This window comes from Phodopus roborovskii, unplaced genomic scaffold, assembly GCF_943737965.1.
Source record: "Phodopus roborovskii unplaced genomic scaffold, PHOROB, whole genome shotgun sequence".
Taxonomy (NCBI): domain Eukaryota; kingdom Metazoa; phylum Chordata; class Mammalia; order Rodentia; family Cricetidae; genus Phodopus; species Phodopus roborovskii.
Window position 1 is genome coordinate 3,122,246 of NW_026126566.1, and position 72,089 is coordinate 3,194,334.

The 72,089-nt window shown below is 45.1% G+C and overlaps 1 protein-coding gene and 1 non-coding gene across 2 annotated transcripts; one reads left to right on the forward strand and one right to left on the reverse strand.

Moving 5' to 3' along the window:
* Positions 1 to 8,764: 8,764 nt before the first annotated feature.
* On the reverse strand, positions 8,765 to 49,854 carry Gypc (glycophorin C (Gerbich blood group)). The gene is made up of 3 exons (XM_051202356.1): positions 49,539 to 49,854; positions 11,858 to 11,908; positions 8,765 to 10,630 (listed from the first exon to the last, which is right to left on the reverse strand). Exons 1-3 carry the CDS (start codon positions 49,576 to 49,578, stop codon positions 10,434 to 10,436), a joined length of 288 nt encoding a protein of 95 aa, XP_051058313.1. The 5' UTR covers positions 49,579 to 49,854; the 3' UTR covers positions 8,765 to 10,433.
* On the forward strand, positions 27,269 to 27,378 carry LOC127235206 (U6 spliceosomal RNA). The gene has a single exon (XR_007835693.1). It is a non-coding gene; the product is annotated as a U6 spliceosomal RNA (small nuclear RNA).
* Positions 49,855 to 72,089: the final 22,235 nt, after the last annotated feature.

A 72,089-nucleotide genomic window follows, 5' to 3' on the forward strand; every position in this document is an offset into this window, starting at 1 on the left:
TGAATCCCCAATGCAGAAATATCATGAAACTTCACCCCCAATAAGGCAGAGTCCTCACGGAGAGGTTAGTCCCTTCTAAATGCCCAGAGAAAGGTCATTGTCCCTCCCTCCCTTACTCTGCAAACGCAGTAGAACTGATGCTATGAAAGATTTGTTAATAAATTTGCTTAGGAAATACTGAGTTACACAGAATAGAATTTAGCTAAAGAAGTGCTGCCTCCAATACCATGGTGAGATAAGTAGTGTCCTAACCAGGCTTTTTAGAAGCCAGAAGAAAGAACTGTATACCATAGTCGAAGTGTAGAGAAGCTGAGAAAGTTTACGCTAATGTTTGTTCACCAATTGACCTCAATTAGGCCATTCCTACAGCAGAAGGAGACAGCTCTGACTCTTACCACCTGCCGCTGGCAGGCAGCTCAAGAGAACCATCAGCCATGGTTAAGTCTTAAGTCCTGCTCTACTGTTAACACCCTGTGCCCTTATCAGGAAAAGATTCATTCTGCTGGGTGGGAAAGATGGCACTGAGTGGCAATATTCAAAAAGAGCAACACTGGTGTGCTTAAGAAACAACTCTGACAATACGTTTTCTGTGTCCATCGTACACCTTGGCCAGACTTACAGTCTCCCATCTCTGTTTAAATTGTTCAGAGTGTAACCTGAGGCTGAGGAGATTTAAGGATGATATGGATGCCATTTTGGAAGCAGAGACCAGGTCCTTAGCAGACACCAAACCTGGCATTGTATGGATTGACCTTGGAGTCCCCAGCTACCAGAACTGTGATACATTTTTGTTCCTGTTTAGTTAATTTTGTTATAGCAGCAGACACAAAATTAGGACTGTGGGTGACAAGTCCTGTCCTGTGACAGGTGACTCTCAAGGTAAACCTCCTAGCTATTGATCTGCTGCCTTCTGGCTTCCTTCACTGTGGCAGAGAAGTCACCCTTTAGCTCCTGTGTCTTTCCTTCCCCTGCTTTCCCGTGGTTCCTTCAGGGCTCATGGAGGTGTGAATTGTGCACATTTTTCAGTTCTCAGGAGGCTTTCTTAGTCAGCTTCTCCCTTTCAAGGAGAGTACTCCAGCTTCCCATTTCTATGCCAGTGAGCTGGTGCCTCTTGGCCTCTCAGTTCTTTTCTGAATCCTCAGAAATGCCCACCTGGTATTTATAGCCATGCATTTAGAACAAAGAGGATATAATGGAAAGAGAATTTACTATAGGTGGATTTTCTTGGGTTCCAGCAGTCACTCCCAAATAATTACACAGAAACTTACATTAATAATAAATACTTGGTAGATGGCTCAGGCTTATTACTAACTAGCTCTTACAGCTTAAACTAACTCATAATTCTTATCTAAGTTCTACCACATGGCTCATGGCTTGTTACCTCATTTTGAACATATCTTGCTTCCTCTGGTCTGGGTCATAACTCCCCTGACTCCACTGAGCATAAGTTACATAGTGTACATAAGGAGTATTTCACAGCTATTAACTTGTGTTCTCTTGGCTGGAGTCATTATTTCTGAAAGTACATAAAATAATATAAAATAAATCACAGGAGTTTGCCTATGCAACATGGTCATTGGGCCTACCTTTGCTTTGTAACCTACACAAGAGAAGGGATTCTAGCCCGTTGGCTGTAGGTATGTGTGCGTTGTGGGTGCTAATGGACTGTAGGTAAGTGGTAAGGAGTGCCTGGGGTAAGCAAGGGGGAGACACACTTCTGTTCACATCCCTTCAGAGAAAAAGTGTTTCTCTGACTTAGATTTTTATTCTTTAATTTTTAAAATTAACTATCCTCAGCTTTTTGGTATTGCCACATGAAGTTGAAGATTGTTTTTTCAATTTCTGTGAAGAATAGATTTGGGATTTTTATGTGGATTGTGTTGAATCTATGGATTGTGCCCCTGGATTTAGTCTATTTTAGGAAAGCTTCCTCATGCTTCTGAGTGTTTTTAAATTTCTATTGTATTTAACACATAGAAATGTGACATAGATATATGTACTCATACATGTATTTGTATTTTCTCTCACTAATGCAGCTGCCCACTTTTCCTGTTAGAATAATTTTCAGGTGGCAAGTGATTAATGCTGGTTAGGATAAATAAGTTAGCGTCCTTCCTTCTATCTCTCTAGTGGGTAGCTGCCGGTAGCTGGTGTGTGTGTGTGTGTGTGTGTGTGTTAGTGCACTTAATGGTGTGTGTGTTAGTGCACTTAATGTGAGCATGCAAGATTGTATTGCTGCATGTCTGTACATATATGTGGGTAAATCAGAAGTCAGCGTTAGGTGTCATTCCTTGGCTACTGTATATGCTATGTTTTTGTTCCTTTTTCTGAAACAAGGTCAAACTGTAGTTTTGAGTGGCCTGGAACTTGATAGGTAGACTGGGCTAGTCTTGAACTTACAGACATCTGCCTGCCTCAGCCTCCCCCAGTGCTAGAATCAAAGATGTGTGCCACTATACCCAGCCCTACCTTGTTTATTCAGCTAGTGTGTCTCACTGGCCTGGAGCTCTGCAGATAATGCTAGGCTGGCTGTTCAGAAAGCTCCAGGTAGTCCCCTTTTGCTGCACCCCTAATGCTAGGACTACAGGCATGCACAACCATTTACAGAGTGATTTTTGTTTGTTTTTAACATGGGTTATAGTATTGAACTCAGCTACTTATGCTAGTGTAGCAAGTGCTTTACAGACTGAGCTATCTCCCTGGTCTTCCAACATAGAAGGCAGAGACAATGCTTCCTCAAGAATAAAAGGCAGTTATGCTTGTGGTACAATATACAGGAGTCTACTTTTCATAGTATCATGTTTCTCTTCTGGAGTTCAACCTACTGCGTGGGAAAGCATCGTCTTGAAACATTTACACCAGCAGCATGGGATATCTGAGCTCAGCCTACCAATGTTCTGTTGTTCTGTTGGTAGTCAACTCTTACCTTTGTCCAGAATCTCCTGACATCAACCAATATCCATATAGCTGGTTTGGGATATCTATAAAAATTGACCAGAAAACAGGTCAAACTCCAGACTCTTCACAACTATTGACACACGTCTTTGTGCAAAGAAACATATGGCTGGGGAGATATCTCTGTCTATAAAAATACCTTCTGTGCAAACATGAGGACCTGACTTTGATCCCCATCACCCATATAACAAGCTTGGTGACACACATGTTTTTAATTTCAGTGCTGGTGAGGTAGAGACAGTGGATCCTTAGGGTTGTAGTCAGGTAGTCTATCCTAACTGGTGAGCCTCAAGCCAAAGACAAACCAAACTCTGTCTCAACAAAACAAGGTGCATAGCCCATGAGGAATGACATCTGAGTTTGTCCTCTGACTCCACACATACCTGCACACGTGGGCATGTACCTTCCCACACATATGTACTTCATCCTCACTCTCGGAATGAAATATTCAAGGCCCCTGAAGTTCCAACATTTTGGTTTGTTCATGAGATCCTGGCGTGTGGAGGAGTCCACTAATTCCCTGTAAGTTGTAAAGAGTCAGAGCTTGAGGTCAGATTTCTGTCTGAGTCTAGCCTATTTCAGAACAATTCTCCCTCTGTAACAATACATCGACATGGTAAGTTGCAAACTTGCAAATGTCTGCAGTTCTATTCCTGGCACTGGGCCAGCTAAAATCCTGTTGGCCCTAAGGTATTCCAATGCTCTGATGAGAAAATGTTCAGGAAAGGAATGGAAAACAATCGAGCAGCTTAAATACGATAAACGTGTCAGGAGTTCTTTCCAAGGAGATAAAGTTCTCCTCTGGGAGTTACACAGTGCTTGGCTCTGAGCCCTGACCCAGCTGAAATCCACACCTCCCTTGACTGGATGGACGAATACTGTGGAATCTAGTCCGAGCAATGGGATCATGGGAGTGTGAGCCTTGTTCAGCCCTCCGCCCCCCCCCCCGTGTGTGTGTGTGTGTGTGTGTGTGTGTGTGAAGGTGCAAGGACAAGGCATGTGTGTGGGGTCAGAGGTGAACCTGAAGGGTCTTATTTCTCAGGTGTTTTGTTTTAATTGCCTATGTAAGTCTCCCCAGCATAGGTGAGAAGGAGAAAGAGCTGAGAATGACTGCTCTTGGGAGAGCTGACTGGTTCAGTCCCGTGTGGGCTCTGCTCGCTTCCCCACCTCTGCAATATCCCCTAAGCCTGTGGGCTGTTAGGAAAAACTGGCTGGGTTCAGCCTTCATGCAGTTTCAGTTACTGTTTGCTTTTAGCGTCAACCCCACTCCTTGTGTGTGGGATTCACACACTCCAAAGCTGGGTCTTTCCAGGGTCCATAAGGCCGCAGCTGTGGTTTTGCAATAATGTTTCCCCTCTCAGGCCCTCCTCTTCATAACTTATCTCACCTATCAGGTCTGTCTTTAGCCTTAATTCTTCTCTGTCTTTAAAAACCCCTCAACGTCTCTCCATAGCAGTGGGTTGATGAAATAGACCCATTTCTTCTCTGCCCTGGAATCTCACCTCCTACATACGAATTTAGGCGTGAGAAAGGATGAGATGAAGAGAGAAATAAGATACTGCACCTTGTGTTTTTTTCCATTTGGTCTCTTATTAGCTTACCACACCGGCTAGCCTAGGGATCTGTCTGCCTCCACCTCCCCACCCTTAGAAATACAAGTGTGCTCACTCTGATCTCTGGCTTTGTTTTTAACGTATTTTTGTTTATTCTTTGAGAACTGCATACATGTACAAAATGCGTTTTGATTTCATCCAACTTAATGCTCTCTTTTTTAAACATAAGCTCTAAGTTCAATAAGAGCAGATGTGTGTGAGCCAGCTCACTGGAAGACAGGCAACTTACCTGGGGCCTCATCCTTAGGAAAACCTTACCCCATCCCAGGCTTCAGCTGGGGACAGCTCCTCAGCTAGGGCAGGGCCTCAGCAGTGTCTCCCCAGCCCTCACTGCAAAGCTGCCAGCTTGTTTTATTCAGACAGCCAGAGTCCCTGGATGTTCAGAAGATGCCGTTTTTGCCACTCTTCTCCCTGAACACTGCTTTTACAGTCTTTCAGCCCATCTTTCTATGATGTTCCTTGAGGAGATGGGGGGGGGGTATGGTGTAGACTGTTCATCTCAGGGCTGCAAAATGAAACTTCATCCAGTCTTCTCTGTGGGTTCTGGAGGTCAAACTTGAGTCCTTATGCTTGCAAGGCAAGTAGTTCACTGATGGGCTGTTTCCCCACAGCCTGCCCTCTGTAGATTTCCACGGTCCACTCTGAGTTCTGTGTGATTTGGCCACTGCTTTTACCTTATGATAGCTGTCAACCAACCCATTATTTCAGTGGCTCCCGAGCCACATGTAACAAACTCCAACTTTCTTAGCTTGGGGCCTTGGCTCCTCTATGGTCCAGACTTTCTGGGGCTCTTGCTAAGTTTGCCTTACTATTAAACTCTCTCTCTCTCTCCTCTCTCTCTTTCACTTTTCAAATTTATCTGCCATCTCTTTGCTTTCAGTATAGTATCTGTGATACTTGAAGGCTATGAACATTTTCATATATATGTTTATATATCTTCTCTACTAAGCTTCAAACTCTTGAAGGCAAAAAATGGTATTTCCAGATATTTAATCCCCTCAATTGTACAAGTACCTAGTAAATGTGTGGCTATCTCTGTACGCACACACACACACACACACACACACACACACACACACACACACCCCTGACGTTTCTTACTAAATACAGATGATTTCTGACCCTAGCTCAGTAGTTTTCTGCTTTATGGAAGGGTGAAAGTGTACATATACAATCCTGCTTTTCTTCTTCTTCTCTTGAAATTTTTAAAATTTAAATTGGAAACAAAGTTGTTTTACACGTCAATCCCAGTTCCCTCATCCTCCCGCTCTTCCCTGTCCCCCTTCACCCCCAGCCCATCCCCTTTATGCTCCCCAGGCAGGGTGAGGCCTTCCATGGGGAGTCTTCAAAGTCTGTCATATTATTTGGAGCAGGGCCCAGGCCCTCCCCCGTGTGTCTAGACTAAGAGAGTATCCCTCTATGTGGAATGGGGGCCCAAAGTCCATTCCTATGCTTATCCTGCTTTCTTCTTTTCTTAGCTTTCACTACAACAGTCAAGAAATTAATTACTCGTGATAGTTAACACTTTATTATATGAAGGCACTGGGTTTGATGATTTTGCCCAGCTCCACTGGCAAGAGATGGAAGTGTTCTGAGCACTTGTAAGATGCAGTAGGGTCAGCTGAGTTTGAGACCAGGTGTATAAAGTATAAGTGTTTGTGAGTGCATGTGGGCTGTTGTCACAAAGGAGTGGAGAGAAAACCTTCAGGTCCCATGGAAAGGAAGTGAGACCAGCCGCCCTTCAGTATGAGCTTTATTAGGAGAGAGGGCTCTTTGTAACCAAGGGGCCTTGAGGTTGGAGAAGGAGGCAGCTTAAAGTAAAGAAAGGTAAGAAAGATACCTGTAGTGTAAAATGTAATGGGGACCAGTAGAAGAGGGTGGCGGGGAGGGAGGAGGTGGGGGTAAAAGAGGGGGGAGGGAGGAGAGGGAGCTACCTCAGAGAAACCCTCTTCAGAACTAAGGGCATACACTACGTTTTAAAGGCTTTAGGAAATAGTGGGGGGTTTTATACCATGGGAGTCTATGTGACTCCTGGCACACATGGGGCAGGTGGGACCACATGGTGGGACCACAGATGTATACTGAAGCCACTAAAGGCAGGAGCTTCAAGGCTACCACACAACTTCTCAACTCTCTGTTCCAGAGAGAGTGGTGATGGTAAATCATTTAGAGACGGTGATACAATGTGTGTTCACATACGTGTGTGCATGCATGCGTGCGTTCTCTGTGTGTGTATGTGTACATGTGTGAAGACCAAGGGACAATGTTGGGTGTTGTTCATTGGTTACTGCCCAAGTTGCTGTCTGAGACACAGTCTCTTAAAGGCCTGGGCTCCATCCAAGTCATCGAGGTTGGTGGCGAGCAAGCTCACCTCTGTGCCTCACACATCACTGGGATTATAAATAAAAGATACCAGGTGTCGCTTCTTAAGATGTGGGGGTTGAACTCAAGTCTTCATGCCTGCAGGATAAACACTTTACCAACTGAGATATCTCTTTATACCCTAAAATGCATTTTGACTTAATGAAATCTTCGATTGATCGTGGGTTTACAGGGCCAGCTCATAGTCACAGGGTGAGGAGCATTGCAGGATGATAGTTTTACCAGAAAGCAGCGCGAGCTATTTCGAAGGTTTGGCATGGCTGCTTTGTCGTGTTGTCATCCAGTGGTCTGTTCTCCTTCGAATGCGGAAGTAGGGTGGGCTGTCCTCAAGTCCTGAGCTATGGATAGGGAGTTACTGACCCAATAGATATTGCTGCCTTCTTAATCACACTCTCAGGGACAGGCCAGCTGCCTCCACATGGTGGTCTCCCTCACAAAAGGTCTCTCACGCTAGGTCAGCCCTTACTAGCTTGTGAAAACTTCAGTGAGTGCAACTGTGCATACATTCCCAGCACATTCCCTGAAGAAATGATGCAACTGTGCATACATTCCCTGAAGAAATGATGCAACTGTGCATACATTCCCTGAAGAAATGATGCAGCTGTGCATACATTCCCAGCACATTCCCTGAAGAAATGATGCAGCTGTGCATACATTCCCAGCATGTTCCCTGAAGGAATGATGCATCACTTCCATGCAGTGCTGAGGAAGAGATAAAAAAGCTTCTCCTTGGTTTATGGAGGTATAAGGTGTGTGTGTGTGTGTGTGTGTGTGTGTGTGTGTGTGTGTGTGTGTGGTTGTGTGTATTCACATGTGGTCATGCATGTGTGTCTGCATTACTTCATTCATTTTACCCATTGGTACAGACATCTGACTTCTGTAGTCACCAGAGATAGCATCTTTATTGGTGGCATCTGATTGAGCCTCTTTCAATGAGCCAGTCCCACAGCTTGAGTCATCACTGCTGCTGTTGGAACTGATCCAGGCTGGGCTGGGTGTTGGGCTGTTTTGGTAGGTTTTCTAGGCACTGGGCAGTTAATGAGGTAGAGGAGGAGAGGTCAGATGTGTATAAGCATGGGAGCTGCTTCTTAGTGTTCATAGGCAATATAGCAACCTTTGAGCCTATTAGGGGAAGAAAGGACAGATAGCCAGATAGGAATGTCTTGGACGCCTTTTGGAGACCCAGGGGCTCTAGGACCATCCTATGTGAGGAGGGGTGTGTCTATGGTGGTGTGGGTTCCTCTTCTGTGCCTGCTGAACAGCCACTTGTGCTCACATTCATAAAGACAAAGCCCCAAGCTGTGCACATTGAAAAACTGGAGTGACATCACCACATGGAAGGGAATTAGAAGTCTCTAGTGTTTCCTAGACATGTTCTCAGGAACCCACATAATAGGAGAGAACAGACTCCCTCAAGTTTTCCTCTAGTTGATACGTGTGCAACAGCCCTATCCACACACACAATAAACAAATATTATGAAAACCCACAAATACTCTATGAAGACATGGCAGGTCTCTGGCCAAGCCAGGAGTCACAGTCTATCTGGCTTTGGAGAAATTTACAGACACCTCGCCCGATTCAACTCTGCTCTATTATGGTATTTTCTGGGCCCATCTATACCAGACTCTACCTTTTGTTAGTTTTCTTCCACAGTTATTTTCTTAGGCTGCCATTGTGTGGAACAATCTCAGATGTGGGAAGATAACAGTAGCTGCCCCCATCCATAGGAGCTTTCTGAAGTTGTAATTATTCACGACCAACTGTCATCTGAGAACATTAAATAAAAAAATTCCAGAAATAAATGATTCATGGTTTCAAAAATCTTTTATTACAGCTTATGGTTAAAATTATGCCATTTTACTGTGAGTTACTGCAGTTAATTTCTTACTGTGCCTTATTTGTAAAGTAGATCTTAACATAAATGTGTGCAGAAAAGTCAAATACAAGGGGTTTAATACTGCCTTTGCTTTCAAGCATCCTCTAGGGGTCTCTAGATTAAGGGGTGACAACTGTAGCCAACTTTTAATTTCATAGATGAGAACATAGACACCCACCAACCTGTGGTCATCTGCACTTGGCCAGTCTCTTGTTATAATTAAATCCCTGCTTCTCTTCCCCACAGCATTCCCAGGGCTCCCAGCTCCTCTGACTGGTGGTTATACTTGACCCGACTGAGCTTGCATCCTCATTAGCTTCCAAGGGAACATCACGTGGGGCTTTTTTTTCTTTGATGGAGTCTAGGTGGAGACAGCTCAGCCGAGGGGGCTCCTGAGAAGATCTGGGTACAGCAGGGGCAGTCTCTAAACTCAGCCATGCTGGTCTCAGAGCAACTGCAGGGCCACTGGCAATCTTGCCTGGAAGGGTCGGCTAATTAGTTCGCTTTCTCCCTGTTATTCATTTCAAATTGGTGGTGTATCAGGATGTTTTGAGGTGGTGCAATGATAAATTCTCATTATCCAACACAGGCAAGCCATGAAGGCAGTGTGTTAGTGACACTAGAATACAGTGGTAACTGATGTCTGATACTTCTGTTCCTTCCCACAATGCTGGGAGTTAGGAACCAGGGTCACACAAGTTAGCATCATTTCCGCTTGAAAAATGTAAAAAAAAAAAAAAAATGCCAACGTTAAAGCCAGAGAAGTCAACTGCATGGCTTAAGGTCCTAAGAGCAGTACAGAGGAGCTAGGACCCAAACCCAGGGCTGATGGAGTTCTGCTGAGCACAACTCTTTTTCTAATACTATTTATCAAGAAAGCAGTGCGTCAGCCAGTGGCCCAATTTCTGGGCTTCATCTTTCTATTTGTTTTATGTAGCTGGACCAGTGAGGGGAAAGGTCATTCTTCCTCCTGTCTTCTTGCCAGAACTGACATATTCTTGCCCCATTCACACAGACACAATGTTATACATGAGAAAAGCCAGCAATGGGAGGCACTCACTGTTTCTTAGACACGTAGTAGAGTAGCTCCATTTGATAAAGAATGCTCAGTTACATTGCAAATTTATTTGTTACCATTTTGAACTGGGTTGATGGGAGATGAAGACGCCTTTTAGCTCTGGCACCTGCTGTTCTCCCCAAATGTCAAGGAATGACACCTGATGCCAGTATCCCCAGTCAGCTTATAGATGCCACACTTCTATACATCCCCATGTCCAGGCCCAACCAACCCATGCACAATGAAGAGAACTTTCATCCCAATGAGATGAGCCCTGCATCGTACAGGGGGACCTGTGTATCCAGATGTTCTCTACCCCTTGTAGAGCCAATGCCAGCCTCTGGGTGGCCATTGAGTCCCTGGGAGAGGTGCTCTACACCTTGATTCCTCCCATCTGGATCAGGGTCCTGGCAGGCACCCAGTGTTCTGCAGTAAGGGTCTTGGGGTGCCCTTGAGGGCTTCCTGGTACTGATAATGGTAGCACATAGCGGGTGTGCTTTCTCTCCTGCAGCCAGAAAGAGCTTGCAGGGAGGTGAAGTCTGCTTCCCCTCAGATGAAGTATTCCTTCTTGCTGTTGTCCCCAGCATCCTGGAGGGCAGGGTCACTTTGCAGGGCTGCATCGGCACTCTCAGCAAACTCTGTGCCTTTGGCCTCGTTAGTGTGGTAGGTTCCCTTGTGCCTGTACAGGTACCGAAGCATGAGGAAGAGGAGGCAGACCAGGACCAAGGCCACTGCAGTGATCACAGCTGCAAGAGGGAGATAGGATGCAACTCAGTCAAGTCAGGCTGGGCCATTGTTGCAGTATGACTTTTTCCTCTGGGCATGCCATCATGCTATCTTGGAGTAGAGTATACCTTGGCAAGGCCAGGTAGCCACAGCCAATCAATGAAATAATACAGTGGTATCTGGGTCTATAGAACTACTGGCCATAGGAGAAGAGAAGATCACAAGAGGATCACCTGGGGGGATCTCTATTTGCTATCTTATGTCAATGCATGGCCAAGCATGTATGTGCTTAAAATCAGATGCATCATAGGAAAGGACATGCATAGTATACAAAGGCTCACATAACGAGAGTCCATCAAGCAACACAAAAATTCACCCAAATACTGCCCAAATGTGAGCTGAACAAGGATGACTCCAATGAACTTGTCAAACTGGACTGAAAAAAAAAAATCCCTGTGAGGTCTCAACCCTACACCCTACACAAAGAACTATAGGCAAGTGGGGAAAGCTGGGAGTGGGAGAGGTGGTCCTCCCCAAGGAAAAGTACACCAACTGGTTGACTAGTGCCAAATAGTCAGCCCTGGATACATACACACAAGTAGCACTATATGAACTAAAACTAAATTTTTAATATATATGTATATATTAAAAATTAGTATAAAGGCCATAAATTTAAAGGAGAGTGGGAAAGAGTATATAGGAGGGTTTGGAGGGAAGAAAGGGAAGAGTGAAATGTTGTAATTAAACTATAATCTCAAAAGAAATTTACACAGCATCCTGAGCATCCAAATTTCCTTTCCCCTGTTTCCATAAAAGGGAAGGTGCAGGAGAAGTCTCAGTTGAAGAAATGCCTTAAGCAGACTGGCCTCTGGACATGTCCATGGGGGCATTTTTTTTTATTACTGCTACCACTGAAGGTGGTTCCATCCCATGGTAGGTGGGCCTGGGCTCTATAAGAAACACAATTGAGCAAGCCAGAGGAAGCATGCGGGTCAGCAGCTTTCATCCATGGTTCCTGCCTCTGCCCTGCTTGAGTTCCTGCCCTGGCTTCCCTCAATGAAGGACTGTGACATGGAAGTATAAGCTAAAAAAACCCTTTCCTCCCAGGATTTCTTTTGGTGGAGGCATTTATCACAGCAGCAAGAAGCAAACTAGAATAGGGAAAAAGCATCAGCCATGGCCTCTCCTTATTCCACCCAGATACCGAAGCCTGTTCTGGTCAAGGCCTTTCTTGGCATGTAGCTCACCTACAATGATGGCAATCTCCATCATGCCGTAGGACATCCCTGGGTCAGGCTCTGCAGACAAAAGTGAAAAAAATATGGTGAGAAAGGAAGACTCCTCACAATCAGAAGCACCTTGGCCAGTATGCACACCCGATCATTTGTCAGCAGCTTGGTGACTGTCTGCATAGAGGAGAGCACAGTGCATATGGACCACTGCTGGAAGGCACAGACCCAACTCTGCCTGGCTACTGAACCAGGCTGAGAACACCCCGTGAATCCTGGGGCACTCCAGAACCATGTCAGCTCCCCATTAAATTCCAGCAGAGATACCTATGCCTACATGTAGGTGTTGGTTGACTTTTCCACCATGGGTATACCATGTTCACCATCTTGGAATGGAGGCTACCTTGGCCAGGTATCCATGGCAACTCGATGAACAGAAAGATACATTTGTTTATGATAATGGCAATGGAGCTTTTGACATCCCCTGATAGAAGGAGGGAGCAGGTCTTGGGACTCTCAGATGAGATTGCAGCCATTATGCATTTTTGTCTTCTCCCAGCTACAAATAATCTTTGGAGATACTAGAGCATACAGGACACAGAAGGTTAACAAAAGTGGACTTCATGACACAGCTTCAATGAGTTCCCCATCCATGATATAGATGTGGGACTTTGTGGTGATGCTACTGGTGTGTGTGTGTGTGTGTGTGAGAGAGAGAGAGAGAGAGAGTGTGTGTGTGAGTGAGTGTGTGTATAAGTGTGTGTGAGTGTGTGTGAGTGTGTGTGTGTGTGTGTGGAGTGTGTGTGTGTCTCAGTGTGAGTGTGTGTGTTTGTTGTTTGTATGGGTATGTGCATGTTTGTAGGTGGGTGCCTGTGTACTTGTGTGTGTGTGGAGGCCAGAGTTCTTTTTTGGTAACTCTGAACCTTATTGTTTAAGATAGTATCCAATACAGAACCTAGAGCTCATTGATCCTGCTAGGACAGTTGATCACTTAGTTGCATGGCTCCTCTTCATTCTGCCCCTCTACTGTTAGAGATGCATCCTACTATATCCGTCCATTTTACATGGATTCTGTGGATGCAAATTCAAGTCTTCATGATTGCACAGTAGGCACTTGGACAGGTGAGCTATCTCCCCGGGCTCTGATGGGTCTGTTTTTGGGTTATCTATACTCCTGTAGGTAAATGTTCACTCATGCCCTGGATAAGAAAACCCCTAAAACTTACTAGTTGGCCAGGTTGGACTTTGATAGAATCATTACCTTGCTCTGCCATTGGAGCCATATTTGGGGCAAATAGACAATGTTCATATCTTTCCCAGGAAAAGTTAGTGCAATGTCACTGCATTGGATCACAGAGGTCCACATTGGTTAGATAGTCAGTAGGCTATCTGTGGTAGGAGGAAGATCTGCCCCATTGTGTTTAACACAGGCCACTTGATAGTTGGCTCACACCACATCTGGCTTTGTTATTACCTTGCTTCTACTATCTCAATGGTCTTCCTGAGAGATGCTGGTCAGCACCAGCCATTTCATAGTTTGAACACTCATGCTCAGCTGTGGGATGTGCCTGTGGTCACACAGTTCATTCAGTGGCAGTCTGGGACTTCACTCAATTGGGGTATACTTTTAGCCTCTCCCTGAGTAGTCTCCCCAAACCCAAGTCTTTGTATTGACTTTCCAGTGGGGAGGGCCACCCTGTGGAGATATCCAAGTTACGGAAGTTGCTGCTTATGCTTTTCTGCACTAAAGGGAACCTCCTTTAGTGGTACTTCTAGCTACTAAGCATGAAATCTCCTCTCGTTGGGGACAAGCGGAGTAGAGGATTTATTAGACTATGGAGATAGCAGTACTAAATAGGAAATCTCACGACAAATTGAAGTAGAGAAGGCCACACTAGGCTCAGGCAATATCTGCAACTGTAGTGTAATGAGATCTTTCTTCCCAGGGTAGTTACCATGTACATGCCTCTATCTGATTAAACACTGGCGGCTTGAGTCTGGAGAGGCAGTGGGTAGGACAGAGCCAGAATAGTAGCCTGGGGTCAGCACTGAACTCCATGGTAGGAGGATTAAACCATGTATTACAGATATCAAGTTAGCAAATGGACAGGGTACACACCTAGGGGTAGGGTGGGGGCTACTGGAACCAGTATCTGGGCTCTGAGTTTAGTCCAAGATGTTCCACAGCCCACAAGCAGGAAGAAACAAGTTCTACTGGATGCTGGACACTGACCCAATATTGACAATGGAAGCCTGAGACTGAATATGGAGCATAGAGTAGGTTCTGAACATTCATCCCACACATGAATGAATCCATGTACATGAATGGATGGCATTAGTAGCTGGATTTTGGGCCATTTTCAATCACCTGTACCTCATAGATCAGTAAGAAAAAAAACAGCATTTGCTTAAGAGCACACATAGCTATGAAGTTCAAAGACCCAGGGCCTCTTTCATGCCAGGCAAGTATTCTAACACTGAGAGATGTCTCCAGACTCACTCACTCTTCTTTTAAGAGAGGATTATGAGGTCAAGAATGGTGGCACACACCTTTGATCTCAGCACTCCAGAAGCAGGAGCAGGGGAACGCTGTGAGTTTCAGCTTCCAATTCCAAAGGGCCTGGGCAGGTTCACTTCCCAGGCTCTGCTACCCTTATCTTCTAGGCTCAGACTATATCCACCCCACAGATTCTTTCCTCGGTGGTCATCCTACATATGGCATCTTCAAAGATGCTGGGACCTCTACTGCAACTTGGCTACACCTTCACCAATAGCTTCTCCCAGACTTTCTCAGGGTCTCTGACCTTATCACATGGTGCCAAGATTCATATTCTCTCTATGATCTCTGCAGTCCTGGGGCTTTTACTGCAATGGAGGCTGCACATTTACCAATTGTCTCCCCTAGCTTCTCACAGTGCCAAACCCCAGATGCTGTCCATGAGTAAAACTGGCACTTCCCTAGAAGACACTTACTCAGTACCAAGTTAGGCTGCCAGCATGAGATGCAGCCTTGGTCCTTGCTGGACCACAGCTTCTGTGTGCAGAACCTGAGGAAATCCTTCTAGAAGATTTCACCACAGGGATGCTGGTTTCATTTAATTACCACTCATTTCTCAGCCCTAAAGGACCAGCATCAATTCTCCCAGCAAAGCAAAGGTTTCACATTAATGGTTTTTGTCTCTTGTAAAACACAGCTAATTCTTCATCCCAAGCTGACCAGAGCATCAGATTTCTAATAGCACACGAATGGCCCTGATACAGTCTTTCCTTCCCTCGGAAACTTTACAAGTCAGGTCTCCATCATCTACTGTTCTCAGTATTGTCTTCTAAGTTCCCACAGAAGAGCCCATTGGGCTCTCAGCACCCAATAGATTTTCTGATCTAAAATTCAAATGCCTCCACAATCCTCCCCTAAACATATGGTCAGGTCTGTCACAGCAATATTCCCTGAACCTGGTACTAATTTCTGTCTCAGGGTTTCTATTGCTTTGGACAGCCTGAGACTGGATACTGTCCACTTGGTAAATACTGAATAAATATCCAACTAAGATGTGAATGAATGCATGCACGTATGAGCAAATGGATTTAGCAGTGGGAGTTCTGTGTAACATATAAAGAATATATATTTAGCTCACAGTTCTGGAGGCTGGAAAGTTCAAAAGCATGGTGCTAACATCTGCTGAGGGGCTTATGGCATCCTTAAATAGCAGCGGGTATTCTGACATTGTTATCCTCTACACAGTACAGTCACCTTCTTCACTATGGAAGCTGTGACTATTTGCAAGACACCCTCAAGATTGGGCTTATTGACATTTTCTCAGAGAGATAGGCAGTGGGGAGGGTAGTTAGAGTCTTGCCTGGATTTCAGGTAGTTCCTCCTCTGCACCCCTATGATTGATGTGTTGTGGCGAGAGCCTGGGACTCTACAAAGCCAGATTTCCAAGACAGGTGTCTCTGTTATGGGAAGACATAGTCCTGTTACTGGAAGACACAGAACATCTCTGAGGAGATAGACTTGGGCTCCAAAGGTCACATCAGGATGGGCATCCTTCCTTGTGTACATGCACATAAGCATGCATGAGCGTGCGCGCACATACACGAACACACACAATAAACCACAAAATAAATAAGACAATGAAAAAAAAGAAATTCAGGGCATGTCTTTGGGATATGAGAAAAGAGATGGGCCTCTGCTGGAATCCAGCAGAAGCTTTTCAAAACAGAATAAGAATTATAGCATAGTTGCTGACTTCTTACAGCCTTTCTCTTTCCCAGCTATAAACCTGCAGTTCTTTAGAAATCTCACTAGGAAAGGGAATGTATCAAACTACTTGTGAAATCCTGGAATCCTTGGTTTTTACCTTGGCAGTTTACACTTCCATCCAAGACATCTCTAGAACCAGCTCACTTACCTCTCTTAGCAAAAGACCAAGACGGAAAACAAGTTTCTTAGCAATCTCTAGAGATATAACTTGAGGTCCAGTAAAAGAGTGTGTATGGTATGATAGCTAATCTTGGTTCATGACTGCATCCAAAATAAACAAACTCAAGCAGCTGGATACATCTGTGAGGGATTTTCTTAATCAGACCAGGCAGGAAGACCCACCCTAAATCTTGTCTGCACTTTGCAGTGTCAGCCAGGATAAAGGAAGAATGAAACTGTACCATTTAACCACTTGCCATCACTCTTATTGGCAAGTCTATGTATTCTGTTGCTGCAGTATCCTTCATCAATATTAGAACCCACTTCTTTGGGATTCCAATGTAGACTAGAGACCAGCAGCTCTACAGGAATGTCCCAGGATTCCAGTGCCAGATTGGAACTGTGGGGATGTTCAGTCCTGAGTGACTACAGGATTCTCAGCCTCTCCAGTATGAGACTGTAATTATTGGGACTACCTGGACACAGCCTATGAGCCAATTGAAAAAGAAAATCCCTTTAAATATACACATTTCTTCTATCAGTTCAGTTCCTTTAGAACCCTGACTAATACAAATAGATAATGCTACAACAATCACTTGTTACTCACCTTGAAGAGCTCTGAGAGACTTGGGAATCATCTTACTTTCTGTGCATCTTTGAGAAGCACCACACTCAGTCTCTCAGCCTATATTAAAATATCTTTAGTAAAATATCCTCTTCATTATCACAGCTACTCCTGAAATTCTTTTCAGTGACAACACCGTGAATCCTGGTTTGGCTTTCATCAGTGACCAGAAAGATGTAGGGAATCTCTTAGGCTGGGGGGGGGTGGCGGTGTGGGACAATGTCAGTGCTTCCTCACTGTCTCACTATGAGAATTCACTGGATTACAAATAGTAAAAGAAGAGATTACTGCTTTCATTACCTGTGGAGCATGATATGTAAGCCCCGTGGAAGGAGGGAAATAATACTCTTGGATCTTGGTGTCCTACTCCAGTGCCCCCATCTTACCTTTCCTAAGGTACGGCCACACCCTAGGGCAGTATAAAACTGTTTCTGTCAGTGTTCTTTCCTCTCAGAGACCCCTCTCCTTCTCTGCAAAGCCGAGGTAGGGAATCCAGAACAGGTAGTGATGCAGCCAAGATAGGTACTTCTCACCCTCAGGCTCAAGTGTGCATGCACAAGAATCCCCCAGGGGTCCTGGAGGACCACAGATCACTGCTGCCTCCACCCTGAGACTCTAGGTAGCCAGTGATGGGGGGCAGAGAACTCGCAGTTCCTTATGTGAGTGGGGGGGTATAGTGGGACGACAGCAGAGGACAACCTAAGTTGTCATTTTCCAGGATCCAGCCACCTTGGTTTTTGAAACAGGGCCTCCAAGTTGACTTGGAACTAGCTGATTGGGCTCGGGTAGCTGGCCAGTGAGCCCTGGGGAATCTCTAGTCATTTTGTCTCTGCTTCTCTAGTACTAGGATTACATCCACGTGGCACCACACATGGCTGTTTTAAAACATTGATTCTGGGGAATCAAACTCAGGACCTCATTTCTCAAGGCAAGTACTTTGCCAATTGTGCATCTGCACACCTGATCTGAGAACTCAGTTCTCTTATAGTCTCAGGTGCAGCTGATACTGCTGGTGTTGGAGCCTCAATCTAAGGACCACTGAACTCATGACAGTGCAGCTATGGACTACAGGGCACAGTTCAAGTGCTAAGCATTACACCGCACCCTGGAAGAGTGTGATATTAGGCTGTGGTAAATATACCCAAAGGGCCCTATACTCTCTTATCAAACAAATATGAAATCACATCACACCTCTCTCTGCCAGAAGCCACGTGACTTCTTCAGGGGACAAGGCCTGAGAATAGCATGAACAAGTTCTCCTCTTGGCAAGGCCTGGGAGAATTTAACCCACTGTTGACAAGGCCAATGGATAGTCTGCTGAATAATTCTGAGTGTGACCCCAGAAGCCTATGTGCTATTTGCTCTCCTTGCTTTCCTTACACAAACTAGTTTTACTTTCTTAGAGCCATACCTGAAGTGGCTATTGCATTAGGAAAACTTTCCCCCCATGACTCTCTTCTGGGTGAGCCAGAGAGAATGTTGTTAAAAATATACAGTGGATCTGATTCAGTTTCTAAAGCCTTTGATGTTTCTGGTGTGACCATGAATCCAGGCTTCTCAAGAACAGGGTGCTGCTTTTCCAATGCACCTTGTGACTGGCCTGAAAGAGTCACAGGAGTTCATGACAATATTGCAAATTTGCACAATTGTCCAGGAGAGAATGATTCTAAACACGAGTGTACAAGAGTAATGCAAATGGGTAGATGCTATCAAGAGTTCATGATAAGTCTAAGAAAAGGGGATGAAGCAGAATCATAGAAACCCACAATGCCCTCATTTCTAAAGCTGTGCCAATGCTGTAGTAGCCAATGCTGTAGGAAGCTGATTGGAAGGGGACAGGAGAACAAGAGATAAACAGTCCCAACTACTAAGAGTAAGCTTTTAATTTATGTAGTTTACAGGATGATAGGGAAAAAACAGAGTAGTACAGAATGAAGAATAAATTGATTCAGCCTTGGCTGATAAATTGATGTGAAAGTTCAGATTTGACTAGAGAGAAACATTAACCATTAGAGGCAAAATTCTCTTTCACTTTGCGTGAGGCTGTAACCTCAGATGCTGCCAAGTGGGCATACTGTTCTATGTGTAGATGTACCTAGTTGGAAAACTTCCTTTGTTGCTTGCAAACTGCTTATGCTCTTAACTATTGCTGGAGTGTCTTTCCTGCCAGATCCCACCTTAAAGCCTTAAATAAACACACAAAGTGTTTAGGAATGTTTTGTCTACAATTTCTTCTCAGACATAACATTAGAGCCATGAATCAAGAAGGTAATGGTTAACAATGGGAAAATTGGGGGACTGAAGGAGAATAAGGTAAGGGAACAAACTGGCAATTATTGTAATTGTTATTGGAAACTTAAGGAAGCACATATGATTGTAAACCTTTCATGCAAACTATTGAAATGGTATAAATTAAATAGGCTCAGGCTGTCTGGGGTCACTTGTTCGAAGCGAGTGGTAAGAGTTTTCTTCCTTTGGCCCACTTCACACAGGTCATCTGATCTGTTAGGAGCGAGGCTCCCCGCATCTCTCCATCATGACTCTTGACTTTGTTTTTCTTTTCAGGACAGTTGAGGACCGAGAACCTGTCACCTGCCTGCTCCTCTGCCTGTCCCCATAACTCCTGCTGAGGGCAGGGAGAGAGGACTCTTGTGCCTGGCTCTGGTAAATGTGTGTACCCTTCTGATAGATGGCTTATGAGATCGCAGTGTTTTCAGTCTTATTCTCTGGAGGCTAAACAAGTCCTTAGCTAAACACACACGTTGAGGGACTACAGTGAGACAGTAAGGAAACCACCACTGATGTTACTTTAAGGACAGCAGGGCCGTGATGACAAGGTGGATCAATGCTTCTCTAAAGGAAGGGCTCTTCACTTCCAGGATGACAAAGGGGACAGATCTCTCCAGATGTCATGAGGAGGCAGGAAGGAATTATTCATCCCCTTCGGCATCAGTCTCACAGCTCTGAGCTTCTAAGAGATGGAGTAGCTCAGGAAGACCTAGACACATGTGTTACAGCCCCTCCCAGGCTTAAGAAGAGAGAAGATTCTCAGGATGCCATAAGATGCTCTTAGAGACTCTGCCTGCCCAGCCCACACCCGTGCAGCGTCAGCACGTTCACCATACCTGAGGCAGACTGGTGAGCGAATGGCAGCTCAGCTTTGCCACTCAGGCCTGGAACGTCCCCAGGGAGTGGTGTGGTGGCGTTCTCACATTAGAGACGGTTGCTCAACCACGGAGGATTATTGTTAGTACGTGTTAAGGATCAAGTACAGTGCCTGTCGTAGGTCAGGCCATTTGGATATTAGGTATTGTCATTGCCAATTGTATTGTCGTAACTCGGGTTAAGATGATATGCTAGCTTGAATGAGAATGGCCCCCATTCTCATGGGGGCTTATATGTTTGAATGCTTAGTCTCCAGGGAGTGGAGCTGTTTGGGAAGGGTTGGGAGGTATGGCCTTGTTGGAGTGGGTGTGACCTTGTTGGAGGTATGTCACTGGGGGTAGACTTGAGGTTTCAAAACCCTGCACCAGGCTCAGTCAGTCAGTCAGTCAGTCAGTCAGTCAGTCAGTCAGTCAGTCAGTCAGTCAGTCAGTCTGTCTGCCTGCCTGCCTGCCTGCCTGCAGGCCCCCTCTTACTTGCGGCCTGTGGTGCAGGATGTAAAGCTCTCAGCTATCGATCGATTCAGTGCCTGCTCGCCTCCCACCATGATGGTCACAGTCTACCCCTCTAAAACTGTAAACAAGCCCTCAGTCAAATGCCTTATTTTGTAAGAGTTGCCTTGTCATGGTGTTTCTTCAAAGCAATAGGACAATAATTAAACCAGATGAGATTATAAAAAAAAAAAAAAAGGCAAAATCAGTGTTTTTATACAGCATATGGCAAATCTGTCACCCAAATGATGAAACAAACTATTCCAGTTATTGAGTCTAGAGAAATTATCCAGAGTGGTTGTGAGCCACCAACAGGGGTGTTGAGGACCAAACTCAGGTCCTGTGCAAGAGCAATACGTGTTTTTAAATGCTGAACTATCTCTCCACATCACTATGTGCTACTTACTTTTAAGGTAAAAAATGTGGGATAGAGTTTCAGAACTGGCTATGATATGACAGGCCCTTGATAGTCACTGCCCAGAATATGCCAGCCTACCCTACCTCCCTCTGTGCCCACACTGCACCTCATCCAGTGCTTGCAGACCACCAACAACTACAGCTGGACAGCAGGCCCTAGGCCATCATCCCTGAATGGCCCTCTGGGCTCACACACCTTTGGTAAGGAGCTGCTGAGAACAGACATCCTCACTTCCCAGGGGTAAACAGTGACGGAATGCTGGCATGTGAGTACCCAGTGCCCCTCTCATCCTTTCCCTGGCTTCAGGTGCAGACTGACCGTCATGAATCATGGCTGGCATCCAAACACACATGGATGGAGCCATCTGTGGGGGACAAAAGGTCAGCCATGGCCTTTCAAGGACACACAACCTGCAGTTTTTCCCTTTGGTCTCCTGCCCTCTTCATCTCCCTTTATCTCCACCCCTGAGGCCAACTTCAAACTCTTCATTTTTATCTGCTTCTCTTTCTTCCTCTTCCAGGGTGCAATAGCTTGTCAATGACTTTGTCTCACACTTTGGTCGCCCCCCCCCCCCCCCGGTGCATTTAGAGGTTTCATCACTCCCATTTTATTTGCAGAGACAGAGTGTCTTGTAGAACCCAGAGCTTCTTCTATCTCGCCAAGTAGCCCCAGGAATTCCCTATCTCTGCATCCCGGGTGCTGGCTTTACAGGTGGCTGTCACATCTACTCAGCTTTGACATGCATTCAGGGGATCCAAATTCCCAGCAAGCACTTTATCAATTGTCTCATTAGTCCCTGGCCTCCAAACTTTTAAATACATGGTAGCATTTGGGCTCTAGGAAAACGAGTTTCTGGAAATGCTTCCAGGATGAGAGTCTGTGATGATATCCTCTGGACCCTAAACTGCATGGGGTAGAAGTGAGAAAACAGAAAGTCTGGCAGTGTCGTGGGGCCAGGTTGGCCGGGTCACTACTCTGGAGGTGCCTATGGGCCTGAGAAGCTATTGGAGTGGAGAGATGTTAAGTGGAGGAGTAAAAGCTAGAACTAGCTGAGGTTGGCAGAGAGCAGGGTGAGAGAATGCAGACTCACTGGGCGGAGTCCTCACTGGTAATGTCATCCAGCTCACGAGCCAACGCTGTGTGGCTGAAAACAAATGGAAGCTATGGTCATAATGAAGGAATATGTGTGCTTACAGGAGTCACATGTGAGAGAAAAGCACATGGTGGCTTTCGGAGTCACCCCGTGCTTCAAGAGGTCAGGAAAGCATTATACTTTAAAGAGACCAGGAAGAGCAAGAAGGGGTCCCTGCTCTGTCGAGCAATGTGAGTGTGGGGGAACTCACAATGACTACTCGTGTCCTTGTGGGAGTCCAGGATGCCATGGGCAGAATCGGGGCAGTTATGATGAAGGAGAGGCTAAGATGGGTGTGGTAGCAGTGGTCCCCATGGGCAAGTTGGGTCTGTAGGATACAGGGGGACATGAGCCATTGGGCACTGAGTTACACAAAACCACATGAAGAGGTTTGGGTAGAGGCAGTGGCCTGGGGTGTAGCACCCGCTTTCCTCTAGTGATTGTTTCAAAGACCTGGGCTTCTTACAGACATTGCTTGTCTGCTCTTACCCCTCAACTGTCCCCTGACACCACTCAGGCACAGGACCAGACCTTTTGTTTCTTCAAGGGCTAAAGTCAGGTGTAGTTCAGACGAGTCTGGATGTCATCTGAGACACCAGTTGTCCGTCCCTCACCCCACTAGCTTCCTGCTGAGTGACAGGCCAAATTTGGATGGATGAATGACTGACTTTTGCTGAAGTCAGTTCAAGTTCTGCTGCTGACCTTTGAGGAGGTTTGAACTCCTTGCTCCTCGTTTTAGGTAAGAACCTGCTGCACTTTCCTTTGCCCCTCATTTCTTGGGGGCAAGCTCAGGTGGTATGCCTAGAAGGAAACCTTGGGAAGGCAGAGTCTCTACAGCATCTATGAGGGACCCACACCACTGCATCATACTCTTTTATGGTTAACTCTACTGAAAAGACCAAGTTCTAAGTGACCTAACATTAGTGATCACAGCCCCAAGAACTCAACAAAGTAATCAATCCATGTGACAGATCAGAAACAAAAGCAGACAACTGATGTTCTCAGCTGGCATGACTCTAAGCAGAGGGTGTGTGCTAATGATGAAGGGGGAAACACGTGATGTGAACCAGGATGAGAAAGAGCTCAATGCCAAAGACTCCCATAAGGTCCCTGCCAAAAACATGCAGCAGAAAAGAAGGAAGTATGGTGTAATCACAACCACAATTGGTTTAGATAGCAGATTTGGGTTTTTATCTATTAAGAAACACACAGGATCTATATCCACACAAAGAAAATTATGCTGAGAAGTGCCAAAGAATCAGGTGGCTAGACAAAACTGGCTCTTAGCAAGGCTGACTGTCTAAAATACAGCATTCTTCCAAGCTTACTTTTTTGTGTTTTAACAGAATTCCCCGTCAGAATATCAAGAGAGATTCTGCTTCCGTCTTACAAATGGAATCTCCAGTGGAACCTACCATTGCTCAGATCTGAAGAATCTGGATGAAGTCAAGGATAATTCTCAGTGGTGAAATAGATACACTGGATTTTTAAGGAATGCTCTGGAATAATAAACCACTAGGAGTGAATTCCTCTTCCTTGTAATTTTTAGTCTGAGAACAGAACAAAATCATAGTAGTCAGTGCAGTCGGTTCTAGCAAACAGAACCACCACAACTAAGGGGAGTTTCAGAAAGGAGATTTCAAAGAGGGAGAACCCTACGTTCTGTTTTTAAGCTCTGAGTCAGTGACTGGTCACCACCCAATCCCTTCTGTGGGACAAACTGGCCATGGGGCTTGCAGTGGTTTGAATGAGAACGGCCCCATAGACTCACATGTTTGAATACTTGGGTCCCGGTTGGTAGAACTGTTTGGGAAGGACTAGGAGGTGTGGCCTTGTTGGAGCAGTTGTGTCACGAGGGCCCAGCTTTGCGGCTTTAGAAGACTCATACCATTCCCAGTGTGTCTCTCCTGCCTCCTATTGCAGATCAAGAGGTGAGCTCTCAGCTTTCCTTGCCATCATCATGGCTAAAATCCTCTGAAACTGCAATTACTAAATTAAACATTTTCTTCTGTAAGTTGTCTTGGTCATAGTGATTTTTCTTGTTTTCTCCACCCTCTCCTTTTAAAATTTAAATTTGAAACAAGCTTGTTTTACATATCAATCCCAGGACCCTCTTCCTCCTCTCCTCCCCTGACCCCCCAACCAACCCATGCCTATCCCCTTTCTGCTCTCCAGGGAGGGTGAGGTCTTCTATGGGGGAATCTTCAAAGTCTATCATATCATTTGGAGCAGGGCCTAGGTCCTCTCCCATGTGTATAGGCTGAGAGAGTATCCCTCTATGTGGAATGGGCTCCCAAAGTCCATTTGTATACTAGGGATAAATACTGATCCACTACCAGAGGCCCCACAGACTGCCCAGGCCTCCTAACTGATAATCACATTCAGGGTGTCTGGATCAGGCCTATTCTGGTTTCCCAGCTATCAGTCTGGGGTTCATGAGCTCCCCCTTGTTCAGGTCAGCTGTTTCTGTGGGTTTCCCTAGCCTGGTCTTGACCTCTTTGTTTATCACTCCTCCCTCTCTGCAACTGGAGTCCAGGAGTTCAGCTCAGTGTTTAGCTGTGGGTGTCTGCTTCTGCTTCCATCAGCTACTGGATTAAGGCTCTAGGATGGCATATAAGGTAGTCATCAATTTCATTATCAGGGAAGGTAGCCTCTCCACTATTGCTTAGATTGTTAGTTGGGGTCATCCTTGTAGGTCTCTGGAAATTTCCCTAGCACCAGATTTCTCTTTAGACCTATAATGGCTCCCTCTATTATGGTATCTCTTGCTCTCCTCTATTCTTCCCTCAACTCAATCTTCCTGCTCCCTCATGTCCTCCTCTTCCCCACCTTTTCTCCCCTTCTCTTTCTCCTAACTCCTTGTCCCCTCCCCCATGCTCCCAATTTGCTCAGGAGATCTTGTCCCTTTCCTCTCCTCCAGGGGACCATGTATGTCTCTCTTAGTAGCTTTTCTGGCAGCATGGACTGTAGGTTGGTGATCCTTGGTCTATGGATAAAATCCGTATAGGTCATGGTGTTCTATAACACCATAGAGATATAACTAAGACAGGGATGATAGTGATAAAAGAAATGAAGCAACAGGTTAAGCTGCTCACAGCTAAGGGTGCATGAAAAGGTCTTATTGAAACTCACTTCTTTTTAAGCTAATTAAAAACTACATTAAAAAAAAACAATATTAATGGAATGGAGGTACCCTTCATGGGTGAGCAATGTTGCTTTTAGCATACATGGGTTATTATAAATATTGCTGTTCCTCTTGATTGCCCACCACAACGAGATGGTAAAATGCCATTGCTCGAGATACCATACACTTTGGATGCAGACTAGAAATCAATCTAGAACTGACGAGGAAACGCTTTCACTGCTAGCTATCATGCATGGTTCTGGAAGGCTCTATGCAGGCTGCTGGGTTTAGGGAGACATGTCATCAATTGTTTTATATAGTGTGGGATCTTGCATGATAACAACATCAACCTCCAAGATAAGATGTGCCTACTGGTGCACTGCTGACATGAAGGTTATGGGCATAACTAACCACTTTATGATTAGATGGTAGGCTTGTACCACAGGAGAAAATTTATGCTTGCTACTATAAACCTGGCTAAGAGCCCATTAGTTTGAGGCCATTCACCCTCAGAGGAAACCTACTGTTGTTATTTTGCTAAACAGTCATGTTTTAGCCTGCCTTCTAAATATAAATATTTATGATAATACCCATAGGTGAGGGCTTCTCATCAGAGAACCTTCTTTTATTTTTTTTATTTTTATTTTTTGCAGTGGATAGGGGCTAATGCATAGACTCATAAATTGTCAAAATACTGAGAACGTGTGACTCTATACCAACTTCCTGCCATGCCTGCAAGCCACAGGGGACCGTATGGAAAAGAAGGTAGAGAGGGTTAGACCCCAGCTGTAGGATGGAGAGTTCTTTTAAATGTAGTCTTCTGGACATGTCATGGCCATTGCATCCATCAACTCACAGCAGCTGTCCTTACCTCCATAAACTCCTAACATAATCAAGCCAGTCAAGGCTCTATCACAGAATCTTGTGAGGCCCCAACCCTAGCTGAAGAAATATTGGCAGTTGGTGGTAGATGAGGGAGGGCCAGTTTTCTTATGTTATTTTTCTTATTTTGATCACATTCTAGGAAGAAATCTTAACTTTTGCAAATCCCTCCTCATCCTAGAAGCTTTGGCTTGGCTTCTATTCCTTGGCTGCATGGTGTGAACATGCATTAGAATCTTTTAGGGTTCGAAATACTGTCCACACATTCATGCGTGGAGTTATTTGGGAAGGTGGGTCCTAATCCGTGGGGAGTAGGTCACTATTGTTATGACCAGACTGGCAGGAATGAGGGTTTTCTAAAGAGACACTTGTCTGTCAGGTAATTGATACTATGGCTCTTGGAAGCATTTCCTCAGGAGTCCTGTCCTATGGGAACAAGAAGGCTGAAACCCAGTGCACTCAGAGCAGAAGTTTGTTTTGAAGGGAGACATTTAACTGCGTTCTGACAAACTACCAGACCACTCTGTCAGAGAGCGTGGAGGCTGGACAAGGATGGGTCAGTGATGGGTAGGGCCCCACCTTGACCAGGACTGCTTAGGTATGCATAGCTCTTGCAATGAATTTAAATCTTCACCTCACGTCAGTGTCACCAGAGGAAGATGGCTGTGTGGGGGTAGAGATCACCGGGTCCCCATGTCTTCCATTACAGAAGTTGCCCTTACCATTCACTTGCCTCTTTAATTGGCTTATCAAGGATGGGCAGAGCCTGGAGTGTTGGAGCTGCAGAGATCCACTCTCTGACCCTAGTGATTCCTGTGATGAACTTCTGAAGGTTACACCCAGTCCTGGTTCCACTGTGCACTCTAAGCTTCCTGGTCATATGAACAAACCTCCACGTCACTTATCTCCGGCTACCCTGCCACAGCACCGTGGGCTGCTCCCTCTGAAACCACGAGGGACAAGAAACCTTGCATCCCTTAAGCTGTGCCTCTCAGGTGTTCTGTAAGGTGTAAGAGTAACCAAGACACACACATTTACGAAGGGAAAGTCCGCTCTTGGCTGGGTGACTGTACAAACCCAGGCCACAGAGCTCAGCTTGCTGAGTGACTCATTTATATAAATCCCTTTGTAGGGTTGGAGGAGGTGACTTGGCTGGTAAATGTAAGGGCCTTGTGCTTGCTTCGGCAGCACATATACTGCAATTGGAATGATACAGAGAAGATTAGCATGGCCCCTGCGCAAGCAAATGTGAGGACCTGAGTGTGAGCACCAGAATCTATGTTTTAAAGGAAAAGAAGCCAGATGCATACCTGTAACTCTACACAAAAATCCCTGGGCTTCACTGGCCAGCAAGCCTCATCAACCTGGAGAGTTCCAGGCTAGTAAGACTCTGGGTCAAACAAAACTGCTTCCTGAAGAATGACACCCCAAGCTGTCCCCTGACCTCTACAAGCACTTGCCATACAGGTGCATGCATTTCACAGTAAGCCTCTGTGCTTTTTGAGCTCCCGTAAGCACAACAGTGTTTCACGGCTTAGCCTGACACTGGCCAGGTGAACCAATGAGTATGGCTGCACATTGTGCCTCTGCTGCTTCCTAGCGGTTCTCCTATCGTTATTGCCTTCTGTGTAACTACTTAGCACATACTGGGGTTCACTAAACAGTGAGTCAGCAGAGGAACACTGGGCTTCCAGGGACGCTAATGGCTGTCATCTTTTAAGTTCCCGGCATGGACACTGGCTGAGGGGTGTGTCTTTTTCTTACATGTGTGCTCATGTGAGCTTTACACACACATACACGTGACTCAAGTACAAACCAGCAGCCTCTATGCAGCCCAGAGTCACACCACAGCAGTGTGTCAGTCCCTGCTTCCCACCAGCTCTCACTTCTCTAAAGGACTTAATTCACTTGAGAATACAATTGCATTTTCAGCATAATTAGGCAACTAATTACCTAATTACCTAATTATGCAACTTGGTGTCCTCGATCAGATTGCATGTGTAAATAATGATGGTTTAGTTAGCCACGATAACTAGCTCTAGGTTTATTTTCTGCACACAGACAGGGAGGTAGGTGTTCTTCCTGGGCAGCAGCAGATTCTGTGTCTATAACAAGCAGGACAGCCGGGCAGGAGGTGGAAGAAAGGAGTTTTGCAATCTTCACTTGGACAGTATGTGTGTATGTGGGTGGGTTATAGGTCAGAGGTCACTCTCAGGTTCCATTCCCCTGCATACTGTCCATCTTAACTTTTGAGACAGAGTCTCTCACCAAGACCCAGGGCTCTGCAATTGGACAGGTTCCTAACTGGCAAGTAAGTGAGCCTCAGGGATCCTCCTGTGTCCACCTCCCATGTTGGAATTGTAAGTGCACACCAAGCCTGCCCGTTTTTCTACTTGGGTTCTGAGGATCCGATTCAGCCAGTCAAGCTCCTGAAGTCAGCACTTTGCTAACAGTGACCTCCCTCGCCCTTGGAGGCATCATGACAGGAGGTTGAGTTTCCACAGTGCAAAGCAGAGCTGTAACAGGCGGGGTGAGCAAAGGAGGGCTGAGGGCCCGAGGCGGCAGGACAGAGCATGGTCCTAAAGACAAAAGTGCACTGGAACAGCACCCTGGAAGGAAGGAAAGGCCAGGCCGGGGAGCAGGAAGTGAGTGTCCTTCCTGTCCTTTCTGAAATGTTTCTTTTCTTCCTGTGACCCAGATGCTCGGAGAGAGCTTCAGGGCTACAGGGCTGGTGCTGAGTGTGCAGAGGGGACCCTCCCTCTCAGGGCTGTAGCCTGGCTCTCAGGAAACCACCCTGATAAGGACGGGGGTGGCGTGATACAGACTGTTCCTGACACAGAGAACTGCTTAGACCTCCACACACTGGATGTAAATTCCTCAGCTAACGAAGATTCCTAAACTGAGCTTAACTTTCCTGAAAGACTTTAGGAAAAGCTCTGTAATCTTAGGGTGTTTTAGAACTGAATTTTCAAGATGGACATTCATTTTACAAAACCCCAATGCTTTCTGTCATATTGGCCACAATTTGGCTAGACTTGGATTTGAAAAGGATGTGGCAGAAGGCAGAGGCAGGGTTTAAATATTGGGAGCACATTGGCTGGGTGGGGGTAAAGACAGCAGTATGCAAATTAAATAAAATTGCCCTTTCCAAAAGTCACCTCACAGTTCTTCAAGAGGTCACTGCAGTGGGTGACACAGAGAGCCTGGAATTTGGGGTCAGAGGTTTAGCAGGAGTGTTGTTTGTGGAGAGGACGTGGGACTATCCTGGATGGCTCCCTTGGGGTGTCATTTCCTACATGAGATCTCTTCTTGTTATCCTCACATGTGCCCATGTGGTAGAAGTATACACACAAATGTGTGTACACACTCAGAAAGCAGAAGCCTGGGCTTGGGCTATGGAGGATGAGATGGCATGATGGATGCTTAGGCTAGAACTCCCTTATCATCTGGGCTGGTCAGCCTTCCTGAGCGTTTCCCATGGTGAAATTTACCCCTCTTTGTCCCTCCAATCCCAACTGCTAAGTACCAGGGCGGGGAAAACACCCATGTGAGTCACCGGTTCACTTCCTCTTTGTATCTGGGATGCAATCAGGAAGCTACCAGCCATGGTCCCACCCCTGTCCTGTCTTTTGTCTGTGCTTGGGGGAGGACAAGCCATGTCTCTCCTCCAACCCTGCCACTGTTTCCCCTGCTCTACGGACATCGCAGTCTGTCACTCCTGTTCCATCTTAACCATTCCCTGGCCATGTCTTCTGATTTATATTTTCCCCCATTATTATTATTATTTTAAATCAAAGAAGTCATAAGCACATATATAATTCTTCCTCCTGTCAGCTGAAGTCCCACGACACAAACCAGTTGCTACCTAAAGTGTTTCTTTTATAGAAAGGAATAAACGTCCCCTCCCCAATCCCAGACTAATCAGAGGAAAGCCAACAAACTTAGACCCACTTTCACTTCAGGAGTTTTCAGGAGGTGTTTGAAATCTGGACCCCGGTAAAAGGGCAGGTAGACACAGTTTCCTGCTGCAATGACTCATCTCTCACCACTTATCAGGGGTCTTGCTCCTCAAAAGCAGCTTTAAGTCCTGATATATCCACTCTGGGGAAGGAGAGTCATGGAAACACCATTTCCTGACAGGCTGCTGAGATTATTTGTTTATTAAAGGTGAGGAGATTTTGTTTAATCAAACTGAATAACAGAATAAAATAAGTTACCAGGAAAGCCACTAGGCAGCTACAGGATTGGGTTCATTGTTCAATCAAGATTAAAGCCTCCTGCTGGGAGATGATCTAAAACAGGATAGGTTTCACATTCTTGTATTCTTTCAAAGTATGGGCATTTTCACAGTGAGTAGATGCTGAGAGGTTCTAGAAAGAGGGTGTGGTGGTTTAAGTAAGAATGGCCTCCATAAACTCATATTTGAATGGAGTGGCACTGTTAGGAGGTGTGGTCTTGTTGGAGGGAGTGTGTCACTGGGGATGGGCTTTGAGCTTTCAAATGCTCAAGCCAGGGCCAGTGTCTCTCTCTTCCTGCTGCCTGCTGATCTAGATGTAGGACTCTCAGCTACCTCTCCAGCACCATGTCTGCCTGCACACCACCATTCTTCCCACTATGACGATAATGAATTAACCTTTGAACATGTAAGCCAGCCCCAGTTAAATGTTTTCCTTTATAAGACACACTCAGAAGGCTTTTTACTCCTGGCTCTCAACTCTGGCTCCATACATGTCACCTGGAATTCTTTCAAAAACAACTGTGCTGGGCTGTGTATGTAGTTCAGTGGTAGAGCATGTATTTGGCACGTGCAAGGCTCTGAGTTCAATCCTGGTACCACTACAACAAAAACAAAATAAAACAACCTTGTCTAGGTCTTGTCCCATTAGGATTATTGACTAAAGCTGCAAGATCCTTGAGAAGCTTAATTTTATATAAACAAGACTGTTTTAGTGTAAGTGCATCTCAAATACTGTCTGCTGGACCTACAGATGTTCATCTGAAACCCCTAGATGTGCTAAGTCAGAGAAGGTTGGAAGCTAATGTGGAATTTGATGGTAGAATATGATGTTGTCAAGCAGTGTGTGTGTGTGTGTGTGTGTGTGTGTGTGTGTGTGTGTGTGTGTATGAAGGGCTAATGAAAATTTGCCTTTATGACAGGGCCAACATGGTATCTAATCTGACCATACCTTAGGTGAAATACCTTGACATTTCTATAGGAATCTAATGTCAGCATTAAAATGGGGATGGCAGTGACAGCTTCACAAGGAATTATGAACAGTTCCCACTTCACAAACAACCCTGTAATCCCATTGGGTCCCCATCCATAATGCCATGCTGGCATCTGTGGGCTCACCATTAGCTCTGCTCCCTCAATGTTCCTGACCAAGTGTTTATATGTTCCCGAGTATGCTCTGCAGCCAAGACCATCAGCAGTTAATCCTGCTGTGCTGTGTAGGAAATGAATGAGATTCCCTGGGTCTCATATCCGAGAACTGTGACTCTAGGGATAGGTCCAAGACCACAGCTGCTGAGTGTCTGGCCGAGGCCCACTTTATCAGCACCAACTGTGCAGTGCAGAGTCCCTATATCCCCCTGCAGCTGCCTGATAAGAGACTCAGCTACTGTTTCAGGCTTATCAGAGGCAGACCTGGGTGGAGGGGCCACTTCCATCAGCGTAAAGAGGGAGGGAAAAGGGTCCTACAAGGAAATATAAAGCCTTCACACTCACACAGCCATGGTAGCTGTCTGTCCCTTTAGCTATCCTCTGCACCTGGCTGGTGTGCATGATCCACCTCAGTTTTCACTCAGATACAGATCACTCCAGACCCTTCTTGATGGAGTAACAAGATGCCACCTGCATCCCTGCTCAAGAAGTAACTGGGGTTCAGAGCTGCTTGGGATCTGAAGCACAGCAGAGGCTGGACACAATATCCAAGAGGCCAAGCCTTGTAGGTGGAGCCAGCTGGGTCTCCTTAACTGTGTGTGTGTGTGTGTGTGTGCGTGTGTGTGCATGCGTGTGTACATGCACATGCATGTGAAAGCATGAGTGTGTACAAATATGCATAGTGGGGAACATGTATATGGTCCTTGCCATGAAGTCATTTGCCATTTTATGCAAGATCACCTGAAGTAGTCCACTATGACCTAAGGAAAAGATAACACAGACTGTGGTCAACCTGTGGGTGACGTACTTTGTGGAAAACATACGGATTCCTGTATTAGGCCTGCCATTCGCTACTGCTTGTGGCCATAGTTACTCTCTACTTCTTCTGTGTGGTATGAAATTTATAAGTACCTGTAGGTACCAGCCTTTCATACCTACCACAAGTTCCTGAATAGGAAAAGATTTAGCTGGCTCACAGGTTTAGGAAGATGTAGTCTTCCATCAATTTTCTCATTGCCCTGTGCCTATCCTGTAGCAGTGTGTCCAGCTGCACAATAGCATGCCTCTCCGTGACCCAGTGCTTGGTTCTTTTGCTTCCTTCAGATCTTTCTCAACATCACCTCCCCCAGTACCCTCTGGTCATATTCTGCAAAATGGCAGAAGCTCCCTTGGGTGGGAAGATGGCTTAGTTGGTAGAGTGCTTGCCTTCAAGCATGAGGAACTGAGTTGGATCTCGGGAACTCATATTTAAAGCAAAGTACGGTGGTGTTCCTGTAATCTCAGTGCCTGGGGAGGAAAGAAGCACATCCCTATGGCTCTCTGGTCAGGCAACCTTGTCTACTTAGTGAGATCAGGGCCTGTGAGAGACCCTGTCCTACTCAACCAAACCAAAACCTAAGGTGAATGGATGGTGTCCCAGGGATGGCAACTGAGGCTACCCCATGACCTTCACATGCCCATGCATACTCATACAGGCACATAACCACATTTGCATATGAATACATATGAACATGCACTTATATGTGTGCACGCGCGTGCGCGCGCACACACACACTCACGCACACACATGCTCCAGGGACAGCTCATAGGTGACTCTAAAATTTTATAAATCTATCTATCTATCTATGTATCTATCTATCTATCTATCTATCTATCTATCTATCTATCTATCTGACATCTACCTATTTATTTAGTGTGTGTATGTGTGTGTGTGTGTGTGTGTGTGTGTAGGTATGCACATGCTACAGAACTCATGTGGAAGTCAGAGGAAAGTCTGTGGAAGTTTGTCCTCTTCTCCATGTGGGTCCCAGGATTGAACTCAGGTTATCAGGCTTCACTTTATGGTAAGTGCCTTTACTAACCAACTGACCTCGCCAGCCCTTATGTGACTTTAAAAGCCATCCATCCTGGGAGCTGGGGAGATGGGTCAGTGGCAAAAGTGCTTACTGTGCAAGAAGACCTGAGATTGGACTCTGGGATCCATGATAAGAGCCAAGTGCGCCTGCTTCTATACCTGTATCTCAGTTACACAGCTGTGTGCTAGTATAACTCCAGGCTTAGCAAGAGACTCTGCCTCAGAGGGCTGAGGGCAGAGAGTGAAAGAACAGGTGTCATGTTCCTAGCCTACAGGCATGCACAGATGCACACACTTGCATACAAGTGTACATATACCCACACATCTAATGGTACCTGTAGATGACACCTGCACAGACCATCAGTGACTTCCTAACCTCAAAGGCCTGTCCCCACTGCTTGCTCAGCCCCAAAGTATGACTCTACCCTTGGTAGTCACTGGAGTCATGCCATGGAGACTGCTCTCCTGTCTCCATGCATGGATCACATGGATAAACTCCCTGTGGCACTTGTCACATCAGTAACAACACACTGTGTCACAGGCACAACTGGCAAGACAAGTCCAGTTCAGAGTCAGGAAGAATCCTGCCTATGTTTGGGAGTCAACATTTTATAACAGGCAGATACAGGCACGCTTAACCTCAGAGTGTCCACTTCCAAGCCTGAGGACTGCTTCCTGAGCGGGCAAACCTTTCAGTAGGAAACACGAAATAAGCCTGGTCTCGTACCTCCCATGAGGAAAGTTTGCCCACACTGGGGTGACAGGTACCATTTTGTGGACATTGGAGAGGGATGGTGGAGCCCCATCTTTATGGTTAGGGGGAGGCTGTCTGACTGGAAGTACACCTGCTCCACAGTTCCTTCCGAATCTACTCAGAAGAGGTGAGGGTTCTATGAAGGACAGTGGCAGAGCCCAGGGTGCCTGTTTTGGCAGAGGAGATGATGGGATGGCCAGGAATAACTCCAAGAAGTTGGCCCTTGGCTGGCAGCCTGGGCAGTGCAGATCAAGGAAAGGCATCAGTGTATTTTTAGGGACCAGTTAGATGGGAAATGCCTGGGCAGTCTTATGCTGCTGCTTGTAGCCGGTTCTTAGCTGCAGAGCTCCTTTCCACACTTTACCCATCCCTGAAGCTGGCCTCTGTGGAGAGCTGTAATGGGCTAGGTGGCAACTTGATTTGGAAGTTTTAGCCCTCTGTTGGTTTAAGTGAGGAGCTGGCAAGATTTTCTTTTCTTTTCTTTTCTTCTATAGAGCCAGAGAATGAAGAGTTTAGGTTAGGCCAGGACGTGGGCAGGGGTTCAACTCAGCCATCACACTGAAGCAGTATGATTCTAATAATACTTTACAAGCATGGCTAGGAGGACATCAGGGGGTAAAGGCTTACCTTGCATACACAAGGACCTGAGTTTAATCCTAGAACCCATGCACAAGTGGTAGTATGCTTGTATTCCCAGAGCTAGGAAGTGGGGTGGGCAGATCGATGGGGCTCTCTGGCCAGCCAGCTTCCTAATTGGTGAATGCCAGATCAAGGAGATACCTTGTTTCAAAGGAGGTGCATGGTATTCAAGGATGAACTTCTCTGGTCTATACATGGGTGTGCACACACACATACCCTTGCACAGGAACATACACACAAACATGCCCACACCCATACATTAAAAACACACGCAAAATAAACAAGGCAGTAGCTGGATTTGGGCCCTGGTCCACAGTTCAGATTTCTGGTTTTCAGGCCCACATCTCCTTGTCTTTGTAACATCCATCGACGGTACACCACGTAGTAGGCCTGGACTCTTTCCTCTGCCTTCAGAACAGTGCTCACACTGTTTAACCCAGGTCTGTCTTCCTCAAATTCTGAGGGGTTACAGCCTGGGATCCCAAGTGGGACTGCTACTATGTACTACAGGTGAAAGAATCTGTCTGTCCAGGGGATGTCACCACACATAGGGAGTTCTTGGCTATCATCAGGGCTTCCCAGAGCAAAAGGCAAGGTAAAAGAAACCAGACTTGCTTCAACCCAGAAAGCCACTCCTCTGTTCTCATAGCCCTGGGGACCAGGCAGGTGAGATGTAGCCAGGGATGCTTCCATCAGAGACAGCTATTTATCAAGAGGTACCACCCAGACTGGCAGCTGTCCATCAGTGGATAAAGAGCTTGCCATGCAAACCAGGTGACCCAAGTTGGGATCCCCAAAACCTTATAAAGCCAGACAGAGCAATGCACACTTGTGACCCCAGTGTTCTTAAGGTGGGATTCAGGGTAAACACAAGAGAATCCCAGGAAACTTGAACACTAAGTAGCCTGTGGTATGTAAAAAGGAAAAAGCATGGCGGGGGTCGGGTAGCACCAGCCTGGATACAGAAGGAATGAAGAAAGTTGTCTCAAAATAATAAATGCTGATGTGACGGCTCTGGGGTGCTCAAGAGCTGGAAACATGGGCTCTGGGGCATCTGCATGTTTGAGAACACCACCGGCCACACAAGCCTCTCACTGTGGAGTCCTCAAAGATGCGTTTCTCTTCCTTCAGCATTGTCTGTTTTCTCTGTGGGCAATAAGCATTGTTCACTACGATGCTTAAAAATAGATTGTTACAAGTCAGCTCTCAAGGATCTGGGATTCTTAAGTAGGAAATGGCCCAAGGGTAATTACCAAAGCCTGACACAAACAAAGGCACTTTAGCATATGTGAAGGAACTTTCTTTCAATCTTGTGAATGAAAACTCCTTTTCTAAAACTCATTTCCTGCACATGAGAGGGCTGGTGTTATGGAGGGGTCCAAAGACAGCCAGGAAGTTGTGCTGACTGAGTTCAGAGGGGTGCTGTGTTCATTGATAGGGTGCCACAGAAAACACCACCCACCGCATAGGAAGACGGGCACTGCCTCGATGCGTCTGGAGGCCAGGCAACTTCTGCATACTGCAAAGACTTGGCACAACATTCCCCCCTTTCCTGTTTGGCATCCCTCCAACTCATCTTGACTTAAGTGATTCTCCAAGTTACAACATCAGCCAACACAGAAACACTGAGAGCTTGCTTCTCCAAGCACAAGGGGTGTGTGTGTGTGTGTGTGTGTGTGTGTGTGTGTGTGTGTGTGTGCGCACGTACATGTCCGGGTATGTGTTCAGGCCACAGGTGAACCTTAGATGTTGCCCTTAGGTGTCATTCATCTTTTCATCTTGTTATGTGAGGCTGGGTCTCTCCCTGGCCTGGGACATTCTTCTCAACTATGTGAGGCTAAATGGCCAGCAAGCCCTGTAGAACCACTGGTCTCTGCCTCCCCAGCACAGGGATTACAAAAGTGTACCACCATGTCACACTTTTCTAAGGATTAAAGTCAGGTCTTTCTGGTTGCATGGCAAGTGCTTAACCCAGTGTTTTATCTCCCTAGTCTATACATACCAAGTGCTGATTCCACTAGGTAAGACTACATTGTGTCAAGAAGAAGTTCAATATAACTTAGTATTAGCTGAAGTTGAGACCAGGGTGAGTTCACTGCATGGAACTACTCTTCAAATATCCAGGCTTCTGAATATTTATTATGTATTATATAATATTAGGTATTAACCCAGTCACTAGGAAGACATTGAGCAATTTGGTCCCCAAGCTGAGTCTGTGACAAAATGCCCTTCAACAGAACTGGATGCTTAGAATTCCAGTCCAGACATGTACCTGCTGCTCTGTGGGAAGGGATACTAGTGATCTTCACTTCTCAGTCTGGAGAATGGTGACAGGGTGGCCCACTGCAACTCTGCATACTATGAGAATGGATCCACTAACTAGCTCACCAACGTCTGTGGTTTTCACCCCAGAATTCTCTATCCAGCTTCTCTTTCAACTCTCCAGATTTCCTTTAACTTTTAAAAAAAAATCTATGTATTTTATTTGATTTATGAGTGGGTGTGTGCATGTATGTCTGTATGTGTGCCTGTGCTCATGTATGTACAGGTACCTGCAGAGGTCAGAAGAGGGAATCAAATCCTGGAGCTGGAGTTACAGGCTGTTAAGGGATGCCTGTGTGGGTTTTAGGATCTGAGCTCAAATCCTCCTGAACAAACAGCAAGCCCTCTCCAGTCCCATGCTTTCCAAATTTTCTTCATGGTATCAATCTGGGATTGCTGAGGTGAGGCTAAGAATTTTCTTCAAAGGTAGCGCATACCTTTAACCCCACCACTTGGGAGGCAAAGTCAGTCAGATCTGTGAGTTCAAGGACAACCTGGTCTATAGAGTGAGTTCTAGGACATCCAGGGCTTCACAGAGAAACCCTGTCTGGAAACATCAAAACAAACAAAAAATTATTGGCAAAATGGCACACTGGGGTCTGGTCAAGGTGAACCATGAACCACGATGAGAATGTTTTGTAAGTTCACCTGGCAGAAATCAATCCTCTAGAAGGCTCCACTGAGATCCCAGTACATGGTATCTTCATGGAGAGCAAAGCAAACAGTGGGTAACTGCCCTGGCTCTGAGAGGCATGGGCTACAAGTTTATACCTCTCTCGACTGCACTCTCACAAGGGTGCTAAGGAGGTGTGGCTCCCAGCCCTCTCACTTCCTACTCAGCTGTCCCACATGGAGACTCTGTCTTCTGTATTTGTCTGCTTCAACTAGGACCATTATAGAATTGTTGCTGTTGGCACTGAAAAGATAACCAAAAATAAAAACAATCTCGGTAGAGATTTTAGGTAAGACCATCATTTTTGTGAGTGTGACTTTGGGTGGGGACCTCAGTGGGAAGCCATTTCTTTTGGAATTGCAGGGACACGTGGCCAGGATAGCAACTCTGTTAGATATGCCTGGACTAGGGGAGGCTGTGCCAGGTGTGTTCCTATGTGATACAGACCTCCTTGGTTCTTTTGTGGTTTTACAGCTTGACTTCCTAACCAATCAACAGTAGCCACGTGCCCTGTGTCTCCTACAGTCATCACACATACAGGATCCACTGGATTAAAGCCATTGTTCACAACCTTGGGAGATGGCTCAGTAAGTAAAGTACTTGCCTCCGAAGTGTGAGGACCTGAGTTTGAATCCCCAGCTTGCCCATAAAACTGGGTGTGGTAGTGTAAGGATGGAAAAATTTAGCCTAAGTCTCCCTAGACTCTGCCCCCTAGCAGTGAGTAGGCAAAAGGTGAAAAGGTCATTCTTGACAGGGCGGTTTATGGACAGCACCTGTGAGTGAATGAGAACAGGAAATGAGCCGTACCACACTACCCAGAAGCCCTAGCGAAAGCAGACTTCCTGGGCAATGCTCGGGCTTGGATAGTTCAAATTGATTGGTCCACACTGGATGCTATGAGATGATTGGTTTGTAATGCGCAGGCTTTGTTGTAACCCTATAAAGCTGCCTGAACCCTGTACCCAGTGTGCCCAGTCCTCCACCCCACGTGGAGTATGGCTGCAGACCCCAGTGCACTGGAATATAAAAGACCTTTATGCATCAAGACTGATTCTCGTGAGTGATTTGGGGGTGCCGCCTTTCCTGAGTCGGGGTGTGAGGGTTCAAGCCCTCTGCGGGTCTTTCATTAGCATGTCTGCAGTCCAAGCATTCCTACAGTGGGAGGGAAGGTAGAGACAGAGGGGGCCCTGGGAGCGTGGAGGCCATCTAGCCTAGCATGCACTGTGAAGAAAAACAAGAGATAGTAACTCTAATAAGGTGCAAGGTGAGGACTGGCACTCAAGGCTGCCCTCTGATTTACCCACCTGTGCCACAGCCACAGCATTCTCTCTCACACACACATACACACAGTATCACATATAGTGGTTCTGGCGTGGGGGTATTCCAGGAACCAACAGAGGACATTAGTCTCTCTAGACAGTAACCCTAGCAGGCATCTGTCCACTGTTTCCCCACTAGGGAACAAAGCGTGGACTCACTGGTAGGACCCACAACTATAAACGGCCGCTGTGTATCTCTCTGTGGACAGTACTGACAGCTGCTGGTCACAGATGGGCAAGCCAAGGTGGCTAAAGGAAGAGAAGCACCTGGGGGAGGTAGAAGGAAAGTTTTGTGGGTTTTTTTTTGGGGGGAGGGGCAGTACTGTGCCTGGTAGCATAGGCTTCTTGTCTCAGCTACCTGATAGGTTGAAATAGAAGAGTTTTAAGTTCAAGTCCTGTTGGGTTACTTGTTGAGTCCTTGTCTTAAAATTTAAAAAATAAGGCTGTGGGTTCAGCATGTATCTAACATACACAGGATACCAGTGTCATAAAAGGGTTCAGGAGCTGGCTCAGTAAAATGCTTTCCTTGCAAACAAAGGGTCCTGGGGTTGATCCCTAGAGTCCACGTAGAAAGCCAGTTGCACCGGATACAGCAGATAGGGATCTCCAAGGATTGGGGCAAGCTAGTCTAGCCACAACATTGAGTCTGAGTTCAATGAGAGGCATTATCTCAAAAATAGAGTGGAAAGTGATTGAAGAGAACAGATACTATTGACCACGTGCACATGCATACACACACATGCCCCCACACATGAATACACAAACACACATGCACCACACTCACCTAAAGAAAAGAAAAGAATATGAAGAAATAACGGCCGTTCCTTCTGGGGATGTGGGAATGACCTTGGCTCTTACTGGAGTCAAGCAGAAGGTCCCTGCATGGCAGCTGACCAAGTTCTGGGGAAGAGGAGACACATCTGGTATCAAGGCTAGAGTGTTGATGATACAGAGCGGGGCTTCGGAGATAGGGGCTTTTGGAATCCCAGCTGCCACCATTACAACCTGGAATTAACGTCTACGCACACTGCATGGTGGTTGAATGGAGGACTGCATGTGTATCCTTGAGTTGGACGGTGCCAGCCCTTGCCATATGCCACTCACTGCCTTCCCTTGTGTGTCCTGGCCTTGGGCTTTGCCCATCTCTGACTGCAGTGATTAAAATGTGAATGTCCCCTATTGGCTTATGTGTTTGGAAATTCTTGGTTCCTCTTTGGTGGCACTGTTTTAGAAGGTTTGGACTCTTGAAAGACAGCCTAAGGTTAATAGGCTAAGTCCCACTAAGGGTCTGCCTTGAGGCTTATAGCCTCACTCTACTTCCTGTTTGTGCCCTGCTTCCTGACTACTGTAACAGTGTAACTAATCTTCTCCTGCCTCCATGCCTTCCTAGCCATGATGGACTAACTCACCTTGAAGTGTGAGCCAAAATAAACCCTTCATCCCTTAGGTGGCTTCTTGTCAGGTATAGTTACAGCCCCAGGAAAAGTAACCAACACACTAGACCACACACCAAATGCAAGTGATCAGTGCAGCCTCTAGACCAGCTGTTCTCTGCCTGTGGGACCAAACCCTTTGGTGTCACACATGAGATATCTTGCATGTCAGACATTTACATTATGATTCATAACAGTAGCAAAATTATAGTTATGACGTAGCAATTAAAATAATTTTATGGTTGGGGTTTCCACAACATGAGGAACTGTATTAAAGGGTCACAGCATTAGGAAGATAGAGAACCACTGCTCTAGACTGTCCATCAGGGTTCTTTCTCCCTTTCTCCCCATCTCCTTAACTACCTTGTCGGTTGTTGAGTCTCCTAAGTATTTTCATGCCACCGCCTTCCCTAAAAAGAGTCTGTAGGTCATTTTGTTCTCGATTTTCCTTTTCTTGGAGCACACTTGTTATTCACTGTTTTGTATATAGTTTTGTATTAAGCCTAAATCTTTTCTTTAGACTAAAAGGGGAATTGTAGTGAGATAGTCCTTCTGTGGCACTGACCACGCCCATTGGGGGTGGAGCCATGGGCGGAAGTGAGCTATGGAAGGAGGTCAGAGGGGGCCAGGAAAGGCGCTCTCTTTCTGGCGTGACTCGGACAGGAGAGGATCGGGTTGAATTTCCTGGTGTTCATCTGTCTAGGTTGTAAGTTATTTCTCCCTGAATAAACATCTATTCGGCCTATTTGTTTATCCTGATCCTTATTTACAGCAATAAGAGTCCTTTTACACATATCTTCCATCCACTGAGCTACAATTCCTCAGTGAAACCACTGTTTCTGGAACAATGAACCACAATTCTCAAACTTTTAAATGAAGAGTAACCCGATTTCATAGAAGCCAATGGAAGGGCTGGCGAGATGGCTCTGTGGGTAAAAGAGCTTGTCACACTAGCCTGATGAAGGAAGTTTAGATCACTGGGATGAACAAAAAGACAGATGTGGTGGCTCACATCTGTAATCCCAGCACTCTCACAGTGAAACAGGAGGCAGGGTGACAGCTGCCCAGGAGGCTTGTGGACCAGCTAGTCTGGGACATAAAGAGCAGCAGAAATGAGTCCATGCCTCAGTGCAGTGACTGGGCAGAACTGACTCGAGAGTTGTCGTCCCCTGACCTACACATGTCATCCTCTGATCTTCACATGTCATCCCCTGACCTTCACATGTCATCCCCTGACCTTCACATGTTGTCCTCTTATCTTCACATGTCATCCCCTGACCTTCACATGTCATCCCCTGACCTACACATGTCATCCCCTGACCTACACATGTCATCCCCTGACCTACACATGTCATCCCCTGACCTTCACATGTTGTCCTCTGATCTTCACATGTCAGCCCCTGACCTTCACATGTGTGCTTTAACATGCTCCCTCTCCATTCAATTAGTAACAAGCAAAATCCTTACAGAAGAACCCTAAAGAGAAAGAGATAGAGACAGAGGTATAGAGATAGGTACACAGGAAGGAAGGCAGGCAGGCAGGCAGGCAGACAGACAGATGTGGGAGGGCATCCCAGCTTCTGGGCCACAGAGTGCCTTCTATTGGGCTCTAATCCTATGACCTTAGGGATACTTTCTTTCTGAAAAATATCAAATACTATATTTTATGGCTGTAAAGATAAGTGCACTCTTTGCTTTTCATTGACCATTTTCTCCCTTCTGAGTTTTGTGACCCTCTAGCAGTACTGTGAATTTTAATTCCTGTGTCCTAGGGATGGGTGGAGCTGGCTGAAGCCCTCCTACACACTCTCAGCGTAGTGGGTGAGGAGACAGGAAAAGAGAAGGAGGGACATTCAGGGCTGCCTGCAAAGTCCCCTGTCACCTCGCTGGTTTCAGTGCCATCACACGCAAAAGGGAGATAAAAATACCTCCCCTGAGGCTGCTCGGGGCTGAAATGAGATAACTTACACTGCACACAGGCGGTATCGCCTCTCTGCTTTGAGTCACGGAGCAGTCATGGTTAGAGGAGGAGGGCTCAAGAGAGGCGCACAGTTGATGAAAAAAGAAAACTAAGACTGTGAAACTGACTGGGGAAAACAGGGAACACGCATGGCACACAGTCATAGCTGGCATTAATTTTCCTAAAATGAGAGGTTCTGCAAAAACGGAAGGAGAGCCATTGAGAGGTCATATCAGCTCCAGGGCAGGATCCAATAAAGCAAGGGCCCGACTCTCCTCACAGCACCCCTCAGGAGCCTGGTGTGTGGACAAGAGGGGAGAGAGAGGAGGAGAGGCAAGGAGAGAAAGGGGTAGGGGAGGTGTCATTCCTCAGGAAGAGGAGGGGAGGAGGGAAAGAGGAAGAGCCGCTCTTCAAGAAGAGGAAGAGTGTTCATTCCCAAAAGGAGGAGAGAGAACAGGAGGGGGATGGGAAGGAGGGAGAGGGAGGGAGAGGCCTGTCTTCGGAGAGAGGGAAGCCAAAGCCTGGGCCATGCCTGAGGACTGCTCAGAGGCAACGCAGAGGACAGAGCAATGTTGCTTGGGAAGACACTGAAGGGCAGAGTTCTCCAGGGCAGGGGCAGGGAGGAGCCTCCACTGTGCACAGGTTAGGAGACACCTGAAATACTAGAGTAGTTATGAACTTGTACCTGGCATCATTCTGTGCACATGGAGGCCACAAGTATTGTCTGTGGGCACTGTCTACTTTGCCTTTTGAGATGAGTTTTTCGTTGATCTAGACCTATCCATAAGGCTAGGCTAGCTGGCCAGAGAGCCCAGAAGTATGCCCATCTCCACCTCCCTAATGTGAGTCTCCATGTGTTACATTTTCTTCTCTTTTTTTGGTGTGAGTTCTGGGGAAATCAAACTTAATGTCAGGACAAGTGTTTTAACTGACTGGTTTATCACCCATCCTAGGGACCATTCCTGGGGACTGTTAATACCTGTCAGGAGACACTTGGTACTCAGAATATACCCTTTATATAGATAGCATCATCATCCCCTTCATTGGATCAAGATTAGCTATAAAATGCTACGACTCAAGGCAACATGACAATGTGGACCCCTTGTTAACACATGAAGAAAACAGCAACAGTAGAGTGCTCTCTACATTCAGGTCCTCGTGGTAGTGCCAGGGTTCCATAACAGGTCCAGATTCCAAACCCCACTCACAGCTACTGCCAATCTCTTCATCACTAGTGCATTGATGAAATCTATTTGGGATACAGGGAGTTTTAAAAATGATTGGGGAGGGCTTGGGGGGGTGGTCCAGTAGGCAAAGAGCTTGGCTCATGCATGAGGACCTTAGTTTGACCATTTCAACCCATGTAAAGAAAAGAAATATAGGACATGATGGCATGTACTTGCGATTCCAGCAGGAGGAGGAAGAGGTAAGAGGATTCCCAGGGCCCCGTAGTCAGAGAGCCTAGACTCATTGGCTCTAGGTCAATGTGAAGTTGTATCTCAACAAGCAAGGTGGAGCCCAGCTAAATGGCTCACTGGGTAAAGGTATTTGCCATCAAGGCTGATGGCCTGAGTATGAACCTGGAACCTCATATGACTCACATGGTGGGAAGAGAGAACTGATTACCCCAAATAATACATGTGTACACACACACACACACCCCACATAAACAAACAAACAAACAAACAGATGATAGATAAATAAAGCTGACAGCTCCCAAGGTAGGGGTAGACAAGGTGTGTGGCACCCAGGAATGACACTTGAGGTTGTTCTTTGCACCCCTCCCCACCTACATGAAGTTTCCCCGCCTCACACACATGCCACCTCAGTTGCTGAAGAGGAGTCTAAATCTGAGGCCTCTAGCCCTACAGAACGTTGCAAGCCTCTCCAGTGACAGAGAATCCCCAGCAAGTGAGCTCTGCTGTTCAGTGGACACTCAGTGGGCCCAGCACAAAGGACAGAGAGGCACGATTGCTCTACCAGGTTTGGTGTGGGAAGCCATCCTTTCCTCCCGTGTGACACAGGTGAGGATTTTCCAGTTTGGAGTCCCAGATGAAGCTGGGGTTACAGGTCAGCTGGAAGAGTGGGCCCTGGGAACATGCACTGCCCACGAAGGAGGAAGGCAGGTGGAGTTTAGTTGACGGCTCCCTGTGGAAACTGCCTATTAGCACCACCATGATGCAGAGTCGAGGCATGAGTGTGTGCCAGGGCAGAAGGGGTTAGCTGGGCAGCACTGTGCATCACAGCAGTGACCTCAAATAGAAGTGCCTTCTCTTGGCCCTGCAAAGGAATCAGCAGCATAAGAGAAGGAGTGTGTGACTTAATGCAGAGGGAGATAAGCAAAGACTACACAAAAGTGTCAGCAAACAGTGTCACTGAGGGGCCGGGAAGAGGGCTTCAGTGTGTCCCCATGACCCCCAGAGCCTATGTCAAAGCCACAAATGTCAGAAGTAGCAGTGTAGGCACCTACAACTCCACTGAGGCTACAGGGAGATGGAGGCAGAGACAGGAGCATTCCCAGAAGCTCTTGGGTCAGTTAGTATGGCTTAGGAACTGGTGAACAGCAAGAAAGACTCTGTCTCAAACAGGTGGAAAGTGAAGAGCAACACCCTACATTGTCCTCTGACCTCTACATACACACATGCTATGCATGCATCTGAACTGCTGGTATATACTCCTAGGGAGGGAGGGGGAGGGATAGAGGGAGGGAGAAGGGGAGAGAAATGGATGGGAGGTGATAGAGGCAAGGGTATTGGGTATCAAGGCAAGAGAAAGAACTCAGGGTTAGAGGTCAAGGTGACAGTAAGCCTATTCCCAAGCTTGGGGGCTCCCTGTGGCATGGAAGCAGCTGCACACAGGGCTTTCTAGCAGCTGGTGTGAGGCCTTGTCCAATCCCCACCTACCCCCAGATGGAATCCAGTCTTGGGCTGGGCTCTAGCCAGCAGGCAGGAAAGAGGCCCATTGTCTGTTTCTACCATGGGCTAAAGGGTTGTACAAAAAACATTGTTTTAGAAGAATGTACAAAAATTAAAATTTATAAAACTGAGGGCAGTGGTCAGAACTCCCCCAGAAGGTCAGATGATATAAGGATCTAAAGGAACCACCAGGCCAGGCTGAGAGGTCATGGGGGAGGAGGAGGTAAGAGCTGGATTCAGCCGTTGTGTTCTTAGCATGCCATGCCCTTGGCCTTGACTCTACTCATATCAGCGTCTCAGCTACTGGCCTTTCAGTATAGGTCAAGTTCTGTCCTGGGAGCTATAGGGGTGACTGACTTCTCAAAGACCTTTCTAGCCTTTGGCCCTGGAATGGTGCCACCTTTGAGCTTTAATGTGGCCTATATAGTTACCACCTGTTTCTGAATGGCTGGCTCACTTAACACTTCTTTATGCCAGGCCCTCAGCAGGAGACCGGCGTGGGGAGAATGTGGGCACAGAGCCACTGGGGAGGTCAGATTCTTGAGAAGGGGCAAATGCAGGACCCACTGTAGGTTTGTTTGGTGGATGACTTCCAAGGCTGGGGAATTTTTTTTTTTAATGAGTTGGACTGCATAAACAAGCTCCTGATAGTGTTCAGGGGAGGGTAACCCAGACATCTAGGAGCTGGATACAGGTTGTTAGGAGGGGTGAAGCTGGAAAGGCAGATGTCATGGGCAGATGCATAAGGGCCATCGGGGAAGGCTACAGGTAGAGTGGGGCAGGTCTGACCCCAGGAAGAGAGAGACAGTGTTAGTAGGTGGTCATGGATCATATTTGGAACACAGGCCTGACTGAGGAGCTGTCACAGAAAGCAGAACACCTTGCCTTGCACATGCTCAATGGCAACAGGCATTTTAGTGCATTGACACCCACTCAGGTGGATCTCGGCTGTCTATGTCTGACAGGCCCCATCACGAGCCTGGTTTGTACTTAGCATGTTGGAAGCCTGAACCAGCAGTCCTTCTGGATCCTCCATCATTTCTTCTGCCAAATACCCATTACTGCAAGCATGCTGGAGTGATCCAGGCAAGGCCCACACCAGGCCCTGACCTAAAAGCACTGATATTATTGTTATACTAGTAAAAGCCAGAAGTAATAGCTTTGCCACCTGCTGTTGGGAGACTGCTGAGGGGACCCACATCTGCAAACCAGGCTTGCTTTCTCCTAAACAACCACCACTAGGCATGGCTCCAGGTCATTTCTGTTCCCCAAGTGGATATCATGCAGTTGGTTGATATTCCCACCAACGAAAGAGAAAGCTGAGGCGCTGAGATATTGGGATTCCCCCCAAAGTCAGTGAACGCCCAGGTCTGACACCACACAAGGACAGATAGATAGATGGATGGACTAGGCTCTGGCGGGCACTTCCCCTAAAAGTAATAGCATGCCTTATCAGCCATAAAACGTGCTCAGAGTCTCTTGCAATTAGAGAGGCATACTCCAAAGTGACCACATTTCCTATCCATCAATTCAGCTGAGATGGGGAGAGTGAGCAAGCCTGTGGGTGATTTGCTGTCCTCACAAATGGTCATTGACATTAGAAACTGGTGTAGGACTGGAGAGATAGCTCAGTCCATAAACTACTTGCTAAACAAGGGAGAACCGAGTTTGATCACTAGGACCCATGTGAAAATGCTGGTGTAGTGGTATATATTTGTAACCCCAGTGCTGGGGAAATAGAGACAAGTAGATTCTGGAGCTCACTGGCAAGTCAGCCTAGCCTACTCAGTGAGTTCCAGGACAGTGAGAGACTCTGCCTGAAACAGAAGGTGAAAAAAAAAAAAAAAAAAAAAAAAAAAAAAAAAAAAAAAACGAGAAATGATATTTGAGGCTGCCTGTGGGCCTGCAGGTGTGTCAGCACAAATAGGTACATCTGCACACTCATACATGTACACACACACACACACACACATACACACACACACACACACACACACACACCTGTCAGGACCTTCAGGAGGAAAGTTTCTAAGAATATTTTTGTTTGTTTGTTTCTAAAAATTTAAGAATATTTTAAACACACACAGTATTTGTCTCACAGATTAAAACTTGGTATAGGGCACTTTATCCTGAGCTCTTACCATCACACACAGGTAAAATTCCATGTACAAAGATGGCTCCAATTATCCAGCAATAAACCCACTTGGTTTTCTTAACCTTTTACACACACACACACACACACACACACACACACACACACACACACACACCACAGAATGCCTCTTACCCCATAGCCCTCTGCTTCCCAGAGTGTTTTGCAAGCCTCTAAAATACTTGCCCAACAAGGGTCCCCTGGGAAAGATCTAGCTGCTTACTGTGCCAGCCCCACGAGACTCCTAATGTCCCCAGTATCTAGAGAGATTGCACAAGGGTTGAGATGTAATTTCATTTGGCACTTCTGGTTACCCTCTCTGCCTCTGCCAGCGACAGCAAATTCTATATAAAGCTGCCAAACCTGGCTTCTCTACGCTAAGCAGTGACCCCTTTCAGCCAAGGGAAAGTCACCAGACTGCCCATGCATAACTTGCTGGTAACGGTGATAATCAGGCCTAGAAGGAGCCCTAAACTCTGCTGGGTCCAGGCTGACCTGACAATTTTCTCCACTTTGACCTCAGGCACTGAATAGCTACAACTTTGTCATAGAGACAGGATACAGACACACCCTGTCTGAGTTAGCAGCAAGAAATAGGGCTCCAGGGGTCTCCCATAGCAGGGACCCTGCCACAATCCAGTGGGGACAGTAATCTGGAGAACTATATGGGCAAGAGCTGTAACCCCATCAGTCCCAGAAGTGAGGTGCTTGCAGCTGTTGGCCAAGCAAGGTCTAAAACTGAACACACGTGTTTGTGCATTCACACACAAGAATACAAGTCAGTCACAGACTGAAATAAATGCATATGATTCCTGCAGTCCGTGCTCTGATGAAGTTCGCCTTGAAGTGCTAGACATTTGTGAACACCTGCTACATCTCAGCCTTGACGCTCATGCATGTATATGCATCTCATTCTTGCATCTAATGAGAAATATTCTATGAAGATCCCTCACTTCGTGGACGCTGAAATCAGAGCTGAGAGATGTGTGAGATGATCCCAATATGGGCAGCATGCAGGACAGCATGTACTGGTGACGTGGATAGGCACACAGTCACAGCCATGGATGGGCACACAGTCACAAACCATCAAAATAAGGTACCTATCCAAAATAAGACAGGGGCACCGAGAGGGTGCCATAGGCCTTATCAAAGAGTGGTGGCAGACCAGGGGTGTAGTTCAGTTGATAGCATGCTTGCCTAGCATGCATGGAGACCTGAGTTCCCGCTTTAGTGCGGCATAAACTCTCAGTGTCGCCACATACCTGTAATCACAATACTTTGGAAGTGAAGGCAGGAGGGTCAGAAGTTTAAAGTCATCTTTGACTACATGGCCTGGTCTAATCCACAAACTAGCCCCGAGTTACATAAAAAGGTCTCTGTAATCCCTTATTGACTTACTATAGTGTTAGAGAACACCATGTAGGCTCTGGGTAAATTCTCTCTTAGGTGAGGGGTAAAATGGATAAACAGCTGTGTTCTTTTAGAAACAGCACTTTAGATTTCAAAAGCCCCAAAGTAACCAAAGCAGAGACCAGGGCACAGAGAGGCCCATCAATGTTTCCTACATCCGGAGACTCATCGGAGACTCATGGCTCCTGTCACCAAGAAGTTAAAGCGTTTAAAAAGATAGTCGCTTTTGTTTGTTTGTTGTTTCATAATCCCAAAGAGTCAAGGAGAGCAGATCCCACAAAGTCTGTGCCTGTCCCAGGGCCAGTGGGCCAGAAAGAACTGTTGGAGATTTTTGGAGTTTTTCCGGAGTTGGCCAGAGTTCCCGCGGCCACTTGCCTTGGGGTGGGGTGTGTGTGTGGGTGCCTGGTTGCTGAAGTCTCGGCCTCTCCCTCCCTCGGGTCCCGGACCCTTCTCAAGCCCCACACAAAGAAAAAGCGCGCCGCCGCGGGGCTGGTGGCCTCTTTGGGTGGGGGACAGCCACCGGGCCAGGGCGCCTGGCCTGCGGTTCGCGGGCTCGGACCCCGCGCGCTCTGTGCGCCACAGCGCGACCCGGGTCAGGCGGGGACCCGGGACAGTCCCGGTACTCACCATGGGTCGTGGGAGGCGGCATGCTCTGGGGACTGCTCATCGTCACTCAGCGGGGAGACACGCGGTGGGCACACTGCGGCGGCGGGGGACCCCAGCTCCTGGACCCTGCCTCTGGGTTGTACCTGGGGCTCCCGCTCCGCCGGCCAGCAGAAGGGAGGGGCTCCGCCCCAAGATAGGCACACTTCAACTTTTTTTTCCTACAACTTGGCCATGAGGTTCCCACCCATTTTTTTTTTTTTAAACACACACCCGCCCACTTCCGAACGTTTTCTTCTGTGCTCTAGCGCTCTAACTTTCTGCTCAAGACTGACAATTCTCCCCGTGTTTCTGTTTCCATCTGCCATTTTCAGATATAAAGCTTGTGGTTAGACCACCCCCCCCCAGCCCCCATCTCACTCCCCCGTGTGAGCGCTGGAAAAGTCCCACGTGAGACCCAGTGGCCTGGCTGGGCACTGTCCAAATAGGGGCAGACCAGCGTTCCAAGCCTGGCTTGGATGCTGTGCAGCCAGAACCAATCTAAACATTTCTTCTTTATAAAACTATTTCTCTCAATTAACATTAATTATGAATATTTGTAGGGTATGGCACAATATTTCAGGAAATACATAGGCTGTGTACTGATGGTGTCAATTAACGTTCCTAACTATTTACCAATCTTTTACTTTTGGAGGCATCCAGCTCAGGGTGTGTGTGTGTGTGTGTGTGTGTGTGTATAACATTTTAGATTCTACAAGACAGATGGTACTTGTATTTGATTCTCTGTGTCAGGGTTAGTTTCCTTCACAGAGTGCCCTTTCCCTATCACCCAACAAGGTCACCAGCTTTGTCATTATCTCAATAGCGCTGCGGTTTTGCAAGCTTGAGGACCAGAGTTTAGTTCTAGTGTCTTAGCTACTTTTCTAGTTGCTATGATAAGATAAGGTTTATCCTGGTTTGTGGTTTGAAGGTACTGTCTATCATTTCAGGGAAGGCATGGTGGCAGCAGGAGCTTAAGGCAGCGGGTCGAATTGTATCACCAGGCAGGAAGCAGAATGGGGGGGGGGTGCCTATACTTCCCTTACAGGCCTAGCCTAATCAATTAAACAATAAAGAAGCCAGATGCACAGTGGCACACACTTACAGCCTGAGCATTGAAGTGGAGACAGGTAGATCCCTTGAGTTGGTTGGTCAGCTAGCCTAGGTTGCTCACTGAGCTCCAGGATACTGAGACACCCTGTCTTAAAAATCAAGGTAGATGGTACCTAAGGAACAACCACTGAGGATGACCTCTGACTTCCACACACACATGCACCATGTGAACTGAAGTACCTTCACCTCAGATTTTTCCTGAATTTGTCATCACACCTGTGACATTGACACATCAGGGTTACAAGTATATCTAAGACTTTTGATGTGCTCAGAGCTGTTGATATAGCCATTCACGTTTCAATCAAGATGACCAGGGGCAGCCTTGGAGCTTCTTGCCAGAATTAAGCACTGGCTTTCGTACTGGTATTAATTCTGTGATGAGAAACAGTTGTGGTTGCATTCGTTTCTGTTCCTATTGCTGTGATAAGACACCCTGACAAGAGCAACTTGAGGAGAAAGAGTTTATTATGACCCACAGGCCAAAGGCACCGTCCATTCCTGGGAAAGCCTTGGTGGCTGGAGCATGAGGACCCTGGGTGAGTTGGTCAGCAGTCCGGAAGCAGGGAGCCATGATGCCTGTGCTAGGCTCACTTTCTCCTTATGCAACTCAGAACCTCTGCCCCCAGAATGGATGCCGCCTAGATTTAGGGGGGATCTTCCATACCTCAAACTAACCTAACCTAGGTACTCTAACACAGACACACTCAGAAGGCCATCTCCAGGGGGACTGTATATGCTGTCAAGTTGATAATTAACACTAACCATCCTACACGAGAACTCATCAGTAATATCAATGCTAGACCCCAACACAATAATACTCTCCAAGTGACAGCTGGAAGGGTGGCATCGGCAGGTAGAGATGACATTGAACATTAAATCTGAGATCTGACCAAGGGATACCTTGACTAGGGCAGGAGAGGAGAGACACTATTGGAGATGTACAGATAGACAGTGCCATTTTGTCACACAGAGCAAGTGCTATAGAATAGTATGCAGCGAAGCTGGAGAGTGTTGAGGGGGTAGAACCCCACAGTGCAGGCCGCTGTGGCCAGGCCCGGAGACAGTGCAGGGCTTTAATTCAGTCCCAGAGGCTGGATGACAGGAAGACCGGCCAAATCCTAGAAGGAAGTCAAAGGGTCACTATCTAGATGAGCTGGATGGTTGTGAGGCAGGACATGCCTGATGATGTCTGTATTGCTTTTCTACAAGAAAAAAAAAATGAAAAAAGATAAGAAGCAAATAACCAGAAAGGTGTGCAAGGAGCTAGAGCTGGAGAAATTGTTTGGTAGTTGAAACGCTGTGAATTTATGAATTTAGATTCCAGGACCCACAGAAGCCTGGCACAATCCTGAATGTACCTGTGTCACCAGCTTCCACCCACATACAGGATATTAGGAGTATAGATTTGAACAACTTGTGAAAGACAGGGGTGAAGGAGCCCTCCCTCCCTCCCTCTATCCCTCCCTCCCTGATACTGTGTGTGTTCATGCACACATGCAGATATGAATTGGGAGCGGATTTCAACCCTGAGCGTCTTCTTCAGTCACTTTTGAGACAGGGTTTCTCAGTGAATCTCACTGAACCTGGAGATTTGATTAGACAAAGTGGCTGATAAGTCCCAGTGATCCTCCTGCTCTGTTTACCCAATGTTGGCTCACCAGCTTGGTGCTGGGTATCGAACTCAGGTCCTCATGTTTGCATGGCAAGGCAAGCACTTTACTGACTGAACCATCTCCCCAGCCCCAGGAGAGGCTTTTGGAAGGGGATTCCCACTATTGTTATTTTTGGAGGTAGTGGATTGGCTGGGCAGAAAGCCTAAGTTTCAACCTTGTTTTGATTAATGAGTTTATTAGGGTAATTCCAGCCCAGAGATGTTGCTATAGATACAGACAAGGCCACTGGAATTTATTGCATAACATCAGATTGTCTTCCAAAATCTACCAGTTTCCATTGCCATTAGATGTGCATAGTATTTTTATCTTCCAAATATTTGGCATTTTGGTTCTTTTATGTTTCCTGACTGTGTTGGACATTGGAGCATCTCACTGTGGTCTTATCTTGGCACAAATTGATACATGTCAGGTAACATGGCCAATGGGATCCTATGTGGACTGGGAAATCTGGACTTTGGCATCGTCATGGCTAGTTTAATTGTCAATTTGATAGAACCTAGAATCAACTAGGAAGCAAGTCTCAAAGAGCAATTATCTTCATCAGGTTGCCTTGTACACACACCTTTAGGGGACTGTCTTGCTTTCCTTAATTGACACAGGTAGCATCATTCAGACTTGGGGACCAGTACTGTGTAAGAATAGATAAGTCCAGCTTAGCACCAATCATGCATACATTCACCCCCTCTCTGCTCATGGATGTGACATAACTAGTTTCTTTGAATTCCTGCCTTGACTTTTCTACAATGATGAATGATAACTGTAATCCAAGTTTAAGTTGATTTTGTCAGGTTGTTTTAATGACAGTACAGAAATGAAACTAGGATAGGAATGGTTATACTGCATTTGTTTTTCTCTCTTCTGTATACAGGTTTTTTTTTTTTTTTTTTTTTTTTTTTTTTTTAATGTATCACACAGAATGTGTCTTGGAAACTTAGGTACTCAGTACGTGGGGGCTTACTGTTATCTTTATTTTTGTTTGGTGTTGTTACTCATTGATGGTTTAAAAAAAAAAAACAAGTCTGGCATTTTGGCAGAGTTCTGGGGAGCAGTGAGTGTCGGGTTTAAAGAAGAGTTCACTGCTGGATGAGCCCCCATGGTGGTTTGTTTTATCATCTAACAAATATGTGCTCTTCCTGCCCTCAGCATGAGCTCTGCAGCCACCCAGGCAGCCCTGCCTGAGATCTGCTGTGCTTGGAGGAATGTGAGAGGATCTCCCTGTGCTGCATCCAGCAGAGGCCTGGAATGCTCTTATGGGGGTTGAGGGGGATCTTGGCCCTTCTGCTTCACCCCCCCCCACCGTGTGTGTGCAGAGCACACTCGGGTGGCCGCTGCTTCTCTAGCACGTTGGAGTTCTGATGGCTCTTACTACACTCTTCTGATTTGTGTACAGCTCAGTTAGGACCTGCTGGAGATGGTACTCCAAGGCATATCGTAACTTTATTGTCTATATGAAGTGGATTTTGTTTTTTGGGTAAGGATGGATATGACAGTGGACAGATACTCAGACATTCGTCCCTAGAGCCACTCAGTGCTTGTTTTCTCTGAAGCATGGAATAGTTAATACAAAAGGTCTTTCTGCTCTGAAAAGAGAAAATGGTTCTTTTTAAAAGAAACCGAATGCATAAAAGTCATAACTTTCTTGCTCCTGGAACACTTGAAATGTGAAACCTAGGCTAGAATCTTGGATGATGGAAGCAAGCTGGATATAGAAATATTTACAAAACAGTAAATTATAGACAGCATTCTTTGTACATATAAGGAAAAGATTTATACTAGCTATGAAGAATTTCATCCTTTTCCTCCCACCCACCATCCCACTCACCTATTCATTCATCTATCCATACATTTATGCAACCTATCATTTATTCAACAGCCATTCATGGATGACCCAGGGTACTCATGGGGACAAAGGATGAATAATATGGAGTCGGCACTGGAGATAAAGACTTCTCAGAAAAGAGAGGTTAGATTGTCTTGATTTTACTAATTGAAGTGGGAATATCCACCCTAACATGGGCTGTGTGGCATCAGTTTATCTGCTGAGGCTTTGGCTTGTGGAACAGTCACAGTGGAAAGGCCTAAACAGAGTTAGCAGCATTCTTTTGAGGTTGAAGAGAAAATGGAATCCAGACCCATGGAGGAAGGGCTCTGGTAAGTCTCGAGCTTCTGCGTGGGCTTTTAGACCTATTAGTGTACATTAGTGTGCTATATGTACTAACATGTTAGTGTGCTGTGTGTGCTCTTTGACCTGTTACTTCTCTGTCTGTCTGTCTCTCTCTCTCTCTCTTTGTGTGTGTGTGTGTTGGTGTCTGATTGCTGAGTATTATGACAATATCTGAACTTCTACAAGTTACTTTAACAATTGAACCCAAAAGGGAATTATGTAAACCTCTGCTTCATAGGTAATTTGGATAGAAATGGTAGGTAATCTGCAGGTGTGAAGGCATATGTTTGCAAGTGTGTGGAGGCCAGAGGACAGCTTCAGTTGTCATTTTTCAGGTTCTGTCCACCTGTGTTTCGAGACAAGGTCTTTCACTGACCTGAAATGAGTCAAGCAGGCTAGACTGGCTGACTGGCTAGCCCTAGGGATCTGCCTGCCCCACCTCCACAGAGCTGACATTACAGATGTGTATTACCACATCTGGCCTTTTAAGATCTTTGTTCTGGGGATCAACCTGAGGTCCTTGTGCTTGCAAGGTAAATGCTTTCCTGACTAAGCCATACCCCAGCCATAAATACATTGTTATTAGCTAAAGTTTAGTTTATAAAAAGGTAAACAATAAGGGAAGGCGAACCATCAATTTGTGTCATGAAGTTCTACAGGTTTTGATGAATACAGCATCTTGTATCTCTGATTACAGAGTCATAAACAATAGCCTCACTGCCATGGGCCTGACATTTTTAACCTGTTCTTCCCTTCCCCCTGAGCTGTTAGCAGCCACTTAGTTTTCTTTGTCTTTCAGTGATTGAGATAGAGTCTTGCTGTAAGGCCAGGGATGATGTAGAACTTTCCACATAGCCCAGTCTGACTCCAAACTCTCTATCTTCCTTTTTTCTAACCTTCCCATGCTGGAGTTACAGTACTGTATCAATATGCCTGGTTGGCTGATTGCTGAGTGTTGACAACCTCTGAACTTCTGCAAGCTACGTTAGCAAATAATGAAACCCAAGAGAGAATTATGAAAACTTCTGATTCATAGGTCATTTGGACAGAAAAGGTGGTAATTTCCAGACCTTCTAAGATCAGTATCTGATGTGAGATACATCCTGTGAGATGCTGCTGTGGGGTCCGTACTCACCAGGAAGTAGCAGGATCAAGCTGAATTTGGGACAGCTAGCTACAGTCTGCAGTTAAAGGATTACTTGGGTTGGAATTAAAATCCATAGTTTTGGTTCCAGATTGTCTCTTGGTTGAATATGAATACATAAAAATCACCCCTTTGGTTGTCAATTCCCTTCTCTAACACTCTTCCAAAAAAGTATTTTTGTTTTTCAATTTATTTATGTATCAATGTGTATGTACATGGCCTATGGGGGCTGGAAGAAAGCTCAGTCTCCTGGAGCTGGAGTTACAGGTGGTTGGTATCCACCCAGTAGGTACCAACTGGGAACTGAACTCCAGTTCTCTGCAAGAGCAGCCAGTGCTTCTAACCTCCAAAACATTTTTTTTTTTAATCCCTGACTCTACCAAATTTCTGATCGCTCTAATTTTCTTTGTTCTGGATAGCTTAAAAAACCCCTCTCTTGTTTTCTGTGATGCCTTCCTTCTCCAGCCCTTGTTTGTGTGAGCGGTATCCTTTGCTCCTGTGCATTTGCAGGATCTTCTCATCAGATGAGTGTGTCTCTTCTGCTGGCTTAGCATCTTCTCTTACCTCACACCCTCTTGATTGCGTCATTCCTAGAGAGAAGCCTGGTGTTATTCAGATCTTTGTTCTTGTGCAGACAAGGTGTTTCTCCTGTGATTTCTTTCTAGGGTTTCTAACCTGGCCAGACATCTCACCTATTCTGGAGTCTGAGACAGGGGGATTCCAAGGCCAGGGACTTTCTGGATAACAAGGAGAGAGTCTAAGGACAGTTCAAGCCATTTGGCAAAATTTGTCTCAAAATAAAAAATAAAAAGAGGACTGGGGATGGAGCTTGGCACTACAGAGTACCTGTTTAGAGTGTCTGAGGTCTCAGATGCGGTCATTCACCTTGGCCTTTGTTATGTAGTTTGGATATTATAGACCTTTATCTGTATTTAATGTATACCCTTATTAGTGTTCTCTCACTTTACCATATCAATGGCTTGGTACCAGTCCATAATGGTGAAAATTTCTTAGGCATTATTATTTCACATGATATCTCTATTCCTTTCTGAAGAATATTTTATCCTTTATGACTACACTGGATTTTCATTCCTAAGTATTTAATTATTTTTTGACAAAGTTTAAATTTTCTTTTTTTCTAATTGCTATTTGCTGGCCGCAGAAAGTCAAATTACTCTTGTGTGTGCCCCTGTAGCTTGGAAACAGCCTTGTTCAATTATAGATTATATTTGTAAATTCACTACAATTTTGATTCTGTGGTTTTAGTACATTTTAAAAAAAACTTTGTTTTTTTTTTTAAACAAATGTATGTATACATATGTGTGTGTATGTATTTGTGTATGCATGTCCTACATAGCTGTGCATATGCATGCATGTAGAGGCCAGAGGACAACTTAGGTGTTACTCTCAGGAATGTCATCCACTCCTTGAGACAGCCTTTCATTGGCTTGGAGTTTGTCATATAGCAAACCCCAGGGACCCACCTGTACCCCCCTTTCCACTGCTGGGATTACAGCACCCCTGTGCCTGATTGTTGGCATACATGTTCTGGGGCTTGGAGCTCTGTGTTTCTAATTCCAGCATTTACTGCCTGAGCCATCTCTCCCGCCTTACTAGGGTTTCCTATGCAAGCCATCACACTTGCAAATGTTTTCTAAATCATTTCATAATAAAATAAGTGAAGATGTTAGCCTACCCAAAAGTCCACCCGCTGTCTATTGAGTTGTTCTACATTATCTGGCCTACTTGCAGGAGTCATATATGACATGATACAGTAAGGCACCCTGCACATGGTGCTCCTCAGATCACCCATGGAGACAGCAGTGAATCTACAGTAACAGAGAGGGCCCTTGAAGTCTGCAGTGACTTGGGAGTCTTGGAAACTTCTGCCTTGTCAGTCTGTCAGGTTCACCCTTTGACTGGTTTCAGTTGATGCTAAGATGGCTACAGCAAGGTTAGCCTGGTGGCTGCTAGCTATTTGGCTGGCTGAAACAGGAAGTGTTGGTGCATTGCAGGTTCAAAGCCTTCTTGGGCTATAGAACAATGTCAAAGCTACCCTGGGAAACTTTGTTTAGACTGTTCAAAAAGATATTGGAAATAGGACTTGGGATATAGCACAGTAGTAAAGGGATTGCCTAGCATGTGTGGGTATTCACACACACACACACACACACACACACACACACACACACACACACATGCAACAATAGTAATCAAAGAAAAAGAGACCATCAATTTCACAGGGAATGAGGGCGTGTCATGGGAAAGGTAGGAGGGAAGAGAAGGAAAGGAGGAATGATGTATTTGAATTAAAATATGTATTATAACCCAAGTTCTAAATATTAGCTTAAATCATTCTGCCCCCTCTTCTGCAAGCTGGGAAGGATCATGATGGTGATGGTGGCTATGGTGATATAGATATCCCGTTCGTAGCTGGGCACTCCATTGACCCTTATTCTCTACATTTTGTCAGTTGTGAGTTTCTGCACGAAGAAACTTCCCTGAGTCTGAAAGCTGTACTAATGTATGAACATGGAAAAAAACAAATGTAGAAGATAGTTTGACACTGTGCCCACTTAGCTGAGTAATCATAGTGGGTTCACACCTGTGTCCTAGAACATCTATTTCTGTAGTTGTACCTATTGTGAAGCAATTATAAGGGAGGAAGTGTTTGCTCTGCTTTGTTCAAGGGGATTGTTCCATCACGATGATGAAGGCATGGCCGCAGGAGCAGGAGGCAGGCTGTTCATATTGCAACTCCATCCAGGAAGCAGAGGGAGCAGGAAGTGAGGTCAGGCTGTGATTCACTTCCTCCAGTGAGGCTCCACCTCCAAGAGGTTCCACTACCTTCCCAAGCAGTGGCACCTCCTGAGTGCCAGCACAGGAAGGAGACCATGGAAACAATTCTCAACCACGCCACAGAACTGTCTACACCAGCGCATACTATTGAACTTATTTCAACTTAGTAGCAAACTTGAAATTCAGAGTTCACAACTTTGCTCTTTCTATTCTAAGTATTTTATCTTTCTATAAGTTTTAGGGTCAGCTTGCTGATGTCTTCGGGACATCCTACATGGATCTTCATCGAGCTTGCACTAGATCTCCATGGATTTTCAGAGCATCAGCATCTCAGGATCTGATCTTGTCATTAATGTTCGTGTTAGACTTCATTATTTCTTCAACTCTTCATTAATATCCTTCACAAATGCTGTATCTTCTTGTCTAGACTTCTTAATGGTCTGTCACTAAATCCATTTTTAAGTACTATGTGTTTTTATATTGTCAAACTTAACATAGTTTGAAATTTAATATTTCTATCACAGAGCAGAGATAAATCAGAGACACAATACTATAGCATGGAGAATAATCTCAACTGTATAATTAATTAGAACAATGTAATGTGGGGTCATTAAGAAGTCTTCCTGGTATATACCCTCAGATATACAGGGCAACAGTCAAGAGTCAAGGACAAACTGACCCTGTACTCACAAAATAGAACTGTCTGCCTCCCTGAACATGTGGCAGTTGCTGTACTGCCCACCCTCCCCCACAACATACTGCAAATTCACTGGACGAAACCTGTGATGGTGACAAGTGATTGTCAACTTTATAGGGTCCAGAATCACGTAAGGGACAAGCTTCTGGGCATGTCTGTGATGTGTTCCTGTTGCTTCGACTTCCCTGCAACGATGGACTGTGGCCTGGAGTTAGGAGCTAAGATGAACCTTGTCTTCTTTAAGTTGCTTCTGTTGACATATTTTGCTTCAGCAGCAGGGAGTGAAACTGGGGATCTGGACTGAACAAGAAGGGAAAGTGAGCAGAGCACCAGCATCCATCTCTCTGATTCTTGATTGTGGAGGCCATGTGACCAGCTCCCTGTTGCCACGCATTTCCTGTCACAATGGATGAACTGCATTCTTAAACGGTGAGCCGAAACAATCCCCTCCTTCCTTAGACAGCCTTTTCCAGGTATTTCAGCAGAGAGACAAGAAAAGTGGTTCATTAGAAGCGCTGGCTAATGCAATTGCCTTTGAAGTAGGTGAGCAAGGTTGGGAGAGGTCCTGACATTAGGGGATGGTCCTAGGTGTGATAGCTGTATAAAAAGAAGAGAGACGAAGTTATACCTTTTTCTGTTGTACAAGGATGACACAAGAAGATGGCTGCTGTCTGTAAGCCAGTGGGAGATCTCCTTAGAAACTGAACATGCCCACTTTCTGACCCTAGATGCCCAGCTTCCTGAACAGAGAAAATTTCAATCCCTTTAGCCACCTAGTTGATAACATTTTGGTATAACAGCCAGAAGTGACTGGAACACGCAGTAACTGTTATAATGTATGTGACTGTCAGGTCAAGCTGATTTCCCTTATATGTGACTGCATAACCACATGGCAAGAAAGGGCAAAAGCTGGACAAGCTCCAGGCCTGGCTGCTACTTGTTCCATTGTGGACATCATCCGATGCACAGCAAATCCAGTTCTAACAACCCCAGGAGATGCTGAGTGTGTGAGTAGCACACTTTCACCTTCATCTTCAAAATGTACAAATGCTGTTATACCCCCTCCCTGTGTGTGCATGTGTGCATTTGTGCATGTGTGTGAGCATGCATGCGTGTGTGTGCGTGCGAGCATGTGTGCATACGTGTGTGTGCATGTGCGTGTGTGTGTGTTTGTGTGTGTGTTGTGCACATGCAAGCTTATGGATGTGTAGGTTCACATGTGTGTATGTGCATGGGGAAGAGGAAGAACTTGACTGTTATTCCTCAGGTGCCATTGACTTGTTTTGAGACAGGGTCTTTCACTTGCCTGGAAATTGCTACATAGGCTAGACTTACTGGCTAATAAACACCAGGGACCCAGATATTTCTTCTAAGATTACAAATGCCCACTGCATATCTGGCTTTTCCTTTAAAACTAACAAATGAAAAACCCATGGCTTCTGGTAGTGGAACTGAGAACCTTGAGCTATCACGCAGTATGAAGGCAATATAATGCTGATAGATAGTTTTCATTTTTACATTGACCCATTATCATGTACATTTTGTAAATTAACTTATGTAGCTTTGGAGTCTGTCCTGGAATTTGCTCTTGTAGACCAGGCTGGCCTCAAACTCACAGATACCCACCTGCCTCTGCCTCCCAAGGGCTGGTATTAAAGGCCTGTGCCACCAATGCCCAGCTCAATTTTGGTGAATTTTTACACTTCTTTTTTAACTTTCTTTTGAAAAAAGTTTAAAAATTTTAAATTTATTTTTCCTCTCATACATTATATCCAGACTAAAGTTCCCCCACACTCCACTCCTCCCAGTCCCTCCTACCCTTCCCTTTCCTCCAGATCCATTCCTCATTTTCCCTCAAAAAAAAAAAAAAAAAAAAAAAAAAAGCAAGCCCCCCCCCCCCCAGGGATATCCACCAAATACGGCCCTAACAAGCTACAACATATTAGGCACACAAACCCACATATCAAAGCTCATTGAGAAAACCTAGTAGGAGGAAAGGGTCCCAAGTACAGACAAAAGAGTCAGAGACAGCGCACCCCCACTGCTGGGAGCCCCACAAGAAGACCAAGCTACACATTCATAAGGTATGTGCAGAGGACCCTAGCCCACACAGGCTCCATAATTGTTGCTTCCGTCTCGTTGAGTTCCTATGAGCTAGTTGATTCTGTGGGCCATGTTCTCTTGGTGTCCTTGACCACTCTGGCAACTATAATCCTTCCTTCCCCCTTTCTGCGGGGTTTCCTGGCTCCACCTAGTGTTTGACTGTGGGTCCTGGCATTGCATCTGTTCCCATTGGTTGCTGGATGACACCCCTCTAATGACAATTGGGATAGGGACCAATCTGTGAATTATAGCTGAATATCATTAGGAATCATTCCATTGACTTCCTTTTTCCTTCTGTCTGTCCTTCCGTCCTTCCTTCCTTCTTTCTTTCCTTCCTCCCTTTCTCCATCCCTTCCTCTCTTTCCTTCCTTCCTTCTTCCCTCCCTCCCCCATTCCCTTCTCTCCTCCCTTTCTTCCTTTTAAACCAATCTTGCTTGGTTCTATCCTGGGTCTCTGGGCCCTCTTGCTCATGGTTCCTGGCAGTCCAGGCAGTGTCAGGCACGGGCTCCTTCTTATGGCATGGACCGCAAACTGCTCAAACTGGACATTGGTTGGCCATTTCCATAAGTTCTGTGCCACCACTGCTCCAGCACATCTTGGGGGCAGGAAAGATTGTAGGTCAAACGTTTTGTGTCTGGGTTGATGCCCCAGTCTCACTGCTAGGAACCTTACCTAGTAATAGAAGATGGCCAGTTCTGGCTCCATGTGCCCCATTACTGGACTTTGCTAGGGTCATTCTCATAGATTATAGGAAGTTCTTACTGTACTAGGTTTATACATTACATTGCCCCCCCTCGTTCCAGTCATCTTTCCCAGCTCTCTCTCTCTCTCTCTCTCTCTCTCTCTCTCCCTCTTTCTCTACCTCTCTATGTCCCTCCCACATCCACCTGATCCTTCCTGTACCTAACTCCACCTATCCCCAGTCCATTAATAAAATTTGTTCTATTTTCTCTTCCCAGGGAGATCCATACGTCCCCTCTTAAACTCTTCTTATTACTCAGCCTTTCTGGATCTGTGGATTATAGCATGATTATCTCTACTTAACAGTTAATGTCCACTTATAAATGAATACATGCCATGTTTATCTTTCTGTGTTTGGTTTACCTCATTCAGGATGACCATTTGCCTGCAGATTTCATGATGTAATTATTTTTAGTGGCTGAATACTATCCCATTGTATAAATGCATCATAATTTCTTTATCCATTCTTCAGTTGAAGGCCATCTAGGTTGTTTCTCATTTCTTGCTATTATGAATAAAGCTGCAATGAACATGGTTGAGCAAGTGTCCTTGTGGTAGGATGGAGCATTCTGTGGCTTAGGCTTCTTATTGGCTATCTCTGTCTTAATTGTTAACCAATTTCTATTAATCTATGTATTGCCACGAGGCTTTGGCTTGCTTACCCATAATCTGGCATGTTAATCCTTTGGCAGCATGGCATCTCTTGGCTGCCTCTTTGTCCTCTCCCCAGAATTCTCATCTGGTATCCCCATCTATCCTTCTTGCCTGGCTACCTGGTCAACCAGTGTTTTATTCATCAACCAACAGAAGAAACATATGTACAGAAGTACATCCCCCATCATATGTGTGTGTTTTCCTTCTTTTGGTTTTGATGGTGTTAGATTACTTATTTCCTGTGTTTTACTGGGTGAGGTTAACCTCCCTGTGTTGGATTTTTCCTTCTACTACCTTCTGTATGGCTGAATTTGTGGATAGGTATTGTTTAAATTTGAATTTATCATAGAATATCTTGTCTTCTCCATCTACGGTGGTTTAAAGTTTTTCTGGGTATAATAATTTAGGTTGGCATATGTGGTCTCTTAGAGTATGCAGGACACCTTTCCAGGCACTTCTGGTTTATAGAATCTCTGTTGAGAAACCTGGTGTAATTTTAATAGGTCTAAATAGGTATAAAGGTCTCTCTTTATACTTGATGTTTTCCTCTTGCTGCTTTTAATATTCTTTCTCTTCTTTGTATGTTTAGTGTTTTGACTACTATGTGGTGAGGCGAGATTTTCTTTTCTGGTGTTTTTTCTGTATGCTTCCTGTACCTTTATAGGCATGCTTCTCTTTTGGTTAGGAAAATTTTCTTCTATGATTTTGTTAAAAATATTTTCTGGGTCAATGCATTTAAGGCTACTTCCCACTTTCTCTTTGGTCAGGTTCAGTGTAACTGGATTTATGCTGAGGCCTTTGATCCACTTGAAATTGAGTTTTGTACATGTCTATAGATATGGATCTATTTGCAATCTTCTACATGTTGACATCCAGTTATCCCAGCACTATTTGTTGAAGATGCTTTCCTTTTTCCATTGTACCATTTTGGCTTCTTTGTCAAAAATCAGGAATGCATTGTCTCAGGAGACCAATTCCTAAATATAACACCAGTAGCACAGACACTTAGAGAAACAATCAATACATGGGACCTCCTGAAACTGAGAAGCTTTTTTATAAGGCAAAGAACACTGTTAATAAGACAAAACATCAGCCTACAGAGTGGGAAAAGATCTTCACCAACCCCACATCTCACAGAGGACTGATTTCCAACATATATAAAGAACTCAAGAAACTAGACATCAAAATACAAAATAATCCAATAAAAAAATGAAATACAGATCTAAACAAAGATTTCTCAACAGAAGAATTTCAAATGACCATAAGACATTTAAGGAGTTTCTCAATATTCATAATCATCAGGGACGTGCAAATCAAAATGAATCTGAGATACCATCTTACACAAGAGGAGGGAACAACAGCCTCTTATCTTTGGTACTCTTAAAATTCTTAAGTCAAAGGCTTCCAAGGTTACAATAAAGAGAAAAGTCACAGGAAAATGCAGAATGAAGTATTTGAAGAGGATTTTCAGGAGACAAGGGTCAAGCAATACTAAATTAAAATTATCTAAAATAGTAACCAAATTCCTTCAAAAGACTAAAAGAAAACAAATGCTGAAAACGAGCCAGTCAGAAAAGTAAATGCCTCTATAGAACTGAAGCCAAGCAGAGAAAACGTCAAAACCACATGCCTAGACCAAAATGCTTCCAAAGCAAGCAAACAAAATAGATGCCTTAAACCAAGCATTTTGATAGCAGATGTAAACCAAATTAGTTCCTTAATAACCAGATCAGGAATAAACAAATGGGCCATTGCCAAAATTAAGTGTGGTTTAACAAATTGTCAAGAACTCTCTGCAATCCACTGAGCATACACTAGGCATCTTGGACGCTATCTGTCCCGTCCATATCTTGCTCCCCCTGGTGATGCCTCACTGTTGATGCAAGAAACACAGCTCTCAGATGAAAGGGGAGGAGATACAGTTTATTCTAGAACCAAATATGAATGGTATGGCCAGAGATCATGAATTTGGGTTATTTAAAATTCATGTTTTAATGTGGAGGAAGTTTCACAAAATTTTTATAGTAACAGAACAAAGAAAGTCATAAATCGAGACACCTTTCAATTGTATTGTTGGAAAACATCAGAGATGGGGATAACAGCAAGTGAGAAATCTCAACCATAGGCTTCAGATGCTAACAGACAGCATTCTTAGTCCTTTGATTGACGAGAATAAAGTTTTGTTAAGTTTAATACACATCCCAAAAGTTGGTTGCAGGATGTTAAGTTCTATACCAGGGTAGGCAAGGAATTGGCATTGAGGTGGCTAAAGGTAGCCAGGGATTAACTGTAGTCAGGCTTTGCACCCGCAACATTCCAACCTCTCCATAAATCAGCCTTCAAATACACTTCATTTCAGGGACATTGTCCACAGTTTTCTCCTTCCACCATGTGGCTTCTGGGGATGGAACAAGGCCATGAGGCTTGGAAGTGAGTACTTTTACCCACAGACCCATCTTATCTCTGGTCTGTATTCTTTTCAGGTTTAATTGTTTTAGCACCATTTGCAATGATGATGATGATGATGATGCTAATGATAATGATGACGATAAGGCTACCCATGGGCAGTGGTGTAGCTTAGTGCCAGAGTGCTTCCCTGACATGTCTAAGGTACCACAAGTAAGTAAATAAGTTAATCTTTTAAACAACTTAAAATAAAAGAACCCCTTTCTGGAAATGCCAATGGAGAAAATCAACAGACTGCATCGATGTATCTAGTTCTGGATCATTTATTTCATTGGTGTCAGTATCTTACTTGGCTTTTGTTAGGATCTGCGAATCGTGCCACAGAAGACCACCATTCACATATATAATCTGCAAGAGTGTTTATTTACTATACCAGTATATGTGGTATTGTTCACTTGTGCAAAATGGTGGTGACCCTGAAAGGAGAATGTAGGCCCTTTTTAAACACAGTGAAGGAAGTTTCAGGGACAGTGAGGTCATCTCAAACGTAATTGGTTAAGCAAGCATCAGTTACAGTAGTATACTTTTGATTGGCTGAGGTTCTATCTTTGGCCATATTTATATAAGCTTGGACAAATTTGGACATGACCCAGAAGGGGGCGCTGTAGGGCATGTCCTTGAGATATTGTGGGGTTAACTCAGGTCTCATGGGGTTACATTTTCCATCTGAGATAATTTTCCTGTTCATTTATAATATAAGAAAACTGATTATGACTTCCTTTTGTTTTTGCATGTCTCTTAGAATCAATATTTCACTAACATTTTATAAAGTAGAGTGCATTAACATTCTTTTTTTTTTTTAGCACTTTAAGGACCTTGATCTACTGTCAGTGTGTGACCATTCTTTACCAACAAGGAGACATCTACCAATATTTTTATATTTTTATAGCATATTATAATACCCCCTCCATCTTCCAGCTTCTACATTCTTATGCTCAATCCTCTATGATATTTCTTAAGTCTTGGAGTGTGTGATATGCATGCTCTGTGTAGGGATGAATATTTTACAGTCACTCTCAGCACTTTGGCCAGTTATGAGTCTCTGCATTAACCCTTGACCACTGCGAAATGAAGCTTTTCTAACCAAGTCTGAGAGCAGCTTTGCATATATAAAATATTGCACATTCCATAAACTATATCTTTGTATAAAACATCAATATTATCAGGTAGTTTGGCATCTGCTTAGCAAACAATAGTAGTAGGTTCTTCCCTAGGACCTATGACCTTCTTAGCAATGGTATTTTGATCAGTTTATTGTACTAGGATTGAATTCTTTCTAGTGGAATATGCTTCATATCTAATCAGAAAATCATTGGTTACTCCATAGCAGTAATGCCACTATCACCAGGAGACACCTATAATTCTTTTCTTTGTAATAGTGTGACTTTGTTTCTTAGATGAAATGAGACTGATGTACATTGTTCAATATTTCTTGGCTTATTCTTTGAACTTATAGAATTTGTGCATCTATTGTTAACATTCAATTTTCATATTTTAGGCATTTTCTTCTAATATATATCTTTGTTTTCATCCTTATAAATTAATTTGCCTGAAGTTGTTCCATTTTGACCAGTTATTTCCATCATTTTCATTGGTTTCTGGTTTTGAAATATTTTGCATTGTGTAGTCTACTTTTAATCTTATCATATGACACAATCCTAACAGGAATGCATGCTAACCCTAACATTACATTTTATATCTTGGAGTTCAATTTGGACTTTTATAGATGTTCATCATCTCCATTAAACACATTCACATTCCTTTCCTTCTCTAACATATGGAACCCAATATAATGAATGACAGTGTCCTTATCTACTAAGGTCTGCCACTTCTGGGTCTGTTGCTGTTGATGAAATCTTCTCCTTCCATTATTGGTTTTTAAGGGATTATTAATCCTACTAATTAAGGGATACTGATAAGGGATATTACCTAAGTACTTAATCCTACTAATTAAGGGATGATTAGGCTGTAATGGCATCTCAGTACTCTAATAGAACAGTGGAAACATAAGGAAAGTAGAGATAATCCATCCTTAGGATCAAGGAAGATGGTCTAGAGCAGCATAATGCACAAGTTAAGTAGGAGTAAATACTGAAAGAAGGTCAAGTACAGCAAAGAAAATGTCCATTGTAACAAAGATCATATACAAAGCCCTTCTTCCATTTCTTTAAGAAATACAGACATTTACATATAGAAATGGAAGAAGGGCTCCTTAAGAGGTGTGCTGGCTAGCTGTGTCAACCTTACATAGGTTAGAGTTACTGGAGAGATGGGGACCTCAATTGAATAATGCCTCTATAAGGTCAGGCTGTGGACATTTTTTAAATTAGTGATTATTGGAGGGAGGAGCCTATTGTGGTGACATTATCTCAGGGCTGCTGGTCCTATATTCTATAAGAAAGCCATGAGAGCAAGCCAGTAAGCATCATTCCTTCATGATCTCTGCATCAGCTCTAGCCTCCAGGTTTCTGTTCCTCTTGAGTTCCTGTCCTGACTTTCTTCAGCGATGTGGAAGTGTAAGCCAAATAAATCCTTTCCTCTCTAAGCTGCTTTGGGTCATGGTGTTTCATCACAGCAACGTTGTTGTTGGTTGCTTTACCATTCTTTACTCTTTAGGGCTCTTTGGCTTTTTTTGCGGGGGTGGGGGTATCATCACCCTGCTTCCAAATAAATCACACGGAGTCTTATTCTTTCTTACAATTGCTCCAACTTAGCTTGGCTTGTTTCTAGCCAGCTTTTCTTAAATTAAGTTAACTTCATGTACCTATTGCCTCTGGGCTTTTTCATTTTGTTACTTCTGTGTGTCTTACTTTCACTCTTACACCATGGTTGGCTGGGCAGCTGGGTGACTGGGTGAATTGGGTGGCTGGGTGGCTGAGTGGCTGGCCCCTGTTGTCTTCCTCTACTTCTATCTTGCTTCTCATTCTCTCAGATTTTTTCCTAGCCTTTCTACCACCTCATTATTGGCTGTTCAGCTCTTTATTAGACCATCAAGTGTTTTAGACAGGCAAAGAACCACAGCTTCCCAGAGTTAAACCAATGAAGTATAAACAAAAACAACACATCTTCTCAACATTAAAACAAATGTTCCACAGCATAAACAAAAATAACACAGTATAAAATAATATTCTACAACACAGCAATAGTCTCCCTAGGACCAGAGGCTATCAGGGAGCTCCTCCTTTTCTTTCCACACTCTCCTCTTTCCACCTCTGCCTCTTTCTCCTCCACCATCTCCTTTTCTTCTCTCCCTTTTCTCCTTCACCTATTACTCTCACTGTAGAGGTAGGAACTGGGCATTAGAGACGCCATGCCACAGACCAAGTGGAGATGAAGCTGGGGATGTGGTTTGGTCATATACTCCCTTAATTTATCTTGCAAACTCATCCAATCTCACCTACCATCTAGTACTACCTAGCACACATTAGATAGTGAGACCTATCTCTTGTGCCTCTTTTAGGATAGAGCATAAAGTGAGCTCATGTTACAGGTTTGAGAGGCACTAAAACAGAGGCAGTGACATAAGAGACCTGTTTGATTGAAATCCCTCAACTGAAGAGTTAAAGGCCTTCCCAGGCCAGCAGGAGCTTTGTGGCTACAAAGCAGGGTGATTGTGTTGTTATGTGAGCTTAGATAAAATAGAGTATATTGAGACAGAGTGTTTTTTTGGGGGGGCATAAACTTTATTTATTGGTAGAAGAAGTAAGTCTGATATAATTGGAAAGGAAAGGACTTCTCTTCTTACCACCAGAGAGGAGAACAAACACACACACACACACACACACAAACAAAAAGCATCTATTTGAAGTCCTCTAGGGCTGAGGGAAGAGAGAAGGGAGAACATTTTCTCTATTGGGTATTAAGAAAGGAATCTAGTTAGTGTATGGCAGAGAATGTGAGGAGATAAAGAGGAAAAACACATCGGCACATTAACTGGGGTTGGGGAGCAGCACTGAGGGGGTGTCCTTTGGCTCTTTCTAATGTGTGTTAGCGCCTTGGCATCTTCTCTCCATACATCTAGCAAGTGGACTTTACAAACATAGAGGTCCATTTAGCTGAGGAATTCCAGAATCAACTACGAGGCCTGGGCCAACAGAAATAGTGGAGGCTGCTTTATACATCGCTTGAAGTTTAATATGCCTTTCTTGGAGTTTTGGTACCTAGGGGCCCATCACAGGCTTAGACATTCATGTCTCAGGGTTTCTATTGCTGTGATAAAATATCATGACCAGAAGTAATCTGATGGAAAGAGTTATTTCTGCTTACATGTAATGATCACAGTCTACCATGAAGGAAAGCCAGAGGAACCTTAAGGAAGGAACTGAAGCAGAGACCATAGGGAAATGTTGCTTACTGTTGCTATCCTCATGGCATGGCCAGCCTGTTTTCTCAGGACCACCTGCCTAAGTTTAGCACCACCCATAGTGGGGCAGGCCCTCCCATATCAATCAATAATCAAGAAAATGCCTTCACAGACTTGCCTATAGACCAGTCTTACAGAGGCATCTTCTCAGCTGATGTTTCCTCTTCCCAGATAATTCTAGCTTGAGTCAAATTAACAAAAAAAAAAAAATACTAACCAGTATAACAGCTTTAGTTAGGGTGTCTGCTAGTATTCCCTGAGATTTCAGGGAAATGTGTTCTGATTACTCCCTTGCTTAAGTCTAGCCTTTGTGAGAGCTACTGGCTAAGAAGTCTAGCCTTTGTGAGAACCACTGGCTGAGAGAAGGCACACAATTGAACCTACCCATGCATTATTACTAGTATGGGGAAGCATGAGTCAACTCCTTCTAGAGAAAGTGTCTTCTGTTCCCCATGTGCCTTTGTAATCGTCATGATCTCTATGGGATTAGACATATGTCTGGGCTGTGGACAGAGATAGATAGAGGGATAGATAGAAGGAGGCTGATAACTACACAGTCTCCATCATTTGGCGATGCAGGAAACTGCTCTTGCCCAGAGGAAAAAATACTTCACTGGTTCCCGTCTGCCTACTTAATTTACCTGCTGAGCAGGCAGCAAGACCAGGCTCCTTTGGCAGCTCCATCTCCTGAAATTCCCTGACTCAACATTTTCCATTCTACAATCACTCCAGTCACTTCTGTGGTATCCTTTTTTTTTTTTTTTTTTTTTTTAAACCTTTCCCAAAGCAGAACCATCTTTCTGCTTCTGCCTATCTTTGCCCTCTTTTCTTCCCACTGGGAAGATTCCTACCTGGGATCCCACCTATTATGAACAGCAAGCAAGTTTGTAGCCTGACAGATGTCGTTTGGAATCTTGATTTTGTTAGTTCATAGGTGAGCAGCATATGTGTAACCCTTACTATTCCGGTTTCACTTTTACCTCTATACCACAGGAAATTCTCAAAGCTTGCAGTATGGTGATACTGCACAAATAATGGCAGCGGCAGAGAGTCTCTGCTACATGTGGTCATTTCAAAAGGGAGGGGTGACATTATGTAATTTGCTGTGTATTAAATAACCACTGTGGTGGCTGTAACACATCTGCGCATAAATGGACACAAGTGTCCCAAGTGTTCAGCGAGGTTTCTAGTTATTCATGCTATCATCAAGATAAACAGAAAAAATATCTCTTAGTTCACAACCTACCTCTTTCCCTTGAGTGTCATTGTCCTAGTAGAGAGAAAATAAATACTTTTCAATTAAAAATTAATCTTGGTTGATTATATTTCCTTGCTATTGTAAAAGAAGCAGTAATCCACATGAATATCTGTTTGACTGATGGTTTTGAGCTCCTATTGTATCCTTTAGACTATTGATACAGTATTCCCCCTCCCTCCCTCACCTGAGGTGAGACTTACGTGTGGAATGAGCTCAGTGTGTCTTCATGGTGTGACCGACTGGCCTTCAACTCATGGCAGTCCTCCTGATTTAGCTTCTCAAGATCTAAGATTACAGATCTGAACCACCATGCCTGGATTCCATGGGGATCTTGTACTATTATGTTTGTGCTAACTGACCCTTTGTCCCTTTGGTCACTGAGCTGGCTGTTGGCATTTTCTGTTACTCAGCTGGTGGAACTTTTCATCATAGATGTTCACTTATTCCTTGCTCATACTCAGCACCCAGAGTGAATTGCATCATAGGATGTTCAGCTACTCCTGGCTCACACTCAGCACAGTGTGTGGCATCTTTGAGGATGTGTAGGACCCCTTGCTACCTAATAAACATATTAGTTACTTTTTTTTTTAACTTTTACGGTACAATCCCTGACAGTCACAATTTAAGGATGGAAGGAAGGGAGGAAGAGAGGAAGGAAGGGAGGGAGGGAGGGAGGAAGGAAGGAAGGTTTGCTTTGCCCCACAGTTTGAGAGTACAGCTCATCATGGTGGGAAAGGCAAGGTGCCAGGAGAATGAGTCAGCTGGCCACATTACACCAGCATCTAGGAAGCAGAGAGTGATGACTGCTGGTGGCCAGCTCACTTTGTCCTTCTCACTCAGTCCAGGACCCCAGCTCATAGAGTGGCACTATGGACATTTAAGGTGAGTCTTCCACTGCAGTTATCCTAACCTATAGATTCTCACAGACATGCCCAAAGGCCGCTGTCCTTGTTTGTTGCCAATCATTTGTAACCACCACTCTTCAGCTTGATCAGATGCTCCATAAGCATCTCACTTACCAGCCTCTGAGGTAATCCTGATGTACCCAGGGACAAGGAACTCAGATACAGGAAGATTCCTTGGGGATCTTTATTTCAGGGTGGGTGAGGGTTAAAGAATATTGGAACTTAATACATATTTCTAAAAAGTTTGTTGAGAGAAGCCAGAAAAAATCATTTATCCTAAGAGAATCCTTTCACCCAGTGGTGTTATGTAAATTTTTCATACATTTTGGTATAAAAGAAGCTTGAATGTTCTTTTTAATCTGCACTTGAATGCTATGTGCAGGGTCTGGTGTTGAGAAATGACATATCTAATAGATGAGTGGCTGACATATTTTCCCTGCCAGAAGTATGGCAGAA

Bases quoted from the DNA above. Each gene is read 5' to 3' on its own strand.
- Gypc (XM_051202356.1), bottom strand. From the start codon at position 49,578: ATGAGCAGTCCCCAGAGCATGCCGCCTCCCACGACCCATG. The intron at 11,909-49,538 runs GTGAGTACCGGG...TTTTGTCTGCAG, and splicing joins GCCGCCTCCCACGACCCATG to AGCCTGACCCAGGGATGTCC. The intron at 10,631-11,857 runs GTGAGCTACATG...TCCCTCTTGCAG, and splicing joins GGAGATTGCCATCATTGTAG to CTGTGATCACTGCAGTGGCC.